Source organism: Lycorma delicatula, chromosome 2 (genome assembly GCF_047948215.1).
Source record: "Lycorma delicatula isolate Av1 chromosome 2, ASM4794821v1, whole genome shotgun sequence".
Lineage (NCBI taxonomy): Eukaryota > Metazoa > Arthropoda > Insecta > Hemiptera > Fulgoridae > Lycorma > Lycorma delicatula.
This window is the reverse complement of record NC_134456.1, coordinates 66,242,958-66,315,046: the sequence shown is the minus strand read 5'-3', so window position 1 is coordinate 66,315,046 and position 72,089 is coordinate 66,242,958. Positions and strand designations below refer to the sequence as shown.

The 72,089-nt window shown below is 29.0% G+C and overlaps 1 protein-coding gene across 1 annotated transcript; it reads left to right on the top strand.

The window, feature by feature from the left end:
- Window positions 1-34,819: 34,819 nt before the first annotated feature.
- On the top strand, window positions 34,820-43,064 carry LOC142318886 (uncharacterized). The gene is made up of 3 exons (XM_075355508.1): window positions 34,820-34,846; window positions 39,577-40,737; window positions 41,537-43,064. The coding sequence occupies exons 1-3, from the start codon at window positions 34,841-34,843 to the stop codon at window positions 42,386-42,388; spliced, it is 2,019 nt and encodes a 672-aa protein (XP_075211623.1). The 5' UTR covers window positions 34,820-34,840; the 3' UTR covers window positions 42,389-43,064.
- Window positions 43,065-72,089: the final 29,025 nt, after the last annotated feature.

Sequence of the window (72,089 nt, the reverse complement as noted above, 5' to 3'; positions counted from 1 at the left end):
TTACAAAATAATTTCTCACTCACTAGTCGTCTTAGACAAAATAATTACAGCGTTAAAATACATTTATTATTTTTTATAAGAAGAATTTTCAATGTTTTTGTTCTAAATAGTTAAAGGAATTTGATTGAAGGTGTTAATATTGCAAAATTAGTAGCTTGGTATACCAAAAATACACCAAGGTCTTGTCTGAATGTAAACATCAGTTATTAAAACTACATATTCACTTTTAAAAAAGAAAAGAAACCCACAGTAAATGTAAATAGTCTTGTGCAACAATTATAATCTAACATTGCGTGTAAATCAAGTAATCGTGACAACTTTAACCGAAATATTGTTATAAATCAACGCGAATAATATTCAACTTATAGTGAGAAAAAAGAAACATACAATAAAAATATTTCCCATTTTTAAGAAACTTAGATGGTTTTACAAAATCAGGATTTGCTTTTAAATACAATGTTAAATTTAACTTTTAAATTATTCCTTTACAACACTCATTTTTTTATCTGTATAAAGAAAGTGAAATTCGTACAAATAAATATTATTTTAACCATATCTGGCTCATTTTTTTACTTCCTTGTACGAAAGAAGTATTGTGATCGAAAATTTCAGATTTCAATGGAGATATCCATTTTTACCATCCCTTAATCCATTTTGAATAGTTTCGTCATGACGTCTGTATGTACGTACGAATGTATCTCGCATAACACAAAAACGATTAGCCGTAGGATGTTGAAACTTTGAATTTAGGACTGTTTTGGCATCTAGTTCTGCACCTCACCTTTTGATTGCAATTGACTAAACCAAAGTGTGCAAAAAAGCCCAAAATCCAAAACATTTGAATTTTGGACTTTTTCTTTACTGCAGTAAAAGCCCTCATTGAGAGACTTTCAACAATATATCATAAGTGGTACTTATTTTCATTGGTTCCAGAGTTATAGCCAAATAAAATTTTAGTTAATGAAATATTTGGATCTTACAAGGGGAAGACTTATCGGTTCAAATCAGACTTCTCCTACTTTTCTTTTCAACTTTTATTTTTTTTAATTTAAATATATTGATTTACTAATAATTATTAACCTCTGAAGTAAAAAAAAAATTTACAATAAAAAATGAAAAAAAAAATCAGGCGTAATTATGAAATAAAATTTTATGTACTTTATTTTTATAATCACATCAGATTTCTTATCATTAATTTACTACATAAGCTTGAGAATCGGGCATGAGAATATGGACTGGACATTTTCTAGTGTACGAAAAATGCCAGAGCAGCCAATGATTCGAACCCGGAACTTTCCACAAGAAAGGCTAATACGATACTACTCTACCACAGAACTGGGTGTTTAATTAGTATTAATCAGTAAAAATGAGATTTTTTTTAGATTAGTTTAACTGAGTCATTAAGATAAGTTCGCACTTGTATCTTTACTATACTCGTATAATATTCATAATCACCCTGTTCTCCTTTGATATTAACTAGACATTACCCGCATTACTTTTAAGATAACCCTACCCTAGTTGCTATAGTAGCTAACATGCCTTCCGTTTCCAGAAAAATGTAAAATTTGAATTAAAAAAAATATATATAAATAAACTACAATTAAATTGATCTTATCTTAATTTTATTATTTAAACCAACGAAAAAAAATTTCCATTTTTTAATCAAACGATTACTGAGCATTTTTTTACAAACTACTTTTTCAAAGAAATTTACTTAATTTAAATAATTAAATTGACCACTAGCATAATTGTTATGTTCTCTCGACAGGATTTTAAATATTGTTCAATATTTTGATCGATTTGAGTGATGTTTCCACTATTCCCAACTTTATATGGTTCACTAAAAAAAAAAAACTAAATAGAAATGTAAACGTAAATGATTTGAAATTGTAACTTATAAAATTTATATGTTTAGAGAAAACTTTCTAAAAAAAAATCGTTAGTTTTGTTTAGTAGTATTATTTTGAATGGCAATATTTATTTAAAGAGTTAAAAAAAATTTAAAGTAAAAAAAAGTTTTACGAATATAAGGACCTAAGATAAATAATATTGTAGTTAGTATGGTGGTTTTACACCACCGCCCTTACTTCTAATTTTTTCAAGATTATGTAATCTGTATGTTTATACACAAGTTACCATGGAAAATTTTATGATTATAGGTTAAATCATTTCAGATGAAACATTTATAGAAGCAGATACTAGCATTTATGTCACTGCATGACTTTCTTGTACTCCTATTAAATTACATATACCCATTTTTAAAAGTACATAATATTTTATATCACTAATAACTTCTGATTTTTTTATTGTTATTTAATTATTATTTATTGTCAAAATTCTTTAAAATCAGAGGTTAATAATTAATAATAAATCAATATATTTAAATTAAAAAAAGTTTAAAAAGAAGGAAATGAGGTTTGATTCGAACCGATGTGCATTCCCCTTGTAAGATCCAAATATGTCAATTAAAATGTTATTTGGCTATAACTCTGTAACCAATGAAAATAAATACCACTTATCATATATCGTTGAAAAGCTCTCAATGAGAGCTTATTATTGCAGTTAAGAAAAAGTCCAAAATCCAGAAACTTTGATTTTTGGACACTTTTGGTCCAGTCGATTCAGTCAAAAGGGGAAGTGCACAACTAGATGTCGCAACAGTCCTAAATCCAAAATTTCAACATTCTACGGCTAATAGTTTCTGAGTTGTGCAAGATACATACGTACGTGTGTAAGTACAAATGTCACGTCGAAACTAGTCAAAATGGATTCAGTAATGTCAAAATGGATATTTCCATTGAAATGAGAAAAACGTGCTTTTTCGCGATTACACTACCTCCTTGTACTTCGTATAAGAAAGTAAAAATCAAAACTTTACATATTTATAGATTATTAATGCTAATTATGTATATTTTACTTACAATGAAAACATATAATATCTAGTAGTTCTTTGAAACAAGTCACGTCGGTTGTTTAACAAAATTTAAGAAATTGGGCTCTAAAACAAAATTTAACTAAAAAAAAGCGAGATTTAAATTAAACGGGTTTATTCATCTTAATCACTGTGAACGATTTGCCTAATGCCAAGACTTGTATATCATAATCATTATTTTTAGGGACACCGGAAATCATTGATTGATAACTATCGAGGAGTTACTTTTACTACATCTTGTTTTTTCCTTTAGTATAATCTTTTTTTCTTTCTTTGTAATTAAGGGATTCGAAGTAAGCCAATAAAAATAATTTTATCTAAAACCAACTCAATATTATACACTTAATAAGTCAATTAAGTCATGTTACTTTAAGGTAGTAGGAATACAGCCTCAATAGGTTTAAAGCACGAAGTATTTTACAAATAGCTCCTGAGGTACTGAAAACAATGCATTATATTAGGAGACCGTCCTCTCTCATCAAGAGTGGACGATAGACTACACGTTAGTGGCAGTGAGTTGACGACGGAAACTCTCCTCTCCTGCACTACATCTCTCTATCTCCCAGGCTAAGAACGATGTCAATCACTAGTTTTAAATAGGGAAATTTTATTAAAAGTCTTTGTAGAAATGTTGCTCGCTAATAGTAAGTAACCTCAATGTAAGCTATAATAATTGGAAAACGCTTTTGGCAGTAACTTCATTTCAAACCCATAAACACTTTAAGTCCCAAAACATTAAATTAAAATACTACCTTTTTTTCTCAGTCCAAAGTAGGGAAAAGTACCTTCATTAAAATGTACAAGTCTTATAATATCATTATTTTTAAATAATACTGAATAAATTAAATAAATAAAACTATCAAATGTAATATAATGAAAAAAATATTAAAAACAATTTTTCATACGACTTACACAAATTACATAAATAAGCTTTTATTATGCATAATAACAATAATAATAATAATAAAAGCAATAAAAAATACTTCTAACATTTACATCCCTATTTTATTATTAATAAACATTTATCCATAACTGAAACACGTGTTGCTATTAATAACTAATACAAACTCGAAGGTTATAACACAATTTGTAATGAATTTTATTGCAATTCTAATGAAACTGTTACGTTATAACCGTCCCATGAAGAGATAAACATTCCGTTTCTGTTGGGCTTTATGTGAAAACAAGAAATATGCATTAGTCTAACCATACGGCAAATAATAAAACAGTACTATGGACAAAAATGTTTGACTTCATATTGCGTTCACAAATCCACTGATAAATTTATAAACAAGTAAACAATGTCTCTCATCATATCAAAACTGACCCATTTATTGCCTGACTGCGTTTATAGTTAAACAGGAAGACCTTTTTTATACAGTTAAATTTTATTACGTTTGTATTTACCACGTATATTTTAGCATACTCCACATTATCAGAATTATAAAACATTACTTCCATGAGTTAATTTCCCAAAAATTATCATTATACTCCAATAAATAAAAAAAAACACATTTTTAATTTACTTTTCTTTTTTTGGGCAACAGCATCCTGCAGAAGATTTACTTTCATTATTAATACATTCATTAGAACAACAAAACTAATATTACTCCTCTTTTATCTACTGTAATTTCAGTCTAGTGCGGTGTATTAGAACTGTTACTGACTGTAACAGTAAAGTATAATTCACGGTCTCTTCCAATTTAAGAAAGGAAATAAATTATCTTTTTGAGAATAACTTGAGATCGATATTAATAACATTAATAGTAAAATTTCAATCAACAGTTTAACTTGTAACTTTGCATCATTTCTTTATTCATTACTTTTTTAATTAATCTATTATAACTCTTTTATTTAAAATCAATAAATTAATTAAAGCTACTAAAAATGCGTTGTTCAAGTTGATTATCTTGAAACAATCAACGTCACAATGATCGGTATCATCAATACGTAATAGTTGACCTGTGCACAGTTGTCAGTTCAGTTATTTTGCACAGTCAACCTATGGAAAATAGTTATACTTAATAAATTATTCTAACATTTCACGATCTAAAATAGTTACGGTTATTTTTTAAAGTACGCCATTAATATCAGAACTGAAAACCAATTAAAATAATATATATACCTTCTTTACAATATAGCTGACTGGTGAACCAGCTGATGACGTTAACCATTAAAAATATAGTTTTTTTCAAATTTTTATTTACAGTCAGTTACATTTTTTTAGGAACCATGTAAATTGTATCATACATATTACTTTTAAAAAAAAATCCCCGTTGAAATTCCTCAAAAATTGCATGCTAGCACTGTATAGAACTTCTGATAGTAGACCACAGAACATACACAAAGCAGTTTTGAAAAACTGTACTATCAGTAAAAAAGGAGAAAACAATAACAATAATCGTAAAAATTATTGACTGCTAACCGATTGTATCCAGATTGATATCCACTTAGTAGATACGGAAAAAATAAATAAAAATAAAAATGAAAACTGAAGCAGAGAGGAAAAGAATGAAGGGTTGATTAATTCACAACACTCAGCGGGCAAAATTACACTGTAGAGATATTGAGGTTCATAACATGCAGCCGCTTAAATCTTTTAACATCCTCGCCGTAGCGTCAAAGGTTTACAGCTAATTTATTAACGTGGTTATTTAGCCGAAGTTCAAATTTCAAACACGTTTTATTTAGTAAACAATGTCGTTTAGTAAACGACATTGCTCAGCTTTCTTTCTCCTCTCCCTCACATGAATCTTTCACGTTAAACGACGATCCAGGTAAAAACCGAGGTACCTTAAACTTTCAGTATGCGGGATCAAAATGCCAACAAGGACTCGTGGTAACTCTCCTCTCCTTATTGCGAATGTCTGGCTCGACTTAGGTTGATAACCTTTATCTTCCATGTACCCAGTCATCTGCAGATTAGATTTAATTCATATTGTAGCTTAGTGAGGCCCAGTAGGGTTGTCATCAACCGTCAGAATAACCATATCATCGGAAAATGAAGCGACAGCGACTCCATTCTCAATCGGAAGGTCGGCAGTGAAGAGCAGTATAAAGCAGTGTACAGGTGAACAGGTTCTAGCAGTGATTCTTGCAAAACCCCCGATTTAGTGTCAAAGAATAATTATTTATCATATTTTTAACTGGGAAAGCGATCCAGTCAGGTACCTAGAAAGAACAAGGTTTCACGGTTGAGGAAGGTTTTTCAACTTGTATAAAAGCCGGACAGCCAGACCTTGTCAAAGGTCTGCTGGATATTTAAGAAGATAATGATAACAGTATCTCTTATCTTCTAACCACCTGCTGATAACGTTAACTAGTCTGTGTGTTTGCCCAATAGTAGAGTGCCCACTACGGAAACCGAATTTGTCTTTTAGAATAACGTGAATCTGCTCTAGAAGAGATCACACACATCCTCCGAAAAAATAACCGTTCAAATAACTTCAAAAAAGTAGGCAACAAGCTTATTGGCCTGAACGACGATACATCATGAACAGATTTACCCGGTTTTGGAACCATAACCATTTGTGATAACCATTTTTCATTGGTGGGTGAGTAAGTCGTCCAAAGAATACCATTAAAGAGGTGAGTTACGTATTGGATAGCTTTGGTAGAAAGCATAAATAGCACCTTAATAGTGATCAAATCAAAGCCAGGGGCCTTCTGGGAGTTTTTTCTTCCTGATCACGTCTAAAACCTATGCTGAAGAAAACAGCTTAATAGGTAAACTCCAAGAATCTGGGCTGCTCAATAATTCTAAGATTTCCTCTTCACAAGGACCCCGAATATCAAGCACCTTGTAAGTAGCAAATAGTTGCACCTTTTGTCCTTCACTCCGAGCTCACCATCCAAGGAGGTTTGTGTCCTAAACCTCCTCTTCGAAGCAATAAGATCACTCTTAGTTTTCCCACTTTACCCTTCTCCATACGTCTAAGTATTTGCCGCACCAGAAACTCAATGCTGGAAGTCAGCTTTTCTAGTTTGTCTTGAGCAATACTATGGCACCCATGCTCAACAACCGCAGCATAAGATTCCTTGTCAGAACAGGATTCCTTCTCGTTCTCTAACACAATGACGGGAAATTATTATTATCCAAACCAAAGCAGTCCGTTCATCCTGAGTTCAGATTGAAGAAGCAGTCTTAATGCCCGATGATACTCTTTGCCTCTGTTTTCTGTCCATAATTTCTTTATTTACTTCCTGTGTAACTAGAGGATGGTCTAATTGGCAGAGCCCACAAACGGCTGAAATGTGTCTATTTTAAGGACAATCTTCAGTCCTACGTCTCAGCACTTTTAACACATTTGTAAGGCCGCATGCATGGTTTTTCGAGTGGCCGTACCAAAAGAACATCATTAAGCCACCGGCGATAGTCGTGTACGTCATTTTCGGCTGTACGATGTTTTCCAGCTGTATGAATTAATTGAAAATGTGGTTAAAAGTGTGACTACAATGAAAGGATATTTGGCTCTAAACAACTATGTGTTATTTCGAAAAATCAGGACGTCTACAAGCGAATAATCGACTTAAACGCGTGAGCATAGTCTGATCAATCATACCTTTAATAGAAAGAAAAAAAGAGCCTTCCCGGCTGTTACTAAGAAATTCACACTATTTCGTTTCTATTGAACTTATTAAAGGAAAGCTTGAGGAACAAGCTCACGCAGTCCGAAATGTAATTAATTCCACACATCAGATTACAACAAATATAGTGAATACAAATTTTCTCTACAAGATAAACTTTCATTTACTTAATATCTGTTTCAGTACAACATTTTTATCAGATACAATATCTTTTCAAAGAAGCTGTACATAAACATTTAAGAATATTTTATTGTTCACTATTTCTTCAACTCAAGAGATTAACAAAATATATTACATAATTGCTTTAAAAAAAACCCCAAAGATATTTAAAAGTTCACCAAAATAAGCTATTCCAAAGATGCGGCGAAGAGTAAAGAGAAAAAAAATTAAAGCCAATACATATATAGACAACGGCTTTGCTAAAATTTATTGATAATTGACTGGTACTTGACTGAGAGACATGATTTTTGATATCCTTCTATCTTCTTACCTCTTCGAGATGCGAATTGTAAACTTTATTAATCTCCCACATACAGAGGTCACCTTGCCGAATTTTTAGAGTTTTAATTTAAGAGCTATTGACTAGCCAATCCTGATTAATTAATTCAAACCAGACGTTTTCACAACAATATATACAAACATACAACGATATATTTGCATGTCTAGACGATTAGGCGATTTACCTTCTAATTTTTCATTTCTCGACGTTTCATAATCTCCTAAATCCAAAAACTAGGGGACCTTTTTTAGCACGGTTACCACACTTTCCTCTTACTGTATTATATACTATAATAATAAAATAAAAATTTAATACAGAAAAGCCAGAAAGACACATGGAAAATAAATTTAAAATTAGTATAATTGGATAATTAATTTTATTAAGCGGTTTAATGTACTGTAAACCAAAATTTAGAATAATTAAGAAAATAGATTATTTATTTATTTATTAGTCTTATTTGATTGAAATAAGTCTTATGTATTTTAGGTGCCACAGTGATTACATGAGAATGACATGATATGCAATTCAGCCATAAATTTACATATCCATTTCCCAGAACAGATAAAAATAATACCTATGTCCGTCTTACTACCAAAATGTAAAGTAGTTTTCCCATTACCTTTTTCACCGAGCTGAAAGTATTGACCGACTCACCAACCACTCCGAAATGCACTTCTACTAGTGAAACTTTCTCTCTGTTCATCGCAGGGAATGATTGTATAAGAAAATTATAGCTGTCAAAGAAAGCAAGTCCAATCGTACCTCTTATACCTCAGGTATTTCATATAGTCAGAAATCATAATAAAGCTGGGACAAATAGTGTAAAACAAAGCCTTAATGTACTCCTTCCTAAAGAATGTTTATTCTTTCAATTTTTTAATGTAATATTTGTTTTAAATAAATTAAAATAGTTTACTTAGCATCAAGACTCTAAATTCCAAACTGTGACGACGTCTGATAAATAAATTAGTAAAGTTAGAAAGATGAAATCCTTCAAAAACTGATAGGATGCAAACGTACAGATTTTACTTGAAATGATTATAATCGAAGGGAAATTACACATTCATTATTTATATTAATTCAAAGAAATACGATATTTTTAACGTAAAACACTTTGGAACGGATTCAATTAATTAATTATGCTTACCGGACTAGTCTAATAGTTAAATGGTGTCATAAATCAGTTGTTTAACAGCTGATTTTCGAAGTCGCACCTTCTGACATTCAAATCCTACTAAAAGTTAGTTGTTTTTGTACGGATTTTAATACTTGACATTGGTTACCGGTGTGCTTTGTGCTTAGGTTCAATTAACTAGAAGTCTCGGAATTTTCGGCCTGAGTCTGTACAAGATTACATTTCATTTACATGTCATACATATCATCCTCACCTCACTGGGCCATGGAGAGGTTGCTTATTGTTCACTCGTTGAACAGATTAACTTCGTACACATTTTGAAAATAAAAAATGAATTAATATGTTACACATATCGTCATTTTAAACTATTTTTATTTTATCCTTTTAAATTATTTGTTACCTTTTAAATTTACAAAATAAAAGAATTAATAAAAAAAACTTCCATTACTAATTATTTCTTTTAATTGTTGATTGAATCTTGTTTCATGAAACAAAAGAATATTTTTTTATGTAGAATAAACTAAACAAAAACTCATTTTAGAATACAGGTTAAAAAGTTAAAATAAACGATTACTTTGAAAATGTTTTTTCTTATCTGTAATATTATTTTTGAAACAAAATTTACACATAAATTTTGTAAGAATTTTAATGGTTAAATAATAACTATTAAAACCGTATAACTGATGCATTTATCAATTTACAGATACTTAAATTGCTTAATAAAAAGAAGAAGAGTATAACTTTCCAATTAGAGCAAATCGTGTGCACATTGCATGTGACCAAGGAAGTCACGAGACTAGAATCAAGGAAGGAGGCAAGACAACATATGGGTGAATGCATATTTCTTAAACAATTACAATTTTTATTTCTATTCTTTAATTTTTTCAAACGATCTATATTAAATTCAATCTTTTATAGCCTACAACGGACCAAGTAATTTTACAATAGTTATATCGTAAAATATTGTTCTCATATATCTAGTATTTAAATTTATTGCCCTATTCACAAATTCAAAACCATTCCATTCTGTTTTTGTTACAGAATACTATCTATCTTATTCCATTTTAGTTTAACTTCCCGAGCAGCTTATTTCATTTTTATTATTTTTTAGATAATAAAAAATACTGTATTGAATAATACAAAAATGTGGATTCTATATGAGTTGAGCACAAATTCTAGTCTTTAAGAAATAGTTTGTTAGTTCAGAACAGTGAACCGATTATCTTTGACATTCTTATTAATATTATTTTATTTTCATTTTATTTTCAGTCACTTAATTTATTAATACATTTTTCATTACGCGCTGTACGATTTTTTAATTTCAGGATATTTTTAAAACCTATACTTTTTTACTTGTTTTATGTATTACAACTTTAAAACCTTTTACCTTCTACCGCTATTTTGCGTTAATACGTTAATTATCTTTGATTTTTAATAATTACAAAACACAGTACAAGTTTAATGGTACTGGATCAATTAAATTGCTGTTTAATAAATACGATGTTTGCATATTTAAAAAAAAAAAGAAAAGAATAACAATACTTCATTGTTATTGTTAATATTTCATGGATTTAAGTATTTAAAATGATTTTTGTTTTAAATTTATTAGGCTAAAAAGGGGATTCCAAAAATATATACTAAGATCTTAGGAACAGTCAGAGTTTCTTTTTAATACTGCTGAAACTGGTAAAACGGTTGTAGTATTGTAAGTACGTGCATGTAATTATGTTAGTATTTTTTGGCAAACTTCGTCAAACAGCAAACCCTTCCCCCAAACGTTTTACACAAACCAAATTTTATACAAATTTAATTAGATAGTAGGGTTCTACGTAGCTATTTTCTAGGAGTGTAGAACATAATAATTATATCATGAATTAAATCATCTATGTTTCATAATAGCATGAATTAAATTTTAAATTATGGAAGTTTAGTTATTAAACCAGGTTTTTTGAAAAATTCCAGATAAATCAAAAGCAGAGATAGAGAAAGACTCTACTAATACATTGATATGGATAATTTGAGAAAAGAGGAATCGTGGAACGAACGTCTGAGGTAATCTATTTTATAAGATTACACGCGTGCGTATATCCTTTTTCTTGTAACAACCGGTAAATCCAGAACAAGTATTTTTCTTCATGATAAGACTCATTATTACAAGCGTAACATGACTCAACAACTACTGCAATAAAACGGGGATATGACTTCTTTGGGAATACTGTATGGCTCAAGTGGATTTCCCCGACTAATATGTGACAGAAAATTTTGGGTAAATTCATAAGAATGCAGTTTAAACTCTAGTAATTATTAAAATAAGAAAACAACGTTATTCGTAACATATGTTAGGAATACTAACATACTTAACGCTGACTTATATACTAACAATAAAATACTTAATTTTCTGGAACAATTCGTGAAATTATTGTAGTTATTATTTTGTTCTAAAATCTGTTGAGTGTTTAACAGTACTGAAAAATGACGAATAAAACAACACAAACTATACAAATAGTTCGTATTTTTATCACCTGTAAAATTCATTGATTTATCTCCAGATCCATTGTGCCTGGATAATAGGTCACGCCATTAAACCAATAAGATGGTACACGAAAGTTACTAGAATCATTCGATACTACATCAACCACGGATTAATAAATTTTAATAAAAGAATAGAAGTCAAATCTGGCAAGAATAAATCATCAGTCTTGAGGAACTAATATAAATGCTGCAATAAACTTGGAAAAGAAAAAATGTTATAAAAAAATCCTTTCGAAAAAGATTTTTAAAGTTAAAAAAAGTTTATTAGCCGATGAAAAATGTAATAAATTTGGAAATCACAATAAAACTAAATTAGAAAAAAATTACTGATATAGGCTTGTATGAAAGTATTTATTTTAAATAGTTTTCTTTCCCAAGTTAACAGACAGAAATTAAAAATAAATTACAATACATATTTTCAAGGAAACAATAAAAACCATAATGATAATAAACACGAATAATCATTATAAAGAAAATAAAAGGATGCAACAAAAGCAAGGTCACTGTCGTTTGTTTGCGGTCAGTAACTGTGAAAGAGTATTATTATCTTTATGGTCTCATTAACTAGTTGAGAAACTAATTTACAACTGGAAAGGTTTTTCGCATCTCCTAAAATGTATTATATAGTTTGTTAGTTATTTTTTCGTTTGAACTCTGTAACTGGCCGACAACTTTCAACATAGTTTTTATTGATGGTGTTTTGAAGTGGGTTAATAATAAATTTTAGTGTAATTTCCATGCATGCATCTATATAACAAATCGTGAAGCGTCTTAGATGATTTGGTCGCGTGAGATCTAAACGGACTACACGTCGTGAGATAGTGTTGATGTCTTAATTAATACAACTAACAAACGACATCTAGTTACTATCGCTGTTCTAAATGGTTTACGCCATTATTACGACAATCAACTCTTATGCATACTTTATAGCAATAGATAATAAAAGATATGTACATAAGTCCACTAAAAGAAATAATAAGAAAACAATGAGGTAACCGAAAAATTATATCCTCTTTTTTTCAGCTAATTAAGTTCATCAAGTAATTGTTCAAAATTATCAACAATATTACGTAATAATATGCAATATTAGTTTAGGCTGTATAAAAACATATTTTTTCACTTTTTTCATAATTTTAAATAAATAAATTTAATTTTTAAACAAAAAAAACCGTGAAGTTTACGTAAGAATATAATGGTAATAAATTCAAATACTAGAATTCCAAACTAAATACTAATAAAGGGAGTAATAATGTTCTACAAATTTACATAAAAAAGAAAATGTGGTCATATATATTAAAACAACTTAATTTTTTGTGGTTATTTTATTCTGAAACCTACTTAGCAGATATGTTACTAGGAGGAAGAAAGACTAAAAACAAACTATCACTTCTTCAAGTTCGAGTTTGGTCCACACACCTGTTCCATCCATCGTAGCCTCGGTCTTCTAATTTTATTACTTTTCTATGTTTGTAGTTTAGTATGTTTGTCTTTCTACACGATGTAAGCAATTATTTCCCTGGTAACTAGTAACTTCATTTACGCCAGTTGTATAGAACTCGATTCTCATTTCATCATTTCTTTCCTTATCTAGCTTTGTTACTTTTTTAGAAACCTTAAACAACTCAACTCCCTTAATATACCACATTCTCTTATTAGATTTTATCGACGACTCACTACCACACAGTAAATCAATCATGGATACAATCTTACAAAACATCCTATTTTATTAAATCGTCCCTTATTATTTAAAATTTTGATAAGTAACGATTGATCTAATAATCTCATTAGATAGTCTGCTGGAAACATCAATAAAACATTATTATTGTTTGTTCATAAAGTTTAAGAATAAAGATTTAGTTAAAAATCCTTAATTTTGAGGACGATGAGGAGATTAGGACTAAAGAATAGATCATGAATTAATAACAGATGAAATGGTGAAAAAAAATTGGTTTAGAAGATGCCAGTATTAAAAACAAAGGATGGGTTGAGGTGGATTAGAACTGACTTAAAGAAGAAAAGAAAAGTAGTAATAGTGCCACCAAGAAGAAATTGGAGGACATGATGAATGAAGTTAAGTAAATCAGTTCTGTTTTGCTTTTCGGAGTTATTAATTCATAATGTTTCCTCCTTCAGTTTGAGGTGGTTTTACCAAAAGCCGGTAGTTGTAGATCCTAATAAAATCCACATGCAATAAAGGCTCTGAACTTCAAATTTTCTGAAGAATGAACTTAAAGATAGAATTTTTTAAGTTGTTTTTAACCGAACAATAGAAGTGATTCATTTAATTTTATAAAAATTTAAAAAAAAATGTAAAAACTGTTTACTCATTCCGTGTAAATGTTTTTAACACCTCTTACTGTACAGATAATTACCCACGCATTTTCAGTAATTGCACAGTAAACTCTTACTCATTATTACACCTAAATAATATATTACGCACTACTTCCAATCAAAAATGCTGTAAGATTTATTGAGGGAAGTATTACAATATACTGGAAAAAAACCCAAAAAATTAATAGGTTTGTCGCTTTTAAAATTTATTTTCAAGGCTACAAATTGTAAAGCATGTTTATATGATGAAATATATTACAAGCTAATTTAAAAGTCCCAATTTTCTGAATAAAATGTATAGGAACGAGAAGCTGTGAAATCTTTGAAGAACAAATATCGTTTCTATAAAAATTCATAATCACGAACAAAAATCTACCAAAAATGGGATTGGATTGACCATTAATGTGTATGAGTACAGTAACTAAACTGTACCTTTACACATTGTAAAGGCAGAATTGTACCTTTAAATAATCGTGTGTTTGCCATATGTAATCGAAATTCAAAACCGTATTCAATTCAAATTAAAAGCTGTTTTTTTCCTTTTTTGTCTTAACTGGACTATTTAAAACGTATTTTCCATTTTATACAAATAAAAAATGTATTGATATTAATTAATCATTTTTTAATTTTAATCGGAATTTCATCATTCATTCAGTTTAATATTGCGTCCCTGTTTTTCAAGCTAAAGATGTCAAGTTGGAATTTCAATCAGACTTGACATACTTATACGCTAAATATTTTTATTACTATATTCTCATCACAATCCTTCAAGATTCCTGAGGTGAATTAATCATTAAAAGATAAAACACCAAACAATAAAATAATTTTAAACATACTTATAATAATTCGACAATAGTAAAAAGATTAGCTTCGGTAATAATATAAGTTACAGTAATGATATTTTATCTCCTAGAATATGACGTAGGTTTATATTTATTAATATAATTCTAATCAGACATTTAAGAAACTGGAAAAGAAAAATTAAAATCGCCTATAATTTGTTTATATGACATCATCAAACGGTAAATGATATCAGAATATTAAGTAGCAGAGTAACCTTAAACGAAACATTAATTACATCAGAGTAGGCGCAGTAAATTTAATAACAAGGAAGATAACAGTAACAACAGTATCACGCATAATTACAGTACTTAAAGTCGATGAAGCTTATATGAATTAAACCGACATACGAGTAATAAATCGATCAGAAGACGGCACGCGTACTAACCGTAACCACATACAAAAAGTTAACGGATGTTTAGATTTCATCAACTATCAGAAAGTAGTAATTACACGCAAAAGAATATATTAATATATATATTCTTCTTGGTTAAAATTCAAATAGAAGGTTGTTCATTACTTTCGATAATTAACATTCAACTAACCATATGGCAGAAAAATTAAACCTACACTTGCATCAAAATTTGACTACAAAAGTAAATATAATTTTTTAAATATTAGTAACCAAACAGAATTGCATTTTATGACCGCACCTTTATTCAAACAAAAATATACATTTACAATTCGAAAATACACGACAGATGATGTAATTGTTCATAATAATTATCATAGTAATTATATTTCTTCTACTGGTGATTTCAATGGTAAGTAAGAAAAGAAGTGACGCGTACAATATTAGTTAAAAAATTGGGCGCGTTATTGGGATTACAAGGTGAACGCCATGATATTTATTCTGCATAAATATAAAACAGATAAAATATATTAATGTAACAACTACAAAAAAATATTTAATCCATGATGTAGACTGATCAAACATGTAGGCTTTAATTTAATCCCATGAATCCACCGATATTTTTATCAAATAAACAATTTTAAACATAATTTCAAGCAAAGAAGTGGGCTAAATTCTTTTATTCCAATTAGAATACAATATTGAATACAAATATTTTTTCATAAGTAAAAAAATATTACTACCTAACTGTAAAATTATTGTACCACTAATAGTAATGGATCTCAATTGTGTGCGCCCTGTCTTGGTGCTCTGGACATTGCCACTATGTGGGACGCTACGATGTTTGGGGAGACATTTGCTTTTAGTCTCTGAATAGGAGCTCCGCTTCCTAAGTTTCTTTCTATGTATTTTTTATATATCTAGGTATTTTGATTTCTTAAGAAATCAAAATACCTAGGCGTGACACTTGATAGAACGCTTTCATTTAGGGATCACCTAATGAAAACTGCAGAGAAATTGAAAGCGAGAAACAACATTTTACATAAGCTTTGTGGAACAACGTGGGGAGCATCGGCTTCCACTTTGCGCACATCGGCTCTGAACCTGGTCTTCTTGGCTGCAGAATATTGTGCGCCAGTGTGGCTTAACAGCCCTTATGTTCATAGAATTGATGCTCAACTTAATAACACTATGAGAATGGTTGCCTGGGTTATCAGGTCTACTCCTGTGAAATGGCTCCCAGTATTGAGCAACATACCACCCCCAAATCTGCGCCGTATAAATGCTTTTATAAGAGCGTACATGAAGATTATGGACAATCAAAACCTACCAATACATAAGGACATTGAGGATGCCAATCATGGTCGCCTACGATCTAGAAAACCATCTATCAAAACAGCAATTGCTGCTACAGAGAAAGGATTCAACCTAACTGACGCCTGGTGTCAAGAATGGACCACAAAGCAGAATAACCAAATTCCATGTATTACTCAAAAGCCGCCGGGTTTTGACTTGCCACTAAGCCATGGTCAACGTTAAACAGAATACGAACTCCGCATGATAGGTGCGTCTATTTCCTGTATAAATGGGGTAAAACACCTACGCCCCTTTGCGAGTGTGGTGAAACTCGCAAAAGTGTTTAAACTGTTAAACACATCACAGAGGTTTGCCCTAGGACAGCTTATGAAAGGGCTCCTGAAGATTTCCTGATGGCAACTGCAGGATCAATAGCTTACATTAATTTGTTAGATGTTTGTTTGTAATTTTTGACTGTAATTGGTGTTGTGTCTTAGTGCCTACGCTAAATAAATAAATTTAAAATTTTTATACAAAGTGTCCAATAAGTTTCCATACAAAGAATACGTAAAAATGGATATAATAATAAATAGATAAAATGATTTTCAGAAAAAAATGTGTATTTTTCCTACGTATGGAAACTTGTGGGACACACTATGTATATCTTTTTATATAATAAATTTATTCAATTAGGATTTAATTGCGGAAGAAAAAAACGGAAATATTTAAGTTGATGATTCATCACAAATAAAACATCAGTTCATTAAAAATAATAATAATAGATTTATATATATACATATATATATATATATATATATATATATATATATATATATATATATTTGAATTACAGCCCGTTATTACATAATAAACTCTGTATAATAGAATTATCATCCTAAATTTTTCAATTGTCACCTATTAGACAAATGAATATTTAAGAGATAGCCTCTAGCCATTATATCATCTGAAAAGAAAAGTTTAAGTCACGAACTTTAAGAAGTAACAAAAACCACTTCCTATGGAGTAGACCTAATATATAAAGAAAATAATAATTTATTGCATATAAAATAATTAAATTGCAAATTAATAAATTAAAAAAAGTTAATTCTGATATAAAAAAAATCAAGTAATTACATTATAGTTAATACACAAAAAACCGCTAACCAACAATTGAATTCGAAGCGTTCAAGCGCTTTCGGAATTATATTCCATCTTCAGAAACTCTCATATTCGTCCTATTTATAATATTAATTAAACCTTCACATGTAAAATTATAAAAAATCGTGATATTTGCTTAAAACATAATAGCTGGTCGTCATACGTTTTAAAATTATGTCAACGTGAACGACCTGCCAATTGGTGGTCAGAACTTTTGTGTTACACCACAATTCAATTGTTGGTAAGTGGTTTCTTTATATTTTAGCTATATCATTTACATACTTTACCAACGGGCGATGCTTAACAAAATTAATACAAGTAATTACTATCAAACTATTTGATAGCTCAAAAACCTACAAATAAACTATGAATCGATTTTGTATATACATATATATATATATATATATATAGGCCTCCTCTATGAATCATGAGACCTTGCCGTTGGTGAGGGGGCTTGAGTGCTCAGGGATACAGAGTAGTTGGACCGAAGGTGCAACCATATCGGAGAGGTATCTGTTGAGAGCCAGACTAAGGAATGATTCCTGAAAGAGGGCAGCAGCTCTTTCAGTAGTTGTTAGGGGCGTGAGTCACAATGACTTAAACGGCCGTATCAACATCACTCAGTCCTCTGAGTACTGCGCAGCTGAAAGCAATGGAAAACTACAGCTGCTTTTTTTCCAAGAAAATGTGGCTCTCTGCATTTTCACATAGCAACAATGGAGGCGCCTTCCTTGGTAAAATATTCCGGAGGTAAAATAGTCCCCCGTTTGGATCTCCGGGTGGGGACTACTAAGGAAGGGGTCACCAGAAAATTAAAAAATAACATTCTACGAGTCGGAGCGTGGAATGTTAGAAGCTTAAAAAAGGTTGGTAGGCTAGAAAATTTAAAAAGGGAAATGGATAGGGTGAATGTGGATATAGTAGGAATTAGTGAGGTTCGGTGGGAAGAGGAAGGCGACTTTTGGTCAGGTGATTTTAGAGTAATTAACTCAACATCAAATAATGGGCAGGCAGGAGTAGGTTTCGTGATGAACAAGAAGATAGGGAGGAGAGTGGAGTATTTCAAAACGCATAGCGATAGAATCATTGTAATAAGGATAAAATCAAAACCTAAACCGACAACGATTGTTAACGTTTATATGCCTACAAGCGCCCATGATGATGATGAGGTAGAGTGTGTATACGAAGAGATTGATGAAGCAATTAAACACGTAAAGGGAGATGAAAATTTAATAATAGTTGGAGATTGGAATGCAAGCATTGGAAAAGGCAAGGAAGGAAATATAGTGGGTGAATACGGGCTGGGCAAAAGGAATGAAAGAGGGGATAGAGTTTTGCACGAAGTATAATTTAGCAATTGCCAACACCCAATTTAAAAATCATAATAGAAGAATATACACTTGGAAAAAGCCAGGCGATACTAGAAGGTATCAGATAGATTATATCATGGTTAAGCAAAGATTTAGAAATCAACTCGTTGACTGCAAAACTTACCCTGGAGCAGACATTGATAGCGACCATAATTTGGTGATAATGAAATGTAGATTGGGGTTTAAAAACCTGAAGAAAAGTTGTCAGATGAATCGGTGGAATTTAGAGAAGCTTGAGGAAGAGGAGGTAAAGAAGATTTTTGAGGAGGACATCGCAAGAGGTCTGAGTAAAAAAGATATGGTAGAAAATGTAGAAGAAGAATGGGAGAATGTTAAAAAGGAAATTCTTAAATCAGCAGAAGCAAACTTAGGCGGAATAAAGAGAACTGGTAGAAAACCTTGGGTTTCAGACGATATATTGCAGCTGATGGATGAACGTAGAAAATATAAGAATGCTAATGATGAAGAAAGTAAAAGGAACTATCGGCAATTAAGAAATGCTATAAATAGGAAATGCAAACTGGCGAAAGAAGAGTGGATTAAAGAAAAGTGTTCAGAAGTGGAAAGAGAAATGAACATTGGTAAAATTGACGGAGCATACAGGAAAGTTAAGGAAAATTTTGGGGTACATAAATTAAAATCTAATAATGTGTTAAACAAAGATGGTATACCAATATATAATACGAAAGGTAAAGTCGATAGATGGGTGGAATATATTGAAGAGTTATACGGAGGAAATGAATTAGAAAATGGTGTTATAGAGGAAGAAGAGGAAGTTGAGGAGGATGAAATGGGAGAAACAATACTGAGATCTGAATTTAAGAGAGCATTAAAAGATTTAAATGGCAGAAAGGCTCCTGGAATAGACGGAATACCTGTAGAATTACTGCGCAGTGCAGGTGAGGAAGCGATTGATAGATTATACAAACTGGTGTGTAATATTTATGAAAAAGGGGAATTTCCGTCAGACTTCAAAAAAAGTGTTATAGTTATGATACCAAAGAAAGCAGGGGCAGATAAATGTGAAGAATACAGAACAATTAGTTTAACTAGTCATGCATCAAAAATCTTAACTAGAATTTTATACAGAAGAATTGAGAGGAGAGTGGAAGAAGTGTTAGGAGAAGACCAATTTGGTTTCAGGAAAAGTATAGGGACAAGGGAAGCAATTTTAGGCCTCAGATTAATAGTAGAAGGAAGATTAAAGAAAAACAAACCAACATACTTGGCGTTTATAGACCTAGAAAAGGCTTTCGATAACGTAGATTGGAATAAAATGTTCAGCATTTTAAAAAAATTAGGGTTCAAATACAGAGATAGAAGAACAATTGCTAACATGTACAGGAACCAAACAGCAACAATAACAATTGAAGAACATAAGAAAGAAGCCCTAATAAGAAAGGGAGTCCGACAAGGATGTTCCCTATCTCCGTTACTTTTTAATCTTTACATGGAACTAGCAGTTAATGATGTTAAAGAACAATTTAGATTCGGAGTAACAGTACAAGGTGAAAAGATAAAGATGCTACGATTTGCTGATGATATAGTAATTCTAGCCGAGAGTAAAAAGGATTTAGAAGAAACAATGAACGGCATAGATGAAGTCCTACGCAAGAACTATCGCATGAAAATAAACAAGAACAAAACAAAAGTAATGAAATGTAGTAGAAATAACAAAGATGGACCACTGAATGTGAAAATAGGAGGAGAAAAGATTATGGAGGTAGAAGAATTTTGTTATTTGGGAAGTAAAATTACTAAAGATGGACGAAGCAGGAGCAATATAAAATGCCGAATAGCACAAGCTAAACGAGCCTTCAGTAAGAAATATAATTTGTTTACATCAAAAATTAATTTAAATCTCAGGAAAAGATTTTTGAAAGTGTATGTTTGGAGTGTCGCTTTATATGGAAGTGAAACTTGGACAATCGGAGTATCTGAGAAGAAAAGATTAGAAGCTTTTGAAATGTGGTGCTATAGGAGAATGTTAAAAATCAGATGGGTGGATAAAGTGACAAATGAAGAGGTATTGCGGCAAATAGATGAAGAAAGAAGCATTTGGAAGAATATAGTTAAAAGAAGAGACAGACTTATAGGCCACATACTAAGGCATCCTGGAATAGTCGCTTTAATATTGGAAGGACAGGTAGAAGGGAAAAATTGTGTAGGCAGGCCACGTTTGGAGTATATATAGGATGCGGAATATTGATAATGTAAAGGAACATTCACTCTAAAGTAAGAAATAAGTTATAAACGTTATTTAAGTACACGGCTGTTATAGTCGTACTAGGTTTTTTTTTACTTATAAGTAAAATTAAAGTAATATACATAAACTATTCTAATTTTTTGTCTCTCTCCGTGATTCCATTACGACATCGGTTTTGCCTTAATCTATCGGTAACATCAATGGTCGGAGCTTCCAGAAGCACCGTTCGAATTTGTAATCTTTGAATATTGTTATTTGTGTGTTAATCGATTTGAAGAAAATATACTTAATATAATAAAATATCTGTGTACGAAATTACGTACATTCATTCCCTATTAATGTCATTTAAAACCAATTTCAATTCGTTTGAAGTAAAAAATTTATTCAGAACTCATATTTCCGTGAACAATACAAAGTGCAAATAAGTAAATTCCAGAATCTTATAAACATAGTTAAAATCATTAAGACACCCATATAAGTATACTAATCTCACCCATAAAAACGCATTGAAAATGAAGAGAAATTCAACAAAAAGCGAAAAGGAATATTTATAAAATAATCTATTAAACTTCTATTGTATTACAAAAAGCCGCTCGTTTATAAATTACATGAGACCATTTTATAGAGCAATGCAAATAAAAGCAACATTAGCTCATCAATTACAGCATGATTTAAATTTCTATTATTACTCTTACCTAGAAGCAACATTGTTTTATGTAAATTCTACTGAACTTTATATTCTAAAGCGTAAAATATGGCATTGAATTTAAACCAATAATCTTACCGTTAAATGCAAAACAGTAGGGAGTCGTGCTTCAGAGAACGTGAATAAATACCAAACCTGTAAAATAAACAAAAAAAATCATTAATGGAAATAGTCATCAAAATTACGATATATTTAGTGCATACGGAAAACAACCCCGAATAAGGTTAATAAACCATAATTCAGATATTTTTCAAAACTTTTAACCCACTAAAAGTTATTTCAGATCCATTTTTAGGTACTTAGGATCAGGGATAAAAAAAAATTAATCAAATTCACCAGCAATTTGTTTGTAAATATCTTATTTACACAATACACGTCATATCAACTGAAAAAGTAAAAATAAATCATTATCAATTTCGTAATTTAACGTTAACTTCTAAAGAAATCTTTTTTAACTACAAAAAATCTCAACAATTAATTTATGCGACCAAGATATCTATAAACATGTGATTGTGTTTAACTATACATTTGTTGACTACAAAAAGCAAAAGATTGATTACAACAACAATTATTTTGCATCCCCTTAATTACTTCTAGAGTAAAATTTACAAAAAAGGTTAATAGTATTTTTTAATCCATTTTTAGCATTTAAGAATCCCTAACACAAGTTACATGAAAAGAAAATAAAGAAATATTTGGACTAATATTATTTGACCCGATTGAAATGAACTATTCTAAAATATCAAAAAATAATCCAGTATCTTTTACGCGAGTTTACCGTCTAAAATGTTTTTTTGCATATTGGAAGGCTGCCGAGTCGTAATAATCCTTAAATCGGAATGAAAACCATATATAATCTATTTCAGACTAACCAGTCTGCTTTTAGTCACGTCAAAACTCTTCGAAAATCTTTAAAGGTTTCTTCTAAAGCATTCTCTGCTTTAAAAGAAAATAACCATATCCCTGACCAACAGTTTGGATTTAGAAAAAGTCATTCTACTGTAGAAAAAGTACTCAGGATTCCAAGATCCGAAATGCATTCATTAGTCAGGTTTTTGACAAAGTCTGGCGCCTCGGTCTCTGTACTGTATAACATAAAAACTAAATTTTTTTATAAGCATTTTAAAATCGTAAACTTTTATCATTCGTGTACTATGAATTAATTCCTAAGATTAATTTATATACATATATGTACGTTTAGTATATTTTCTGATGCTCATCAATGGAGGATATTAAGTTTTTGTTGTACATACTGGTCAGAACATCAAAAGTAATGACGGCAACTTTCACAGATGGTACGACACGGCAATACTAAAGACACGTCACGGATCCGAGCCTCCGAAATCCTGCAAATTCATCTAACATCCTATTATACTATACTCTATTATACTAATAAAATTGGAAAGTTAAGATACGTAAATTTGGCCCCCCCACATTTAACCATTGTTCATATGAATGAAACGAAAAGAACTTGGAACGAAACTAGCTTAGTTATTTTTGGCTGCTGTTGACAATAAATTAAAGCATAGAAAACAAAATACTAACTCATAAAATTATATTAAACCAGACCTGGAAGTACGAGAAATAGCTCAGCAGAACGACCGTCACTAAAAACTTGAGATATTTTAACATTTTCAGTTAAATTTTTAAAAATATTTACTAGTTCCCTGGGTAATCCAACAAACTATAAAACAAGTAATAATTATAAAAGTGTATAATCTTAAAATTCGGAAAATTAATTTAATTCTCTCTGAAAACTGAAAAATTCTCCAAAATTTACTAACGCATCCTCTAGAAATTCTTTATTAATAAATGTTAGTTTTAAAAATAAATGCTGAAAGTCGTTTAAATTAATTCACAAAATATATCTCCAATTCTATATTTAAAACTACGCCAGATTTTCATGAAAGGAAAACTAAAAGAATAGTTAGCAGCTAAAATAAGTCTTCCACTTAAGTTTTTTCTAGCATTTTTTTAAGTTTTTTGTTTCTAGTATAAACATCCATAAAGAAACAGGCGGTTTCATTTTAATTTGCGTCTAGTAAAATGTATATCGATTGAAAAATTACTAAAATACGTAGAATTTTGTCAAAATAAAAGATTTATTTAATTTACAAATTTTTATAAACGGATAGAAAGTATGGTTGTAATATCATTTAAGTTAATTATAAATTCACAATAACCTTACCTAAATTAGAACATAAATCAAGAGATTTATTTTTAGCAACAAACTAAAACAATACATTACGGCGAATATATCCACCAACCCTACACTTTATTAAATTTAAATGATTGAAAAAACCCAATAATATTAGTTATATATCTAATACTTGAAATAAAATATCAGATAATTTTTAATGTTGTAATGCAAGTTGTCAGAAAAGTTATAATGATTTCCCCAACAATTAAACAGCATGAAATAACAAAAGGTACATTATTACTTTAAGAATACTGTTCTTGTAACTCATAATAAAAATTTTTTTGTTTTTAGTAACGCAAAAAGAATGTTTTAATGCAGACTTTATTCATTTCGCTTTAAAAATTGTAGATTTATTTAAAAAATTATACAGCATTTAGCAACATCTTCAGTTACCTTAATGAACCACATTTTTTCTTAAATCAAAATTTACTAGTTTTGGATGAAATGCAAAATATTTATACGCTCCATTTATAAAATCTTTTATCTAAAATTGGAAAATCTATTTTTATTAGCAGAAAGTTTACTTGAGAGAAAATCTCAAGTAGGCAGCAAAATAATGAAATTCCCGATATTATATACGATCATTTATCCTATATTACTTGCAGGTGCTGTTAGAAAGCATTAATATTATTGAAACTTAATAGCATTACATACAATTTCATAATTTTACAATGATTATTATTTGGCTTTTATTTCCCATTGCAATTATTAAGTTATTACAATATCATCGTTATTTGCAATAATATTTTACCACGTAATAACTAATAAACCGTGAAGTTAAAAAAAAGCAGTAACATAAATATCAATTCGTATTAATTGAATTAATAAGATAAATAGGTTACGTTCGGGTGGTGAGTTGTGCAACTAATGTGCAGTTGAAATATTAAAATTAATATCGAAAACAGTGTCACGAGTTCAATCTCATGACACTGAAGGATTTTTATAGTGAATGAAATATAACGAAATTCTGTTTATTACACTGAACATAAAGTTATCAACAATTTACAGCGTACATACTAAGATGAATAAGCAGAAAAAAAGACTATTGCAGAGAATTTTTGTTTTTAGAATCTGTCATTGAAATGGGTAGCAGGTGCAAAAATAATAAGCCTTCAACACGGGAGGCTATTTAAGAGGAAGGATGGAGAACGGTATTAATTTGCCAAACAGATTAACGATCATTGTAATACGTCAGTATTACAAAAAAATATATAATAATTCTTCTGACTTCTCTGGACAAAAAACAAGGGGGAAAGTAATGAAATTATTCACCATAGAATAATTCTTAAAAATCTCCTAAGTTAATCTCCTAAGTAATCTTATAAATCCACGAATGAGTTCCAAACAGTCTCTCTATTACAAGCGCGTGCGGATACACACGTGCGGACACGGGCACACACACACACACACATTCCCACAAACATCCATACACGTATGTGTGTATATATATATATATATATATATATATATATATATATATATATATATATATATATATATACACACACATCCCCGTCGCGGGGATGTGAAAGTATGTATGAATACATACTTTCATCCCCGTCGCGGCTTCGCCCGCGCTATATGGTTTTACTTGCGTTTCCCGTCGCTTTTTGTTTTATGTTTTTTAGTCAAGTAACGGTAGGCAGGCGCAGTCACTGGCGTCGCACGTATAGTAACAGTGACAGTGACAGTGGTAATAACTGTGTTGTTAGATACGCGCGCTGTACACAGTCGCACTCCTTAAAAAATCGAAATTAAAAATAAAACCGAAAATCTTTTTTAGATATTTATCTTAAGAGTATTTACAAGCCCAATCTTACCTTTCTTCACCTCTTTCAAACAAATTTTGAAAATCTAGAAATCAGTTTTTAATATTTACATTATACACACATTTTTATTTATATTAAGATTATACACATCAGAAATCAAGTTGATATCTTCGTTTGTTACCGAAAAATTAAAAAAATATTAAATTTCACTGATACTCCATTTTAACTCTTTAAACTCGGAATTTCAAAAAATCCTTCATAGAATGCACTTACATAGTAAGAAGAACGTTTATACAAATTTTTATCAATTTAACTTCAGTAGTTTTTGCTCTGGGCGTTGATTATGAATCACTCACGACGTGTTTTATATATATAGAATACCAAAAAATTTTAATTAAATCGATTTGGTAGTTATTATATATATATATATATATATAAACTATTGATATTAAAAATAATACTGCTACTGAGGAAGCCAAACCATAAGAATAGTTAGGGGCAGGCACATTAAATATATACATATTTTTTTTATTTTTAATAATATAGTTTTTTTAACTATAAAATTAATTAATTAATTAATAGTCTTTTGATAAAATCAATTCGGAGCTTAAAACTAGTGTGTTATCGGTTGTAAAGATAATTAAAACTTTACGAGTAAAAAACAAAAATTAAGTAAAAACTCTTGTTTTTTTTCCAGGCATGCTAACTGTGAGTATTGCTAATCGAAAACGCCTGAATTAATCTGTTTATTTTATTTAAAAAAAAAAAACAGAAACATCTAAAAATCTGTCCCCCGCAAAGAATAATTTCTATTCTAACAATATTATTTGGCATTTATTCAAAACTGATAAAGTGTTTTCATCAATTCACAGCAATTTCATCAAAATGTAACATTCTAGCACCAAATTGAAGTAGATCCCATTAATTTAATTAGAGGATATTAACTCAATGCCTTTATAAAGAGTAGTCGTGTAATCAGAATCCTATGAGAATATTTTAGAAATCTAATGAAAATTTGAAAAAACAGAATGTAAAATTCAGCCTGTAAAATATGTCATTTTTTAAAGTTATCACAATTATTTAAATTAATTATGTTTACAGCTAATATTCTTTAGAAATTTTATTAGACCATTAAAATCGAATCAAATTAAATTAAATTTCACACTGTTTGGATAAAGTTTTTACTATTGTGTTATTATTTATAACTAGTGTGTTTATAATAAGATAAGTAAACTAAAAATAATATTTTTATTAACCTAATAATTTTATTTTATTTATATATACTCATTCTTGGATTTTCAATCGACCTACAGTCTTAAATAAAACCTCGATTAGATTATAAGTAATTTTGTTAATGATATGAAGTATTTTTTGACTTCATATCTCATTTCTTTAATATTTTAATATTAATTCATAATTTTTTAAATGCACAGTAAAGATTTAATCAAACACAAATTACACAACAAAAAATTAAATGTATCTCAATTAGTTTATCCCCTACATGCAATTTTTTTTGACAGACATTTTACATTTGTTAATAGTAATGGATATTATAAAATATCAATTATTACAACCGGTAATGAATGATACAATCTATTCCATTCTTTTCTTGTATGTATGACACACGTAAACTACTTGAACTATACGTGGTACTAGTCACGAGTTAATTTCTCTGAGAATTATGGTACTCCATTTCACACCTAGACTCTAAGATGAACAGAGAACGTGAAAGAATAATTCGTAGGACTAAATACCGGCTCCATTTTGAAGAGTTTGAAATTATTAAAATTCAATAGCATATCCAACTAAGAGAAGAAGGCAACAAAAAACCACTTCAATGATTACTTTTTCCAGTAAACGTAGAAAGAGGCTTGTTATTCTTGAGAATGGCTATATTATTTTTAGGAATTATGGTATGTCTTAATGGGTTTCCTATAATCGTTCTATCATGCGATGTTGAGAAGATAGAGAGGGTTTAATAAAACAACTATATTCTGTAATTCCGTTTGATCTGAGAGGAAATTACTTCACAGTATAGATACAGTATCCACTACAGTATAGATTAAAAAGAAAGATAAAATATAATGAACAGCACACAGCCTACAAAACCATATAGAAGAGATCTTATATAAGAATCAGTAAAATAAAAATACATGCCCAAAAAATGTCAAATTAGTTTATAATTAGATACAGTTATTTTCACTGAACTATACTGAGAAAATTTAAGTACTACTAGAAATTAGCTTTATATAACTTCATTAATAATAATTATAGCAATAGGATAATATTATAAATATATATATATATATATATATATATATATATATTTATATAATGTGAATATAATAAGGAAAGATTAGTATTGGCTTGCTATTATATGATTATGATACAATAACATGCGTGTAAGATTACTATAACTTATTTCTTTACCTATCCCTTTACATCCTTCATCTCTTCACATATTTACTGAAGAATAATTATTTATACCCAGAAAGAATCGATAGGCATATAACTACTAGAAGAAAAAGGTGGTGCTTCTATTTTTATAAGGTCGTTTATAACAATATTACTTCAGAGTTTAATATTATATTTATTAATATTGTTTTTACTCTAATTCAATAAATTTTAAAAGTAACATATATTCAGTACATATACATTAATTCTCCTTATACTGTAAAGTATATATTTTAAAGACAACTTAAGGTTGTAAGAACTTAACATTTTCTTTTTTATTTATTTTATTTTTATTATAACTACACATTTCATAATTTATAGTTTGATTGAAATAAATTAACAGACGTAATAAATAGGTCATATAATTATTTTTTTATTAAGTCTCTCACCTTTCTTAAAAAGACGTTGAATCACTGTTCATAACTCTATCAACGGTATTTATTTCTTTGAAATCTAAAAAAGTTATTCTTAGCTTTCAGTAAATTTTAAATGTGTGTGTGTATATATATATATATATAGTATTTATTTTATAAGTTATTTTGCTTTCATCAAAGGTTTAAGTCATCCTACGATTAGATTTTTACCAAAATAATCCTGAATACAAATAAAATCACGAAGAAACGTAATTATAAAAATATTTAAAAAAATAATAAATGTATGTAAAAAAATGTTCTTATAAACATAATCATAGAAATAAGTACTCGTTCTTCTGCCCTTTTTTGTTAAATAAACTAAAATTTATACCCCAAAAACTGATTTAAATATTTTAATAAAATGTGTTGCAGATCTTTAATCCGAAATACTCTTATCAAATGAAAACAACATGACTTCCAATTTTATCATAGCACTTTTGTTACTACTTGAATGATTAAGCACTCGGAAATTTTCGATTTATGAAAATAAATTAAAATGTAATTAATTCGTATGTTATGTAAAATAAGATTTTGAAAGAACCGTGTAACGGCAAAAAAATTGTTAGTTCAAAATAAGTGAAAAAATAAATCATTCTGAAGACAATTTTGCCTCAATTTCTATCGCTAAGATTTTATTTAAAAAGGAAGAAAACGTACAAAATATAGATATAACTTTTTAACCAAAATAATTAGTAATAGCTAAACAGCAGCACTTGAAATCCTTTTATTTATATATATATATATATATATATATATATATATATATATTTAATTTGAGCGCTTACTCTTTGATTTCTGTCATTATTTCGTTTGTTTGAAATTAGTGCACTTTTTAAACGAATGACGTATCACTTTTTTCGAAATTAATAAGATATTTTGTAACTAATTAAAATTTTGAAAACATGAATATTATTAAATTAAATTATGATGACATTTGCAATTTTGAAATTCGAATGCAAGGATAGCGGGAGATTTATGAATTTATAAAATTTGAAAGCGTGGGATTTCCGTATTTGTTTACTTTGTAGAAAATAGTTTCACTTTTTACCAACTTAACAAATTTTCACCAACTTGATCTTGAGATATCTTCTTCTGTTTTAAATACTCAAAACAGACAGACATATTGAGATAACCGTTTCCGAAACTGTTTATGAACGTTTTTCTTATACTAATGGAACCCCGTCAATATAAAAATTTTATTCAGGTCTACCTGTTTTCTCACTCATAACCCTAAAATTCAAACGAATGCAATGAAAATAAAGTGAAATATTTCAGCAATGTAATATACAAAAATTTTAGTCCCAAAAAATATTCGAATATTCAGTGTTACCCTGATAAAAATAAAACTGTCTACACTTAGTACTATTTATTTTATTACAATTAACACTATAGACTATTTAAATTTATTTTACTAACAACAACACTCAGATTTAAGTCTTCGTATTTTATATATTTGACAGTAAAGATATTTATAATGAAATAATTAACCAAAAATAAAATCTTAACATATGAATAATAAGATAGTTTATCAGTTTTACTATTCAAAAAATTAAGAAACAATAACATAAAAGCTTCAAGCTTTAATCAAATAAAATAAAAGCTTTAATATAATAAAATTAACTATAATAAAATTAACGATAATAAAATTAAATTAAGCAGGAAAAAATATATTTCAAAGTAATTTATTATGCGCGCACGTGTACGTGTGTGCATGTGTATTTTTTTATGAATTACATACAAAATTATTGGAAAACCTGAAACATAAGATAAATCAATGGTTAAAACCCTACTTATTTTTTTTTTCTGAGGGGTCTCCTCAATATAAATATATATACAACCAAAACATCCTATCAAATATCAAATGTCCATCGCATACATTTTTGTCTCTATGTTGGTAATTTTCGAATAGAACTACTCAAGAGTTTAATTCGAATGTAACATTCAGTTTGAATACTAGTTCTTGAAAATTAACAGTTTTTATTTACCTTTCGAATATTCCTTTCACCTTCTACGTTCTTTTATCTTTCTAATCAAAACAAAAAAAAATATGAAAACTGATAGATCTATCAGGCAAAAAAAAGTATCGAGTAAGTTGTATTGATAAGAAATTGTTACGAAATAATGAAGAATCTTAATACACCGTACTGTATATAATTAAAAAACTTAAGAATTTTTATTTTTCACGCTATTTTTTGTTAATATTACAGTACAAAAAGAATAAACTAAATTTTTTCTCGCTTCTATCAACGTTAGATTCAATTCAGTTTTTTACTTAATTTTTTTTTCTTTTATTTAAAAAATAAAAGTGTAGTTCACATACGAAGGTAAACCACAGATATTATTATAGAAAAAAATATTACGTGACATCTAATAATGTAAACAAACTAATATATAACTATAATTAATTACCGTAACTAATAATTTCCACTTAAGTTTAATATCTTCATTAAATTATAAATAAGTACTTAAATTATAGAACCGCGGATTAAAGTTAATTTTGTCTAATTATAGTAGAAGCACACTACAATCGTTTTAGTTATTTTCATAATTGCAATCTATTAGGAATTTAATTAAATAAACAGTAAAGATAAATATAGTCCTTGTTAACCAACAAGGCATATTCAGTTAAATAGGCATTGATATGCTTCATCAAAATAGTAAATACATACTGTATAAAAAAATCAGTTAGATTAACGACCGTTTCAAAATTACTCCCATATTTGCAAAACATGTCCAGCAAATATAAATAATATGATCATCAGTGTGTTGAAAAATACTTAATTGCAGTATTCTAATTAATTAATTGAATTTTCATATCTTCATAAGAAGAAAACGGTTGAAGAATATTTTTCTACGCCATTTATTTTACATCGGTAGAACAATGTTAATTCCCGATTAGTAGAATGTCAGTAAGAAGTTTATATCCTTCAAAGAAATTATTACATTTTGACTGTTATGAACTGTTTCTAAATTCAGTCCATTCTAAAGTGATTCTAACCAAAGTAAGCCATTACTTAGCATTCTAACGAATAAAAATTTTAATTTCCATGTATTTTCAACACTTCTTTATGGGACTTTTCATTTTTTATGGGAATACTTCTTTTTTAACAGTGTAGAAAGGTTAAAAGATTTTGTTGATTTTTCAACTAACCTTAAAAAAAAAAATCAAACAAAAAGTTTTAACTAATGATTTATTAATTGTTTGGAATAACAAACGTAATCGTAATTTTTTTCTAAATAAAAAAAAAACTCTTGCGCAAGAAGACCAAATTTTTGTTCATTTAATTTCATTTAATATAGATTATAATAGGTACTGTATATAAAGAAACGTCAACGTTCAACTTGCAACAATATAACGAACCATTCTTCAAACTTGCTCCACTAAAATTTTTTCGACCTTTAATTGAGCGTAACTCAAGAACGACTCAACCAGTCTTCATCAAATTTTCACATACACAACTTTAGATAAACCACTACAGTAGATCTAAATTTCAAAGAAACTGAGCTAATAGTTTTGGAGATTTTGAAGCCAAAAAATTCTACACAAAGGCCTATAAATATATATGGAAACCCCAATTTATGTGAATGGTATTTAACTATTCCTCATACCTCAAAACGTAACGAAAATTCATTTTCATCCCCCATTCACATCATGTGACCGAAAGTAATGTACTTTTCTTCAAAACGTTTGCAAAAAATCAGGACTAAAATAAGTAAACGGAGATGTTTTATAACTCATTCACCTTCTCTTTAAAATTTATCGAAACAGAGAAATAAAATTAAAACGACAAAATTCTTCATATTTTTCTATTATATTACAACTGACATACTAAATAATACCAAAGGGTATACTAAATATACCCTTTGCCATCCCTTCAGTTACCAAAATGAATTATTCTACTGTTAATGATTCAAAATTTAAAAAAAATAATCAAATTCTTTTTAAGATTCTATACAATTTGTTAATTACTAAAAGTGTTCTTTACTTTTTATCCAAAACTTACTATCCACCTAACTATACTGTAATTTACGATCTAGTATTTTATATTATCTGTAATGGGCCATACTAAGGAATATTTTCCGAAAGAGGGCATAACCCCTTTTAGTAGATCTTACGAACTACTGTATAGCAATTTTAACTTTAATATTATGCAAATAGAAACTACGGAAAGCTATGACCCTATATCTCGAGAGATGTAGGGAGATAAGATATTTCTTATTTATCTTCTTTTCGTGAAATTCTTTTTAGTGAAATAGACAACATCTCAAGGTTAATCTTTTATAGGAATAAATTATTTAACGTTAACTCCACAATCACATCTCAGATTCGCTGCTATTTATGAGGAAGTCAGCATAATTATGAAAAAGTATAAGATATATTTAAAAAACAAAAAAATGTTAGGGTAAAAAATTAACGGAAAAAATAATCTAAGTTAGGATATTATTTTGCAAACAGGAGACACAAAAAATCAGAGGTAATATTTAAAAAAACAACCACAAGATGTTGAAAAAATATTAGCTGGTCACAGTTTTGGATCTAGATGAAATAACGGAAATTTCAAGTTTCGTTATTTTTGTACGTATCTTTACAATCGTTTAAAAAACTACTAAAAATAGGTACTTTCTTGATTATTTTATAGATTATTTAACAGATTATTTTATTCTCCTGATTAAGATTAAAAAAAATTAAAAAATGAACATTTGCTAAGAAAGTACAAATTACAACAAAATAAATTTAGGCATTTATTCAAAACAATTAACAGAAAGAATATGTCACACCTTTATCAGATTAATTGGCTAATTCACCACATAATCTTGAAATTTATAAGTAGAAATTTGAATTTAGATTTTGCATCATATGAAATGTGCCATAACAATCAGCGATTCGAATCTGGAACCGTCTGGATGAAAGGTTGAGTCACTATCACTCCACCACGGAGATTGGCAATACGTATAACAATTAATTAAATAGATTGTGGGAAACAGTTGTGTACACCTGAGGTAAATGTTGTGTATACAATATTAATAGTTTTATGATATCGACAAAATATGAAATGAGAAAAATAAGAATAAAAATAATCAAAGGGTAAATTTATTAAGTAAATCAACTAGTAATGCATTTTACATTACTTTGTTTTAAAAAATAAAAGAAAAATATATTTTTTACAGACCCCGACAGAAGAGGCGTAAACCCTCTTTTCCAAGTGACTACTACTCTTATTAATCTGATTCAAATTTGTGGTCAGCATTCGTAGAGAAAAAATTACTGAAAGTTCAGTCCCTTTTATATCTTCGTTTTTGATATCGTACTTCAATTCAGCTCATACAAAGTAAAATAATTCCTAGAAATAGGAAAATCAACACAACTATTTTTAAAATTTATCTTACAATGAAATTTTAATTAAAATTCTATTTTTTCGTAACAAAATTTAAAAATAACATTCCATTATTTATGATACAACGAAACAATCAAACGCAGCTGATAAAGCTTCAAACAAAGAATAAAATTGAAGAAGACCCAGTAACCCACATCCGGGCCAATGTCATGGGTTGAGGTAAGAGGCTTATTAGAGTACGGTAGTCCAGTAGCTTGGCCATGTTGATTTATTATTCTAATTATTTCATAACGTACGCGACTGAAAGTAATTGCATGATTGAGATGTCATACGCCCTCATAAATCAAGGGACGTCTCCGTGATGCGGACAAAGTCGCCCAAGGATTTTCACGTCAGTACAATTAGTAATAAATTTAGCGGGAGCTCTTCAATGTAACATAATTTTTAACCCGATTGCGCCTTCTCATGTCGTCCTTTCTTTATCGCATCGCTCTCTCTTTTTATCTTCTTCGCTAACCAATGTAAACACAGGATTCAGATCGTGTAAGTTGTTACGTTTCACGCGACCAGGGGAGGGGGAATTATCCCAAATGATGCACGAACCTCGATGATACCAGTGAGGTAATCGTGTGTGAGAGACCGCGTGTTCTGTATAAAAGCTGTAGGGTCACAACCAACAGCATCCATTCTGGCGCACCCTGCTCAATCTGGACAATCGACAGCAATGAAGGTAATATACCCTCTAATATCGTATAATAGTATAAAACATTTGAAAAATACGTTATTCCTTATAAAAAGAAAATGTATACAATGTTAAGAAAATCTAATTGGAAATCTGTAAGTCTTTTCACATTAACATTATTTTCTTCATAAAAATAAAATTTTTAAAGATACAATTTTATTCATTAAAATTAAAATAGTATTTGAATTTAATAATAGAAATATAAAAAAAAACTACAGTACAAAATACAACTGTAAATATAGAATTTACAGGAAAATCTACAATTTTTTTAAAAAGTTTTAAACCTTTTTGGAAATATATATATAAAATTATTTGAAAATAGTTAAATAATTTTTTTGAATTTAAAAAAAAATAATTATATATTTTTAATGAATTAAAATTAAAAATTATATTTAAAGAAATATCTCTTAGTAAATATAATACTAATGTTATTATTATTAACATATAAAAGTTAATTCTGAACTTAATTATTTAAAATTTTAAAAATAGGTTAATTTTATTAAAAGTACTTAAATAATGAATCGTGTTTATCTATATTTATAAGGTATTATGATTAAAACAATTATACTTTTCTTCTCATTTTATAAAATATTCAACTTATGTTTAATCTAAACTTCATGTTAAACATAAACTTTTCTTCTAAGTTAGTCTTAATGAGTAAGCAACAGGTTATTATTTTTTTATTAATTAAATACTTTAAAAACAAACTTAAGTACCAAAGTACACTAAACCTTTTAATCCATTTAAACTTTTTTTAACTTCAAAATAAATAAAAAATAATTTTATTGTTAAAACCAAAGAAAAATTTATAAAAAATACGTATGATTCCAGAATTATAAGATTATTGAAATTATTAACTTTGCTTTAAACTTTTTAAATACAAAAAACAATTCTTAAAATATAAAACGTATAAAAAAAAGGTTAAAATATAGGACAATAATGAGTACTGAGAAAATTTACAAAAAAAAAAAAAAAATAAAATAATTATAAATACTCATTTTTCCTTAAATTATATTTCTGTGTTTAAGTAAACGACAATCTTAATAATTTAAGGAAACGAAATGTAATCTTTAACAATTCAAGATTACTCAAAAAATAATAATTAGAGGAAATAGAAAAAACTTTTTTCAATTCTAAAAATTTTATTTTTTTAATTAAGAACAGCGTATAATTAATTCTGGAGTGAGATAATTAATTCTGGAGTGAGATAATTATTTAAAGAAGGAAATAATTGGTTAAGTTTATGCTGATAAATTTACACAATATTATCTTAAATAAGTTTGCTTAAATTGCACGTGTTCCCTTATAGCTAATTGTTTACCTACTCTTTTATTTATCTAATTACTTTGTAAATAAGTTAGTAGTTTTTTTTATGCAAGAGTTATGTACACATTTTAGTGAATGATAAGAAGCATAGAAATTTTTTATATGAACTATCGTTTGTATTTGGCAGACTACAAGATAATATATGTAAATGTAATGTTTCTTTTCTCGTTAATTTCTTGTACAGCTATTTCTTAAATTGATGTAATATATATATGACGATATTGAGAAAATCGTCGTTACAAATTTTTTTATGCAAAATCATACATGAATGAGCTTTAATGTTTCTTGCTTAATTAAGGTGACTTAATTTTTAAAATAACCAAATAATGAATACAGTTACAAACATTTTTTTTTAATATTTCATCAAATAACAATAAAAATTAAATAAACGTAGCATAATAACTAGCGTACGATAAGGTCTTATTTTGCTAATTCATTTTTTCTTAATTCCCGAATATATTAATTTTTTTTTAAATATTTTTAACGTAACATTATGTGCTCAAATAATTTCTATTTATGCCACCTACATAATGATCTTTTTTTCTTTTTTTTTATTACATTCACATAATTGTTTAACTTTTACTTCGTATAGTTATTATTTTTATGTATTAATAAATAGGTGTTTCTTTATAAATTGTGTACTTTATGATGGTGCACTGATCATGATTTTCCAGTTTCCCTTGGTCCGTTCATACAAATGTTAGTTGGGGTGCTCCTTTTTTTATCCATACAGTAGAGCGCATTTACAGATTTGAATAAAATAAAATGATTTATTAAAAACGTTTATAAAAATAAAATATAAAAACTATAATAAAATATAAAAAAACCATTCAGCTAAAAACCAAATATACTACTTTTTGTTTAATGAAGTCAAGATTTATCTTTACGAAGTTATACACTTTTATAAAAATATTCAAATGTTTCATATTTTTTAAATTTAGAACACCAATATTTGTTGTTTAATTAGCAGCATAGTTTCGATTTTTTCTCATACTTCAAACACAAATTCGAATTCATACCCATAAAAATCTTTTATGTATGTAACTAAACTATAGTTCCGTGTACAATATAAGAGTATAAAATTCTACTTTGTAATAGAAGAAACTTCCACTAAGTTAAAAAAGTTTATGTAATAAATTATTAATCGAAAATAAAATAATTAAAAATAAAGTGAAGAGCGAAGTGGCTTCCCGCTTCACTCTTCACTCTTCCTAGTGAGCCTGGCGTCATGTTATTGTGGGATACTGTTATTCACGAGAACGGCTATGCCTGTTCAAAAATTACTTACATCTTATCATGTCAAGTCGCTACAATTCTTATGGTTTTGGCACTTAAAATAAATACGTTTACAGCATTATCGAAATAAGATTTGAAAGCACAACTGCTATTTTTAAGGTATGCAACCATTTCACGTTAATATTGTGTATCAACGGTATTCGTAACCTCAAAGAGAACAGCCCACCATTTACATGTAAAATAAAAATGAATTCTATAGATTTTTTTGGTAACTATTTTTCAAAAATGAATTTGTTTTTATGTGCTGAATATAACAGTTAAACTCGTTTAAAAAATGTAAAACATTAACCAAAATATTAAACATTTTTTTTAAATTTATCTTAATGTTGTTGAATTTATATAATTGTCTGAAATTGAATTTTTTACTTTTTTATTTGAAATTTTATAAAATTTCTTGTATAAATCAAATCAAAAGAATAAAGATTTACGGTTAAAACATAATTACATACAGAATTTTACTGATTATAATAAAGTTTACTTATATTTTCAGATTTAAAGGTATAAAACTATAAATGTTGGCTTACATTACAGTTTATAATATTGAATAAATTTTGAAAGTTATTTACTTTCACGGATTATGCAATTCATAAAAACTAAATATTTCCATTAAACTTTGAAGATAATTTCTTACTAGCAGAAAAGACAATAAAGTTCAGTGTTTGTTACTATATGACTTGTAAAATTATCACTTAACATGTAATGATATTTATTTTTCCCACTCGCAGATACGTGATAAAAATGATATAAAGGTTTTTTATATTTATTACAAAAGTAACTAAATATTTTGTAAAGTAATTTATTTTTAGATATAGCATAATCTAGTACTTCAATTATTAACAGAATATTTTTAAAGCATATTTATCGTTCATTTAGATAATCATGTTTAATTAATTTTTCAAAATTATGTTTATATTTTTAAAAATAATTCTTTTTATTAAAAAAGAAGTTTTCCCTAAAATTTGGTTGCAAGAATATATCGTTTTGAGTAATAAACTTTTTTTTTTATTAAGTACAATGGCATATAAAGAAATTTTTCAATAAGGCTAGAAGAAATTATTTAAATCAAATTTAAAAAAAACTTAATTCAAATTTTTAAAACAAATGAAACATGACAAATTTAATTATTAGGTTATGGTAGTAGAATTATACTAATATCACATATACATTCATTAAGTTTTAAAATAAAAATTCACGAAAAATAAAAGATAATAGTGAAGTATTACAAAAATAAAAAGTATCCCTAGAAAATTACTGTTTTTTAAATGTTAATTTTAAAACTTTATAAAAAGATTCGCTTAGTGTATTTAAAATTTTTTTTATACAACTTCAAAAAATATTTACTGCTGGTGTAGTTTTCTTCTTTGCTATTAATTTTTATAAAACTGATAAAAGAAAAATCAAACTTTCCAAGTACGATGAAACGTAAAATTTTTGTGTTATATAAAATTTCTAATATCCAAGCTATATTAATGTGAAAAGATATTTCTTCATCTACGGTGTAGAAAAACATATTTAATCATCTTATGTAACTAAAAATGGTTTTTTAATCGCCTAAAAGTGTATTATGAGAAAAAATTAACCGTCGGATCTTCGTTTTCTTTTAAAAACCTAGAACGCTAATAATAATAGTTTTTTTTTCTTTAATATAAGTCGTTTAAGAAAGACTGTAAATGAATCTTTACGATCAAGTGTTGGGGTATAAGAATTTCTTAGGTTACAACCCCGACTAAATAAGTTTTTAATCAAAATTTCTAAGAGAAAGTAAACACTAATTTTAGGTATTCTGAAATATCACGTAAAAATAAATTAAGAGAATAATAGCTTGGAACATTTTCTGCACCATTAAGTAGAATGCATTTCATTCAGTTAAAATTGTTTCTGGTGCCCATTTAACTAAATGTTTCCAGTGACCAAAAACTATTAAATAATTTAGTACTGAATTTTAAAGTTATCAGTTAAATGTTAAAAGTTATCTACTCGCAAGTAAAACAATACACGTATTTAAATACACCAATTCAAATTTCTCTATCGTTTCTAAAACTGTTTTATAGTTCTTTAGCTACCTATGTTAAAGATGCTTTAATTTTATTTTGCAGTTACTGATTATCGTCTCTTTGGCCGCCATGGCGGTGGCGCGCCCAGAACCTCCAGTATATTTACCACCTACCGGATCTTCTGGTCCTTCCAGCACTTATGGAGCTCCAGGCGCCAACGGTAACGGTTTTGGAAACGGTGGGCCTTCATCAACCTACGGAGCACCAGGAAGTGGCAGAAACGGAAACGGTGGATCACCATCGTCGACATACGGTGCACCTGGAGCCAACGGTAACGGTTTTGGAGCTGGAGGCGGCAACGGTTACCCGTCAGGAGGCCCTTCATCCACTTACGGAGCCCCAGGTGCCAACGGAAACGGTGGTCCTTCTTCAACATATGGAGTTCCAGGAGCAAACGGTAACGGTGGTGCAAACGGTCTTTCTTCAACTTATGGCGCTCCAGGTGCAAACGGCAATGGTCTTTCTTCAACTTATGGCGCTCCAGGAGCGAACGGAAATGGTGGTGCAAACGGTCTTTCTTCAACATATGGTGCCCCAGGAGCTAACGGTAATGGACTTTCATCGACATATGGTGCTCCAGGTGCAAACGGAAACGGTCTTTCTTCAACTTACGGTGCTCCAGGAGCTAACGGTAACGGTCTTTCATCTACATACGGTGCTCCGGGTGCTAATGGCAATGGTCTTTCATCTACATACGGTGCTCCGGGTGCTAATGGCAATGGTCTTTCGTCAACTTATGGTGCTCCAGGAGCTAATGGTGGTGCAAATGGTCTTTCTTCAACTTATGGTGCTCCAGGAGCTAATGGTGGTGCAAATGGTCTTTCTTCAACTTACGGTGCTCCAGGAGCTAATGGTGGTGCAAATGGTCTTTCTTCAACTTACGGTGCTCCAGGAGCTAACGGTAACGGTCTTTCATCTACATATGGTGCTCCAGGTGCTAACGGCAATGGTCTTTCATCAACTTATGGTGCTCCAGGAGCTAATGGTAACGGTCTTTCTTCAACTTATGGTGCTCCAGGTGCTAACGGCAACGGTGGTGCAAACGGTCTTTCTTCTACATATGGCGCCCCAGGAGCTAACGGTAACGGATTTGGAGCTGGTGGTCCTTCTTCAACTTATGGAGCTCCAGGTGGAAATGGTGGACGTAATGGAGGTTATGGATCCGGCGGTAACGGTGGTTATGGAGGAGAGGATGACGGTCCAGTAAGTTTAATTATTAACTTATTATGTATTTAACAAAGAATAGAATCATTGCACATTAGTACACTTCACTTTTCCAACATTTTAAAAGTATTGCTTACATTACTAGATTTAGGCGAATGCAAAATGTATATATATTATTATGATTAAACGTAACGAAAATAATTTACCAAAGGAAAATTAGCACGTAATACAACTGCGTTTTGTCTAATCAATACAGTTGATATTTCTTATGCTAAAATGCGAATTATAAATAAAATGGTGAATAAAATCTTTAATACTTGTGTTTTTATCTAAAAAAAAACCTACTGTACTGTAGGTATTAAAAGGATGTAAAATATCTATTTATATCTAATCAAAATGAAATACATAATGTATCCATATGTATGCGGGTTTATTACCTTTACCATTACACGCAACAGTAGCAGGCAACTAAATTTGAGAATTCAATTAATAAATATATCGAGATTTTCTTTTAAATTTATATTCTTAGCAAATAATCAAACAGATGATTTTATTTTAAGGAGGAATGTTTACACGGGTAACTTATCCAAAGAATAATAATTGACTCTTTAGAGTTTTATTGATATATTCAGTCAGAAAATATTCTGTAAAATAATAAATGTTAAATGACAATCATCTATTTTCATACGTTAGTTAAATACAAGTAAAACTACCTTAAATATTAGAGAATAACAATTTTCTTTGTGTACATAAGATTAAAGGAATAGCGAGCGTTCGCTATTAATCTTTTTAACAGAAAATGCATTTAAAATAACCCATTCATTTTTTGTTATTTCAGTCTGAACCAGCTAAATACGAATTCAGCTACGAAGTGAACGATCCCCCATCAGGAAATTTCTTCGGACACCGTGAATCCCGAGATGGTGATTATACTCAAGGATCCTACAACGTTGTACTTCCCGACGGGCGTAAACAGATTGTCGATTACGAAGCAGATAGAGGTGGTTACAAACCAACTATTCGTTATGAAGAAGGTGCTGGACCAGGAGGTGCAGGTGGTTTAGGAGGAGCTGGAGGTCTTGGAGGAGTTGGTGCCGGTGGTTTCGGAGGAAACGGAGGAGCTAATGGATACGCTTCTGGTGGACCTAACGGAAATGGAAACGGTGGATATGCATCTGATGGCCCTAACGGAAACGGTGGAGCTAATGGATATGCTGCAGGTGGACCAAGCGGAAACGGCGCTAACGGTTATGCATCCGGAGGACCAAACGGAGGAGCCAACGGATACGCCTCTGGTGGACCAAACGGAGGAGCCAACGGATACGCCTCTGGTGGACCAAACGGAGGAGCCAACGGATACGCCTCTGGTGGACCAAACGGAGGAGCCAACGGATACTCCTCTGGTGGACCAAACGGTGGAGCTAATGGATACGCTTCTGGTGGGCCTAATGGAAACGGTGCCGGGGGTTATCCTTCTGGTGGACCAAATGGAGGAGCTAATGGATACGCTTCCGGTGGACCAAATGGCAACGGTGCTGGTGGGTATGCTGCCGGTGGGCCTAACGGAAACGGTGGAGCCAACGGTTATGCTTCCGGTGGACCTAATGGAAACGGTGGTGCTAATGGCTATCCTTCAGGTGGTCCTGGAAACGGTAACGGAGGTTTGGGTGAAGATGGGTACAGATATTAAAACACGAATGAAAAATAGCAATAAAATAGGATATAAGCAGTCAGCTGTACATAAATTACTGCCATGTATTGCACAACTTGCGACTTATTATTAAGCCAGTCAAATTTTAGAAGGTTAAGGTATAGAATAAGATATAATTAATTAAACGTTGCTGTAAATATTACTGTAGTGTTACTTAACGAAAGTATTCACGATATCATTTATATGACGTTTAAAGTTACCACATTCTTTGTTTTCTAAAGTCGAATAATACATTCATTTTTTATGAATGTTAGGTTACCATTATTACAAATAATTAGTGTGTTTTTAGAGAATCGTTTTTAGTGATTTGTAAATAATTTATTGATTTATATTTTATCATCGAGCGAATATGTGTCTTTTGTCTTTTAGATAGCTAGAAAGTGTTCGGTGTTTATTTATTTTTTATTTAACTTAAAATAAGTTTATTTATATTTTTTTATAATTATTATTAGAGTAGAAATACCGAAGTGCCAAACTTAATTTAATACATATCAATAAAAATATCCGGTAATCGCATGAGTAAAAATAGTATCAAAAATAATTAAAACATGACATTAGAAATAAACAACAGATTTTATTAATATAACTTACGCTAATATAATTAAACAAAAAATTGTAACTGTGTACTTTAACTGCTGTATCTTAATAATCATAAATAAAGCAAACTTATTTTTTTGAAAATAACATTTCGACTATTAATTATCCCTTCACGTAACATGGTTTTTTATTCCACTACTCCATCTATTTTTTTTTTTTTAAATTAATGTTAGGAAATCAAATCGTTACCAAATTAAAATTTTAATCACATTGGTAAAATTTAAGTACAATATCTGTATTGTATTTAATTTTGGAGATCTATACACATAGATCCATGAAATATGAATATCTGTATACACAGATCCCCGAAATATATCTATATATTTCGCTGGTTTGAAAAGCGTTTCCTAAAACTTCAGATAAATGTTCATTATAATTAGGTAAAATAATTTATTTAGTTTATCCAGCAATTGTCAAGAGTATCGTAACTTTTCCATGATTTCCCATTTGGAAAAAAATTATGGTGTTTTTGGAAAAAAAATTGGAAACTGAGACTAAGATTATGTATTTAAACTTAACTTTGTATACCAGTGAAACAGTATAAACAAATATTATAAAAAACGTAACAAGATCAAATTCAAAAAAAGAAAGAGAGAAAGTACCTAAAAAAAATTTTTTTTTCATATTATATATATACACACACCATATATATTATACACACCAATAAAATATCTAATAACGTAGAAGAAAAATTTATTAAAAGAAAAATTCCTTAGACCTGTTTGTATTTTCTTATTTATAACCAATGTATACACAGTATGTATATTCCCAATGTGAAATACGAATTTGAGAATAATTTTCAATTTTACTAATCTTTTTATAGCTTCTTTGCAGGCTCTTCTGTGATTTTGCGAAGCGATTTGGTGACGATTTTCATGAAGTCTTCACATCACTTAAAATAAAAAGAGGTTATGTTTTACTTTAATAAGCGAAACACAATACATTACCCCCCCAAACATATTATGTTTACAAAGTATAAAATTTATAAAAATTCAAAAATTTATTTTTAATAAAGTTCAACAAACTTACATCTGTCAACTTACAGCATAAAATTAAAATTATAACGAAACTTTAGAAATCTGCAAAAGATCACAAGGATACAATATAGACTCATGATTAAAAATGAATGAAATTCCATTTCTTAATAACTGTTCAGAGATAAATTTAAAACGTGTTTAAGCAAAATAGTTGATAATGCACTATTCATTTCCTCGAATTAAAGATAAATTTATTAATCATGATAAGCATAGTATGAAAACCTTTCCTAGTTAATGATTTAGTGTTTTTAAACATAAACAATTGATTTAAACATGTATTTTAGCTAAAACCTTATCTAAAATATGGTTATACTATAAATTTATTGCTTTGTAAATATATATTATTTATATATTTCAATATTAAATTGTAAAATTAGTACAAAGTAATGTTGTGTATTCATATCCCCATATTTTTATTTTATTTTAAGAAATTATGTGCATGTCAACAGATTTTTCTTTATATTTGTTAACTGAAACCAAATTTACGTTAGTTATTCATTTACATCGTGTTTGGTTTTTAATTTACTATATAATTTTGGCTAATGTAACCACATTTTGGGTAAGTATTGTCGACTATATAATTACAGTTTTACCTACCTTATTTCCTTTTTAATCATACTTTCTGGTAAAAATGTATTAGGAAGAAAATTATAAATTGAAAGCATAATCTTAAATTTTTATAATATAGTTATAATTTAAATAATTTTAATTAAAATTTGAATAGAATAGCATAATTCGCGAAAAATAAAAGAAGATACATTAATTTATATATATTAATTAAATTTTAAAATAAATAAATTAATTAAACAATTTTTAATAATTTTTTCCATAAGTGGAATATTTAACAATATTTTGTTATTATTTATGCCATATTACAGGAAAAATTGTTCATCTAACTAGCATTAAAAAAATATTAATTGAAACTGTTTTTCAAGTGAAAATCTTGTGAATAAATTGGATGATTTATTTCAATTAACTTAATTTTTGGTATATGAGGAGAAAAAATATGCAAAACAGCTGTATTTTACCAAAATTACATACAACTAATTAATCAAATGCTTTAAATTTATATTTTCCTAAAATTATTTTGTAATGTCGGTGATACATTGATCGGTTTTAAAAATTTTTGAAAATAGCTGATATCCATTGTTTACTTGTAACGTAGTGCGTTTTTTGTTGACTTTTATGTAGTTAATCAATATGTATAGTGGTGTTATTTTAATAATTCTTCGCAAATTATTCTAACCTAAGAAAATATCACGTAGAAATCCATGCGCTGAATATTATTTTGATAATGTCAAAATAAATTTTGTCCATAAGATAATTTAAGAATAAATTTTGCTTTGTTAAAACAAACAAAAAACAAAATTTAGAACAATTTAAAAACTGTAAAATTTAACATCATAAACCATTCAGCTTTATACGTATATCACATTGACTACACATAATACTTAGCCTAGACAGTTTTTTTTTAACTGTTGATTATATTGTATTTTTATTTGTTATAGAATATACAATAAAAGCATAGTTTTATTAGCATGTTAAACGTAATATTTTATATTACAACTAATTTGATTATCAAAAAAGTAGAAAACATGCAAATAATAATAATAATTAAAGGTAAGAATAATTAATTTAATTAATTTTCTACTTAAATTAAATAGTCAGTAGAATCTTTCAAGCAGTACACTAGTATTTAATTAAGTTAATAATAAAAATTAAGTTAATTTTATTGCAACTGTAAATCCATCAGCAAAATATTATTAATCCACAATATCTGAGTAAAAATATTAAATAAGACTTCGTATATAACAAAATACTTTAAAATGGTGATCGATTAACTTCAAAAATTAACGACTAATTTAAGATAAACTAATAAAAATTAGTTAAAAAATACATTAATTTTCATAACTCAAACATAATTTATAGTTCTTAAAATATTACAAATCCATATACAAAAAAACGTATTCCACATGAAAGTATTACTCAACTTATACAAACAAGTTAGTTTAATTAATTAATTTAAAAAGAAGGAATTTTAAAATAAAAAGGAGAAGAAGGCTATATAATACATAGCCTTCATTAATTTATTTTAATAAATTATTAAACACCTGCCCTGTTATAATTTAATTCGTTCATTTAAAAAAAGATTTTGTTAAAAGAATTGCATAAGAAGTTAATGAATGCAAAATGACCTAGAATTCCAATTAAATGAAACAAAAATCAATATAATCATTAAATAAAATTTTTAAAAAGGAAAGAAAATAAATAATAACATCAGTGAAAAGAAACGCGAAGGGATTTATCTATAAGGTGAGCAATAAAAAAAGAGTAATAATAATAATTTATATTAGAGTATTGAATGAGTATGCGATTGACAAACGGTAACGACTGGAAGAAGAAAAAGAAGTACAGCGGTGAATCACGAACGCGGCCTCGCGACGTCCTTGGAACAGTTTTTACGCTTCAGCTGATCGTGTCTTCTTCAGTAGATCTTCCTGAGAAAAGCGTTACCACGACCTTACTCCCTGAATGTAGTAATCATATTTCACATAACACTATAAACAGTGTAAGTATTCTTGTGGACCCAATCCACGGACCGCGTACGTAAAACACCCACACCGTTTACCACCAGCATTAAAATTAAAATCACAAGTACTAATAAAGTAATTAATTTCCTTACCCCTATTACATTATATTCTCATCAAGTAAAAATATATACTCGTAAAATATTAATGTAATAACCAAATAAATTTTTATATGTATATCACATAATTAATATATCATGTATTAAATAAAAGTAGTGTGTATAAGACATTGCGATTGATCAGAAAAAGTACATTAATTTTTTGCTTTGCGCTATCTCTCCCAACTCCTTATTTTGGCTTTGACCTAAGATGGCCTTTGACCTAAGAAGCACCATTCAGAGTTACTTTTCATGTTAGTAATGATGTTTTACTGTACGGCCAGTTCCTGTGGTGAACTCAATGAAAGTGTTATTACTACGGGACTGAATGTTTTCTGCACTTTTGTAAGCTTAAGATGTTGGTGTGTGACAATATATTCAGTTCAGTGAAGAAAGAAATTGCGAAACTCCAACCATCAAGTAGAAGAGCAAAGCAGCTACGCCACATTTAAGGTTGATTTGTGATTTATGTCTGCACGCCTACATCTGTTGCATTTATGACGCTTAATATTCATCACGAATTACACAATGAAAGCTTTATGTATATAAATATAGGTGATTTATTTAAATTTGAAAATATTTTATCTAGTTTATAACAAACTTTAGGTATCAATCTTGTCCAAATAAAAAACAATAAATTAGAAAGGAATTAAAAGAGACACAGCCGAAAAAAAAATAAATTTATTTATTTTAATTTGTCATTATGATAGAAGTGATATATTAACAAAATAAATTTACTGATAAACCACATGATGGAACGATACCATATCTGTTTTTCATATAATAGACCCCTGTTCGTAACTCGAACCAGCTTGTCATATATCACAACGGAAAAAGTATATTACATATTCTTAAAATAAGCCTTCAAACATAATCTGAATTAATTTTTAATTCAACAGATTGAGAGCTTCAGCCTCTCAATCTGTTGAATTAATCATTAACTACAATTTTTTTAAAAATAATATAATCTGCTTTTAACATAAATATTGCAATCTTATTTATAAAACCCTCACTTGTATAGCCTTATTGCAAATCTGAAGATATTTCTTTATACATCCGTTACGGCCAATCTGTATGGCAAATTTAAACTTTATATTTCATTGGAAAGTATCCTTTACGATGCACTCAGAAGACATATGAAAGAGGAAGTGGTAATTATGTAGAGACTTAGGTGTATATTAATAGTAATATGTAGTGAGAATAATTTATTTCAGAAAAATAATATTTTACTAATAAAGGAATAAATTGGTCCCATGTAATAAAATTTTACACATTGTTTAATTTATTTCTCTCAACAGCATAACAATTGTCGTAATTAAACACACACAGCATACTCATAATGGTAATAACGATATTTATACATTATACAGAAAGCAAATCTTATAATAACATGAGTTCTGAAAAAAAAAATAGGCAACGTTTATCTGTTATCAGTTTAACTCTGAGTACAACAAATTAAAGGTAAAAATAAATACATATTTATTGTGTTAAAAGAATAATAAATAGTAATACTGCTAAGACTAAAAAATTCCTACTAAATTCTTTTCGTAGGAAAGGTGATTAAAATAAAATATATTTTCTTTAATATATTATTGCTTTATAATATTATATTGCTTTAAGTCTTTGTTGAAAAAGTATTTATGAGATGTCGGTTTACAAACATAAACTTGTTCGTGATGAACAAGATAATGAAAACTCCTATGAAACAATGTTCCGAAATTCTTTTAATATCAATGAACTTCAAGCGTACATAAAAATTAATCTTTCTAGTCTAGATTAGGTACCAAATCAGCGCCAAGGATATGATTCATCATTCACAATATCCACAGTGACAGAAAAAAATTTTTTTTTACATGCTTCTGGGGCATTTAAAAAGCCTTTTTCATTAATCTACTTCGAACATATGTTCGACTAACAGGTAGCTTGGCTCTCGGTGTAGCATCGTCAGGCATTGCTGTGACGCTCCTCGCTGGTGGTAGGACAGCTCATTCAAAAATTTCCGTTAAATGTACCATGTGGTCAAGAGTCAGTTTACTCTACACTTAAAATGGTTCTCTTGGTAAAATTTTACAAGATTCAAAACTTATTGTATGGGAAAAATGCACCATGATTAATCGAGCTCATCTTGAAACGATTGACCGTACTCTCAGAAACCTTAGGTAATGTTGATGGGAGGCATGACAATGAATATAATTAAGTGTACAATATTATATTTTCACTTCACCTATCTTTAATTGAAATATTTGAACAACCTAAAATAAGTTACGTGTTGTCAAACTCCACTCAATAGAAAGCAATCCAACAAACCTGCTCAAAGTTGCATCATATTATAATGTTTTTCCATGGTATCGAATGCAAAAGAATCTGACAGAATCGAATCGAATCTATATTTGAAAAAATTTAAATCGACTTATTATATTTGTAAACTAGCTTTACCAGCGCTACATGGTTACTTGCGTTTACCTTCGAGGTCAGGGAATATTTAGCAGATCAGGGCTCGCTTCACTCGTCCAGTCATTCCTGTCTAACTTAACCTGGATCCCACTATGTTGTGAGAATAATAATGATAAATAAAAATTAAAGCCTGAACAATTTATAACAACTATCTGTGTATTGTAATTTTTTCAGAGCAACAGTTTGGTCAGTACACGACCAGAAACGTTTGAGTGATCTGAAGAATGCCGGTTTCAAAATAGTCGGCCTCCATTTTTAAAATATTAGTTATAGCTAGTTACCCGTCCTTCGTATGGATAAAAATGTATTTTCCCCGGTTTTTAGCGTTACCCGACAAACACCATTAGCAGATGGCCGTACTTCGTTTCTCATTTATTTATTTTTTATTTTTTATTTTGTTTTTCAGTCAAGTAACCGGAGGCAGGGAGCAGCCAGTGTTGTTTGGTCAAACAAACAAACAACACAGTCACAGCACTGGCTGTGTTGTTTGAGCCGCAGCGCCGTACACCAACGCACCCTTTAAAAAATCGAAATTCAAAAAAAGTCCGCAAACGGCTTTTAGATATTTTCTCTTGAGTATTTGAAGATCAAATCTAGTGAATATCTTATTTAGTATAGTTAAAAATAAGGAAAATTTTAAATCATAGTTCAACATTTTTTACCTTTCTTCACCTCTTTGAACGTCGAATTTAGAGAAATCTGGAAATTTTTTTTAGGTATTCACATGAAGATTACACACACCAAAAATGAAGTCTATATTACAGAGAAAAAAAATTAAATTTCATTGTTGCTCAATTTTAAAACCTTTAACTTTGAATTTAAAAAAAAAATCTTTTAATATGTTATGTTTTTCTTACACCGTAAAAAGAACGGGAATATAGATTTCATAAATTTATTTTCAGTAGGTTTTGCTGGACGTTGATTGAGAATCACAGCATGTTGTTTTAACACACACACACACACACACACATATATATATATATATATATATAGAGAGAGAGAGAGAGAGAGAGAGAGAGAGAGAGAGAGAATGAGTGAGAAAATAAAAATTGGGTTTTAATAAAAATAAATTTAATATAATTCTAATCCCTTTCGTTCTGAAAAATTTCAAATATTAACAAAAGGAAAAAATTAAAACAAATATGAACTGTAAAAATACCAAAAATAACTGTAGTAACTTTAAATTATAGCAGTTAGATATTTTTTTAGATTTTATTGAACGCTTTCTCATTACCTTCGAACACGGTCAATCTTGATTTTTTTTAATTGTAAACTCATCTCCTTTTATAATCCTATGCATAAAATCCAAACTTAAACAATCTATGCGGTGGTGAGTTAATAATATTAATAAAATCGTTATTCTATTTTTATAATAAAATTTGCTATTTTATTTTTGGATTTTACATCTTGTTTTTTTTTTAAATATGGGTTCCTTGTGTGTTCTGCTTTTTACTTCCTTGCAAGTAAAGGAAGTATTGTGATCGCGAAAATTTTGGTTTTCAGATTTCAACAGAAATATCCATTTTGACCACCCCTGAATCCATTTTGACTAGTTTCGTTCGTATGTATGTATCTCGCATAACTCAAAAACGATTAGCCGAAATTATGTTCAAATTTTGGATTTAGGACTGTTGTAACATCTATTTGTGCAACTCCCCTTTTTATAAACATCAACTGAACCAAAAATGACCAAAAAGCCCAAAATCAAAAAAAAAATTATTTTGGACTTTTTCTTAACTGCATAAAAGCCCTTATTGAGAAACTTTCAACGATATATCATAAGATATACTTTTTCATTGGTTACAGAATTATGGCCAAATTAAATTTTAATTAATGAAATATTTGGATCTTCGGGAAAGGCACATCCGTTCGAATCAAAACTTCATCTCTTTTTTTTATTTAACTATATGGATTTATTAATAATTATTTACCTCTTATTGTAAAAAAAATCTTAAGATGAATAATTCAATTATAACAACAAAAAAAGTATGAAAAAATAACAGAAGTTTTTAATGAAATAAAATTTTATGTACTTTTCATTTCAAAAAATGTGTAAATTCAGTTTAATAGGCGAACAAGAAAGTCATGTGTTGTCCACATCAGTTTTTTTCACTTAGAAACTTAGGGGCATCTTAGCGACTTGAAAATGTAGCTAAAATGTGTTGTCATTAAGAGCAAACCTGTATGCAAAATTTCAGAGCGAATGGATAAGCTTAAGTGCTTCAAAATTCGACTGAAAGGTTCCGTACCAGAATCCATAGTCCATCTCACATACATAGTCAAAGAGCGAGTGTGTGTGTACTTGCAATTTAGTAGGTGTACGAGTAAGTCATGTGGTGTCCACGTCAGATTTGGTGAACATATGATTATTCTAATTTCATTAAGCACGATTTTTGGTCGTTGACGTTTTTAACAATTTTATATATTAACTTTAATGTGATTATTCTTTTTTTTTTTGTTGTAAAAACATTGTATTAGATAGATATAAGACTTTATTTAAAGAGTAATAAAGGGACTTTTACTCTATTCTAATATCTCAGGTAAGATTGTTGAATTAATAATTGTATAAATATTTGATGTTAATAAAAACTAACAATTTAGCAATTGTGTAACTGTCCACTTTATTAAAGAATTGGAGAATCTTATCTCCCTTTCAAATTAAATAAATTTAAATGAAGTGCAGCAATAAAGTGTATATGTAATTCAATAGGCGTACAAGGAACTCATGTAGTGTCCACATCAGATATTTTATATAATTAAAGCCGTAAATAATATATGGAGAATATTATTAATCAATTTGTGTCTGGCATTTGCTAAATAGAAATTAATTAGAAATAGTTATTGCACTGCTATTAACATATTATTGATGACTTCGTTTTAACTTTCTAAGATTAGTCTGGATTTATCAGAACCTAACAACAATATCCAGAAATCACACTGAATATTTAACCATTTAAAAATTTATTAGGTAATAAAAACACAAAACAATTAAAATTCCAATGATATCACAAAGCAGTGAAATAAAATGTACGTAATAAAAGATCTCTTTAAAGAAAATCATAAGTATATTTAAATAAACAATATGTTATATTTATTTTTGAGTTCAAACCCATATTTCCTTACCTTGTTTACAGATTTATCAGGTAAACATTCAAAATGATATTAGTATATCCAACATTAGCATATTAAAATCCGATCCAATTAATCCCTGTATTACACGAAGCGTTCCCTTGATCTTCCATAGAATACTGTACTATTCCAAATTCAGAAATTAAAATTGGTATATTTGATGTTTTTAAATACAACTAACTAAATAAAACGTTTCTTTTCTTGATAAAATTTAGCATTACTTTCATGATTCTTAGTTTACTGGTAATTCTCATTTATTTGTCTGTTTTTTTTTTTCTTGGGGCTAATGGGCATTGACTCCTGTGGTCAGTCTTTTTCCCAAACAAAAAAATCCAAAAAAAAAAATTGTTTCTCTTCCTGATAAAATAACTAGCGACCGAATCAGGAAACTAGTCTTGTCAGATAAATCATCCATAAATAGACTTGTCATAGAGTAGTACTAAAATCCCAAAAAGAAACACAAGGTGACAAGGATGTGTAGCTCTCTTTCTACTTAAAAATCATAACCCATTACCAGAGAAATGTTGTCAAATCTATCAAACTGGTGTAATAATCCCGCATTCTTAAAAATTTATCCCAAACCAAAATTCATCAATAACTTAAAGACTACAAAATTATACCATCTATCAACAATGTTTACTTTTAGGCCATCCTTTTTCCTTTCTTTAGTCCACCCTATTGACGGCCTCCACCTTTCAGGGTCTCTGAGATTTCAGAGATGGAGTCTTCTGATCCTCCGCAGTACATCACGTACGATGTCTTGCTGCCGGCATCAGATGATACTGACATAGATGGTGAGGTGAGCATTGTATCAGAGTCTGAGCTTGAGGCACTTCCTGATAAAATATTTGAAACGGCTAAAGAACTCTCCCTCTCTTTTAGACGCCTCCGAGCTTTCGGGGGTGTTTATTGATGCTTGTCCATCACTTTCTCTTCCAACTATATTCACGTCGTCCTCTTTGCTGGTTTCCTGAATGGGATTTTCTCTATTTTAACTACTACCATCGATGCATTACGTTTAGCCTTCTTTTGCGGTTTAGCTTCACTTTCCTTCACCTTTTGACTGATTCCTCGGTTGTGTAATAATCTTTTGTTTGGATACATGTGTTTTTTTTGTGTCGGCTTTGGATTATTTCCCCTACTTTTCAATTTGTCATTAACGATACGGTTGTCCATGTTAGCTAGAACTGGTGACAGTTCAGAGATTACGTCCTTTGGTTTAGAGAGAGCTGCAGAAACTTTACTGACCTGAGCATAAGATGCATCCTTCGGTGAGCACGATTTTTCTAGATTCGAAGTAGCTGACCTTTTGAATGGTCTTTACTACCTGAATTGCTACTACTTCCTCCTTATAAATCGGACAATTTTGCAATCTCGCTGTATCAACTGCCATGGGCAGTTGTTACAGCGAGATTCCAACCCGTGGAAGGATCATCTGGATGTAGTGGTTTACTACAAGAACAGATCTGTTTCCTAGTGCATCCAAATCAATCAATTAACATCAATGAGATCAATTTCTGACAAACCGCAGTAGAGTCGAGATGAATAGACAAACCAGCCTTCAGAGTCTATGAAAGATAGCCTTTATTTTTTCGGGACAATTGGACATCAAGACATGCGACGCGGAAGTTACAACTTCGTTTCGTCGCGTGTTCGACTACAATAACTCCTTGTCCATAGAACTCCTGTACAATTTCATCTTCTGTGTAGTTCAGGAAATCCCTGCTAACAACTTCTTCTCTAGAAGTATTTAGCGTACCATGTAGTGCAACCTTAATGTCTAAGAGTCATTCTTCCTTTCTTTGAGTAGCCGTGACGATTTTTGGTCGTTGACGTTTTTAACAAATAGTCCCATGTCAGCCTATCTTGTCTCCTTAATAGGTTATCTTGCTCCTCCGCTTTTATTCTTCCTCGACTTCGGTTGCGAAGTTAAAGGCTATCTCTAGACGAGGGTTTTTATGTGGACCTTCTGCCACAGAAATCGTGGAATTTGAAGTTTCCATGAATGAAGTGACACCCGTCAATTTGTCGCCAAGTGCGGGTGGAGAGGCGGTTGGGTATGCCGATTACTAATCCTTCCTGAGTTTCACCAGCCAGCGGCTTTTCACAGATTTAACCGAGGCCAGGGAATCAAGTACTGCCCGATCCGCTATACCGAGAACCCATGGCTTGCAAGTAGCAGTAAGGACTCCGAAACCCTTACCCACACGATAATCCCTGCCAAGGCCCGAAGTGACTGACTAACGTTGAGTGGATGTATAGACTTCGGCATCGCAAGCTCGCATCGGCTCATCCTCAACCTGGTCTCCACCACTGGGAGGAGTGATAAGCCCTTCCCATTCGCACTCCGCATAACGTCGGCGTTAACAGATCGGCCATGCTTCCGAATCCCGCTGCAAGCAGCGAAGTCAAAAAGCAAAATTTCGACCAACTCGGGACCCCGGGGAATCCTGTACTCCACAGGGAGCTCCTGAGCAATACCATTGCCCCGTTGGCCGACATAAGTGAAAATACAGAAATACCATGCCGTTGCCCGCCCCGGACTTGTGCGTAGATGTAGTTTACACGAACCTGCTGCTACTACCGATTTTTTTAGACTAATTTGTAGTGATGATTATACTACTAATTCCCAGATCTATAAATCTCTATTAAGTTTTTGAATTTCTTTTGTTATTTCATTGAATTTTTCAATAATTTGTTTAATATATCCATCTTCATTTACTGAAAATCTTCACACACACACATATATATATGAAGATTTTATTTATTTACTGCTTTATTATATTAATATTAGGCTGAAGCAAAGATTGAATTTTATTTATATATAATTCCACCTTTGCTTCAGCCTAATATTAATGTAATAAAGCAATAAATTATTTTTTATTTTACAGTTTTACTGCATTCATGTGATTAAAATGAGGGATAAAACAGAATCCAATAATTAAAATAAAAAAATACGTAAAAAATTCAATTTTTTACGTAACACTTAAAAAATTCTTGAATTAACCGGTCGATAGTAAAACAGGTAATTGTAGGCCTAGTAGTTGAGATACTAAAACAGCCGACTAATATTACAAAGATTCGATACTTGATTTGAGATTAATTTTTTTTTTCTTACCTACTGAAAGCTAATGTAACTGAAATGAAATGTATACAACCAATAAAAGACGTAAAACCAATAGATTAATTCAATACTAAAAATAATTTTAAAAAATTACGAAAAATTCACAGGCTACATTCTAATTCCTAAATGTCGTCTACACATCAATTGAAAGGATAAATAATACTTATGATGAAAAGAAAGAAGAAGAAGGAAACCATAAGAGATTTCTGATGGATTTCTAATAATGGCATCCGAGTAACGCCATTTTTTTTAATCGGATGAAAAGTTATAAAACAAAAATAATAATCACCTCGATAATATTTTATCATTTATAATGAAACAAATATCTTTTATTTTACAAAAATTTTGTTTTTAAATTTGATAATTATCAATTATAGTGAAGTGAATAATTACAGATTTAATTTATGGATATCACAGCATGCCCGTTTTGGGGTTAAATGCCACAAACATACACACACACAAGATTATTCAAATATTCTACCATCCTTTCTCAGTCAGCGAAATCTCACTAGAAATTAAATCACAATCAAACATTACAAATATTGATTTGTTTCTATTAAAATTAATTTATTATTAACACTAACAACAATTAAAATCTGATAAGTTTACTTCAAACTCTTTCTCGTCATTGCATAAAAAATGTTCCAGAAATTTACATATTAAAATGTACACAACAAAATTTGATATGCTTAATTCTGTGTAATATATGAAGGAGACTTTCCCGTAAAAATTTCACTATTTTCGAATGCTTATCAACTCGGAGAGTTTAACAAATTAAGGAAAGTGATTGGCAATATAATGTGTTAGAAAATCTTATTTACATTGAAATGTAAATTGGTTAATATTATATATTACACTCAAAAGAAATACAATATATCATTATTTATACTCTAACAAAATGCAGTGTCGTGAGCATCTGTAACAAACCATCGAATAATGATTATCAATCGGACATGGCTATAAAATGATAACATTTTACTTTTATTTTATTAGAATAACAAAAATAACGATAAATTTCGAACTCAAAATACGACAGAAAGTCAGTATATAAAAATGTGAACTCTACTTAAATTTTGTTCGAATTTATTTTAAATATATATTTATTTAAATAATTAAATATTAAAAAAAAAATATGTATTTAATGCAAAAGTGAAAGTCTGACTGACTGTTATGATCAGAAAATCTTTGCCATCTTTTTACCTTGGAGAACAATTTTATGTAAAAAAAATTATAAATAAAATCGAATGTATATTTTTAAAAACGTTTGAAAAGAGTTCGTGATATTTAACAAATACTTTCAGTTATTGTTGTACCAAGCTCGGTAAAATAATACACAAAAACATCGGCTGCCATTATGTTTGGTCAACAGATTTATAAAAAAGGAAACAAAATATTTATCATAAAAGAAAAAGAATTAGAAAGCTACATAACTTCTGATGGCGGCATTAACTAAACCAGAAAATTTAAAATAAGTTTCACGACATTGATAGATTTTTTCTATCCACAGGTCTACTACTAAACTTTATTTTTTTTATTTACGAAAATCTAATATTTAAAAATTTTGTAAAATCAACATCTCCCCGTGCCACATTTATTTACTATCCAATTGCGCTAGAAAGAGGTTACTATTAGGTTTGAGTGATTCCTTAAACATAATTAATAATCTATGACTTAAGAGTATCGAGTAAACTTCTGGGAATGCCGTTTTCCAAAATATATTTCATACAGCACTTTATTATCTGCATGATAATGCCATAGAATTCCGCAGCAATGTTTTGAATGAAGAAAAGTTTTAAATTTCTTAAAATGACATCTCATTCAAATTAAAAGCAATACTAGATTAATTTTAAAAAATCAGAAAGAGTTTTTTTTTAAAAACTGCTTAGTTACAAGAAACATCTTAGGGGAACTTAATTCGGAATTCTCCTAAAGAATATTGGAAGGAAAGTGAAAAATTGAGAATAAAGTCTCCTTAGTTATGTAAAAATTACAGTTGAAAAAAAAGGATTCAGCTCTTCACAATTTAAAAATTAATATAGTTTCGATATCGAATAGAGAAAAAGGTTTTGTTAATATCTTAATAATTATTGCTACTAAATAATAAAAGTTATTTCTTTTACTTATTTTAAAACTGCTTTGAGTAAAACTATGTACTACTGAGGAATGTATAATAGAGAATTTACGAAATCTAAATTTCACATTTATTTTAACGAATTGCTTATATATTTTAAATTACTAATACATTATGTATATATTTTTTAAATTCTACTTTCTAAGATTTACATTATTTATTTGATGAATTTTTTGTCTCAAAATAAAATTAACAATCGGTTACACTACTTCAGAAACCATAAGTAAATATGATGACATGTAGAGAGGCTTTCATTGAAGCTCCTCAAAACTTATACTAAAACTTCTATTCTGAACGTTTAATATACGAGTACACACATAAAAGCAATCATAAGCAATCATAAGAATTCATAAAGAGACAAAAAGAATTCATAAAGAGACATAAATGAAGTATAGTAACTGAATTTGAACAAGGTGAAAAAATGATTTATGATAGGTACAGATTTATATTGATGCAGTTCCAACTCAAAATAACATGGAATAACCAATAACCAATAAATGGAATCATTTTAGCCTTCTTACGTCTTCACTATTGTCTAGAAGCTTCATAACTAAATAGTTCACGTGGTTGTTTAACCGCAATCTATATTTTGAACCGTATCGCTGTATTTCTTTTCGAACGTACGGTAAACCTAGATATTCGTGAATTTCACTGTTTCTTACGAACCAAGGAGCCTCTGTGATTTGTTGTGGAATCGTTGTAAAATCTAGACGTTGCTGCTGCTTAATGTATCCTAAAGCTGGATCCCATAGGTCCAAACAGTTACAGGATTGTCGTCTACAATAATTCTTTGTTGAATTGTGAATGTTGTAATCTCTTGCTAAGGAATCAGTACATTTTCTTAAACTTAATATCAATTTGTTTACTCTTTTCTCTTATATGGACCTTCCACATCAGACGACGATCTAAATGAAGACCAAGGTACTGTACACTTTTGAGTATATGTTGTGAGAACGTCATGGATGTGTACCCGTTGGCAGTCCCTCTCCTCATTGTGAATGCCGCATGACTGAACATCACTTGATTAACCCTAATCTTCCATCTTAACAGCCATCCACTGATTTGGTCAATTTCAGATTGATGCTAAAGCGTCAACATTGACATCCAGATTAGCAGTGTCGTCGGTAAATGAAGCTGCAGTGACATCCTTAGTTGGAAAGTCCGCAGTGAAGATAGAATATAAAACGGGTCCTAAAACCGATACTGGGGAACACCTACTTAGTGTTAAAGAACACAGACAACTCCTTATTATACTTTACCTGTGATAAATGTCCGTCCAGGTAGCTACGCAGAACAAAGTAATACGGTTGAGATAGGCTCTTTCTCAACTTGTATAACAGTCCAGGCTTGTATTCCTCACGTACCTGTGTTTCGGGACCATGAACGTGTGTGAAACTTTTCAGTCCGTTGGGAAGCACGTAGTACGCAAGATGCCATTAAAGAGGTATGTTATGTATACGATGGCTTTGAAATGAAGCATAAGGAGGAGTTTTTGTGTAATTAAGTCAAACCCTTGGACCTTCTTCGAATCCTGCTCCTTTCAGATTACTTTCAGAACCACTGATGACGAAAATGGCTTAACAGAAAGGCTCAAGAAGAATGAGGCTGCTCAACAATTCAAGAATTTCTTCCTCGCCAGTTCCTCTTATGCCGATTGCTCAAAGACCTTACTCAGGTAAAAAGCAAATTAGTCGGATTTGATGAATTTAAATAAGATTGATTTTCAATTTGGAAAATTGGCGCCTGCCTTTTACCTAATATCATTCGCACCATTGAGACGAAACTCTTGATATTTCATGAAAACCGAACATTCTGGAGTTATTTGCTACAAGCATACAAAATATTGACCAGATACATTGAATTAGATTATCGAACATATTCTCCTGCTTCCGCAGTCTAGTAAACACATAACCTTTCTAGTAAAGGAGACACGCTTACAGTAGTTTATTGATGTATCTCCAACCGAACACTGAATACCTATAAGTTAATGTAAATGTATAAACATTCTCCTATGGCAAAAAAAAATTTATTTCGTCTTAAAAAGTAACAATCACTGGGAGGTTAACCTTTATTGTATGACTAAAAGACTGTTTGCATAATAACATAATAATTATTTCGGTCAGTCAATTTTTAGCCCTGTCTTTCTTCGCATTCTCACTTCATAATTAATACCAAACAAGATTTTCTGAAAATCCTTATCTAAAACCTTTCCTAATACTGGGTAGACCACATCGTTTTAGATACTGTACAAAAATAAGGTTTAAGGTCAAACAATGAAACACATTCTTCACTTTTCTTTTGTATTTGTTACGTTACAACTGAATAGTGTAATCAGTTTTTTAATTTTTTTTTTTAAATTTAAACAAATTATCAATAATTATTGAAACATTCATAGTTACAAGAGTCATTTTTTTGTTTTTTTTTTTTGCATTTTTAAGCGTGTTTTTGAATTCTGATTACAGATTTTTTTTATTTTACCTAAAAGTATATGTCAAGACAAAACATTGAGCACCAGCAGAACTCTGAACGATGATTTATCTAAGAATTTAAAAAAAAAAAGTGTTTCGGACCGGAAAAAATTAATATCTCGGAAACTTCTTGATTTTTTTGTTTAAAAAGTTTTTGGTTATTTAAGATACAAAAATATATATATTCACAAAGTTTCGTCAAAATTAAATTATTTTTGCGTAAATTAAAAATAAAAAAAAAAACAAAAAAAAACAGTTTTTTCGCATTTTTCTCGGAAATTTTGAGGTTATGTTAAAAAGTGACCTGTACAAGTTGTAGATTTTTGGATGATCTTTTCTATTGGATACTTTTTTCGACGTAAACTTTTGCCGGAAATCGCAGTAATACCTCTTTTTATAATTTTTACCTCTTCTCAACCCCCCAAATCATCCTTTACCACCTCGGTTCACGCATTTATTTTTTTTTTACGTTTAAAATAAGTCTCTTTACCATTTCCACTTATGAAAGTCCAGGTAATTTTTTTTTCTCTAAGTGTAATTTGGTTGGACTTCAACTAACACAATTAAGTACTATATTATTTTTCTAAAAACAAAAAAAAAACATTGTTAATTTATCCGAATGTTTTGATTTTCCAATTGTCAACTGTTTTTCAATTTTTATTTATATTTTCATTAAACATGGCTAATTATTTGAGTTTACTGGGTAAGGCATATAGCCTTCATACTTCCACAGCATTTAAAGTTTGGAATACGAAAAACTGGATTTAACGAATTTTAAATTTTCGCCCCATACTCCGACTTTCAATAGAAAATATTGATACATTTTTTGTTATTGGCACCATTAAATGAAAGGCGATGTGATAAAGTAGAAGTAACTTAACTTTTCTCAGAAATCGAGTCTTTTATTTTTGACCTGCACGACTGGCAATTATATATATAAACATTGCTTTTAGCTTGTAACGCTTACATAATTTTAGTTCATCTTTATTTTTTGCATATATATTTAATTTTTATTGAAAAATTACTATTGCATCAATATTAGCAACACTTTTATTAATTATATAGGGTATTGTAAATTTGTTTTGGTTTTCATTTTAATAATAATTCAGTAATTACGGGTTACAATTTTAGTAATTACGGTTACAAATAAAAAGTGAGAAAGCCTAACAAACCCGAAATTTACCGTTGCATATTTCATGTACTTATAACTGTAGATCGTAGTTATATCGTTGTAGATCGTACTTATAACCATACATTACTTTAACTACATACATTTGTGCATTTATATTATTTATAAAAATATGGTAACCTACTTTTACAAGTATTATTTGTCAAAAAAGACAGGAAAATTATCAAAAGTATATGATAACAATATATTATTTATAAAGAAATAGTTTTAATAGTAAAAGACCTAAGAATAACATTTAAAACAAAAATAAGATTAACAGGCCAAAGAAACAATAATTTATTTAATATATGTTATTTCTTTTATATTGTTAATAACTATACTTAGGCCAACTAGAATTTATTCAACCTTATAATTTTTAAAATTTAAGTCATTTATTCATTTTACCTTCAAATTCTACTACTTTCCTCAAATTTTTTGTCAAATAATTTTTGACAAATAATTAGTAAGGACATAAAAGTCCATAACAAATTTCTTTAACTCAAGTTTAATAAACTCCATAACAGTTATGGAGTACATAAGCGTTATTATTACAAAATAATGGTTTGGATATTTTTGTAGAAAAATAAAAGCGTATATTCTGAAAACATTATTTTTATTAAAATTTATTATTTATCCCCATTAGTTATAAATTTTTTTAACTGGTAATTTAAAAAATTGCTTTAACAAAATCGATGTACTCGATTTAATATTATAATCACTATACAGTGAAAGCGCATACAAACTACTCATTTTCCAAATTCTGTCTAGAAGAAATATTTTGTTTTAATAAAATATTTCCATACTAAAATATTTTACTTTTTAATCCATATCATATACATGAATAGATTAAATAAAATATGGAGAAGGAATATTCAAAATACAAAATATCATTAAAATATATCCTAATGTATCCTTGTTCACTGAACGTTTTATAAAACACCAAAAATATTTATTTAAATTCTTAATTTTTTTAGCCCAGATTATATCATAAATACCGTCATCATTCGTAAAGTTATACACGACTGTATAAAATAATAAAATCTTTACAAAACAACTTCTAAATAGCCTAAGATCAATCTTCTAATAAAAACCGAGCAAAGAATGAAATTAATGTACGTTTTCTTTTTAAAATCAGCGCCAAATTAAAATCAACCATTAATTACTAATTGCCCTTTAATTTGGGTCCTTTTCAGAAGTCGAAATTTAAAGATTTCTATATTTTAGTTTTCATCTTAAGACATAAATAAACTTAAAAAGAGTCTCGTCACAACAAATACTAAATAAAGCTTTTTCCAAATAATACAATCGATGACTTTCATGTTTACAAAAAAAAAAACTTTCTACGTTAAGAAATATTAAACTATTATTGCTGACACTGTTCTACATAGTTCTAGCTTTTGAGCATATTTAATTTTTTTTATACAAGGTTTTTCAAATTAATATTCTGACGAAAATATTTTAAATATCAGGTTTCATATCATTTCGCTTTTAAAATGCAATACTAAAGGATGATGACAATATGAAAAAATATCTTCAAAATATATTTATTAGTAAGATTTTAAAGCGGGAACCCCAAAGGAACTCTATCTATGTGAAAATCATAGCTTTAAATTAAAAATTTGATGTTATTGTCAGTTTTTCTTATGCGTGATGAATGCCCTAAGGAGTGGGATGCTCATGTCAAAGTACATATCTTTGCACCCCGCACTTTAGGCCATTCATCACGCATAATAAAAAATTGGCAAAAACATCAAATATTTAATTTGAAGCTGTGATTTTCACATAATCTTACACATCACCATCAAAGCTTGTTGTCAAATCCATTCTGAGATACCATCCTAAAATTATTTTTACCTTTTAGTGCTTTTAATTTAAGAGTGAAATTAAATTTTTATTTTTTTATTTTCTACTTTTTAGTGCATTTACTATAAAAGTGATTTTTAAAAAGTTTTTTATATATTTCTTATTTTCTACTTTTTAGTCTTCATAAGTTTGTATTTTACGGCTGCGCTAGCAAACTTGAGCGTATTTAGCGAAAGATCGGATCGGTACGTTTCACGGTGGGTGAGTGCAATCAAAACATAGGACTAAACGATTTAATTTCCACATAATCAAGATCCGGTCGATCAAGAGAGTACCCAGTGCGTTAAACAGTTAGCGCTCGACCTGCTGATACATACGCCGTTTGCATCGTGAAAATCGAACGAGCGGTTGCCGAGATATTACGGTGGCACACCATCGCATTCATCCTCAATTTCCGAACGGCGCCCCAAGGGCACTTGAAAATATTATATGACTGGTACCACTGGGAGCGGATGGGCTATCGGCGAGGGGGTCGAAAAAATTTTCAGAGCCTAGGACTGACCGTTTTTGAGATATTTACGATTTTCTTCCGAAAATTTGGATTAGGTTAAGGACTAAATTTTCCAAAACTTCGATCGCTACTGTACAGAATTTCTATTATCAACTGTATATCCTAATTCAGATCTCATTTGTTCATATAACTAATAGCGTGTTATTATTTAGCTCTATAGTGAGTAGAGCCCTACGTTTTGGTAAAATTATGTATTTCAAACGTGTACGAATTTTAGATCCAAACTTACCGAGGCTACGTTATCTTTCACTAAGAAAATGTGCATGTAAACGAGGTTGCATTAGTTCAAGGGGCATTTTTTACTTCCTTGTACGAAGTAAAAATATTATTATAATCACGAAAAATTTCGGTTTCCAGATTTCAACGGAAATATCCATTTTGACCATCCCTGAATCAATTTTGACTAGTTTCGGCGTAACCTCTCTACGTTCGTATATATGCGCGTACGTAAGTATGTACGTATCTATCTCGTATAACTCAAAAACGATTAGCCGATGGATGGTGAAATTTTGGATTTGGAACTGTTGTAACATCTAGTTCGGCAACACCCGTTTTGATTGCAATCGACTAAACCAAAAGTGTCCAATAAAGCCCAAAACCCAAAAAATATGTTTTTTGGAATTTTTCTGAACTGCAGTAATAAGCCCTCATTGAGAGCTTTCAACGCTATATCACAGTGGTACTTATTTTCATTGGTTCCAGAGTTACAGCCAAATAAAAGTTTAATTAATGAAATATTTGGATCTTAGAAGGTACATCCGTTAGAATCAAGACTTCATCTCCTTTTTTTTAATTTAAATATATTGATTTATAAATTATTATTTACTACTTCTCATTATTAAAAAAAAATCTTACGATTAATAATTCAGTAATAACAAAAAAGCAATATGAAAAACTATCAGAAGTTTTTAATAACATAATATTTTATGTACTTCATTTGTACAAGGAAATCATGTATTGTTCACATCAGATTTTTTCACTTAGCAACTTAGGGGCTACTTAGCGACTTGAAAATGTTGCTAAAATGTGTTATCACAACGAGAAAACCTGTATGCAAAATATCAGAGCGAATGGATAAGCGGAAATCCGTCAAAATTCGACCGAAAGGTTCCGTAACAGAATCTCACATACATAGTCCTAGAGCGAGTTAATATAAAAGTGGTAAAAATCTTCAAAATTGGTCCAACTGGTCGAGAGAAAGACTTAAATATGCATAAAAATGTATATGGATCTAACTGAATTGTTCTTTTTTTAAGTTGATTAAAATGTAATATTACTTTTAAAAAACAGTATCCTTGTTTTGTTAAATAAGCAAAAAAAACTTTTCCTCACACATCTACGCCATCTTTGTAAAAGATACAAATTTTGGTTGTCAAGTAACCAATTAAATGAATTTTGAATCTGAGGAAGTTAAGTATACCTTTTAATGAACTTTTTGAGCTCAGACAATTTTTATTAAATCTGTCTACTGAAAAGCATTAGATGAAAAACTTTTATTTTAATCATTATTTAAACAAATAATTCAACATATTCTCATACTCTGACGAAATTAAAAGATAATATTCTAGATCAACTCATAAAAAAGCCAAACCTTTGTACAATTCTCCTCTGAAAACTGTTGATTCTGTTTGTAATCCATTTATTTATAAAAAAAAAAATAAAAATTAGGAAAAACGTTTTAAACGTTTTTTTAATTAAATATCGACGTACAAAAGAGAACCGTATACAATAACTTAAGCTGCATTTTTTTTTTCATCTTTATGTTAATTTTATTTAAATGTAACATTTAATTATAAATTGTTAAACTTATTTAACAATTTATATTTCAAAAAATAAATATTACTAAAAATAAAGTTTGGAACGTCAAAAAAATTAAATAGTGGAAGTAAAATAACAACTACTGTATTATTTTATATTTAAAGTTGAAATAGCGCCCTGCTAAGCAAACATTATGTAAAACAGCCAATTGCGATGAATAAGAGAGAGAGAGAATGAATGTTCTTAAATTATCATACATATGCATATATGTTCCATTTATATAATTATTATCAAATGTACAGTAGTAACAGAAGAAGTTAAAATTACACAAAACATACCTATTGTACATTGCATAATAATGATGCTACTAGTGCTTATATACGTTAACATCCTTTCTCTTAGTGTAAAGTTTGCTGCAATCACTTTGTTTGATACGGTTCTTATAAAATTGCAATTTTTATTAATATAGGATCAGTATTTCTTAAACATTTTTTACCAAATTCTTAATTTAAATACTTGCACGAGTAAGAATCTATATTCTAAAAATATTCGTGAACTAATGAATAACTATATAATTTTATATAAATATATTCATCACCATGTTTATACCTTTCGTCGATATAAAATTGATTACACATTTTCATAAATATGCAACTGTGGTTAGGAAATTCGTAAAGAACCCAGGTTTCGTTTTGCAGTAAGATAGATAATGGAACAAGAGACCCAATTTTATTCGTGTATCCTTTTACCCACACCAATAATAAGAGTTGTAAAAACCACTTTTTACAGATCAGACGATACGTCTAATTTCCGTCAATTTACATAGCCGATAATATTAATTAAATTTTTTCTCCTATCATGAAAATATTGGATCTTCTCCTTCAATTAGAGCTAACATTACTCTATTCAACAATAACTCACTGCTGTTTACGTAATGACTTACACTTTTTCTTCCCAGTCTTTTTACAAAGCATTTGATTCTCATTTTTCAATAGAATTAGTGTCAAAGAAAAATTCGTTAATGTTTCTCTTTACTAGAGATTTTAAAATAGTGCTCCGAATATTCAAAATGCCTTTCAAACAAAACATATAACTTCACTCAACACATACTCTCTTTTATTCTTAAGAGAGATCGGCAATAATTGGCAGTATATATTATTTAAAACCATTTGGTAAAAAAAATATATAATAAAGATAGCTTTTTTACAATCATTAAAAATTCTTCATTAAACATTTAATAAAGGTGTCCCATTATTTTTCCCCGAAATGATAACTGGCATTACCTGTAATATACCATATTTGAATCACTAAAGATACGTGTATTAATTTCATTTCATTTCTTATGTTTAAATTATTTTTTTCATTTAATAAAATTATGAATTGAAAATGAAACAAAATTGTTATTCCAATCTAAAGCTTTTTGTTCTTAACAAAAAGCTAATTGATTCAAAACAAAGCTGAAACCCACCCCCATCTATATAAAAAAAGGTTATACAATAATATATATACTGAAATATTTCAACATCAACAAATTATGTACGTCTTAAAAGTTACCAAAAATTTTTATGGAAGAAACACAATAAGATACGTTTATATTTATTTCTCTTTATTAACCGTTTCATTTATTTTGACCTCCGGTAATCACCTACCAAATATGGATTTCTTGATGTTCACCTATTTTTAATGGATAATCTTAATAAAAACCATATCGTTGAGAAGTGAACTGCAATACCTAATTTTCATCTGAATAATATTTCAAGTTATTGCATAAAATTCAAAGAAATATTTTTTTGAGAAAAATTTCTAAGAACGTCTTCAATTAATTTTTTCAAAAATATATTTTTTTTAATTTTATTTAAAAAACCGTTTAATCAGTTTTTACCAAATGAAAGAAAAATTATTTGGATAATGTTGATTAATATCCACCAATTTTTACTCATTATAATTTCTAATTTGAGAGATCAATACTGTTATTTAATTTTAACTTAGGTATACATTTAATAAATTTCTTTATACATTATCTTTTTTTCCACCAAATATTCTTAATCTATTAATTTACATATTTATCTAGAGTAATCTACTAACGTAAAAAAGTAGAATATCTACTGAAGAAAAAAGTAAAATATTATTTTTAAATATGCTGAAGATTTTATCCTTAAATGATGTCTCTTGGACGGTTAACTTACATATTTCAATACTTCTAGATTTTGAAATACCTTGAACTGCAGATGTTCTTTAGGAAACCTATTCTTTAACTGGGTATCGCTTTACTATCTGAAGGAAAAACAATTTTTATTGTAACATATATTTAACCAGGTCAAGAAAAAATTGTTGTCTTGGAATTTTAATTTTAGATAAAAACTTCCTAACCTAGACAGGATACGGGTAGGATGTGCACATACTGTCTGAAAGAGACCTTAAAGTTATCTTCAGGACGGAATTATTTTCATCCTCTAGTTCCTCATTAAGTAAATCGAGTTTACACGCTTATTCGTATTTTTTTAATACTTGAACCTTTTCTCTCTTCCTTCGGACTGTGGTAGATCAAAACTTGCTAGGATCAAGCTAAAGATATACCTGAAAAGAGCCGATGTTCTAACAAGGGCTGGTGCCTATAGTTCTACTGGGAGACTCTGTGTGTTAATGAGTTAAGTAATTATTGGATAAAGCGAAGTTTCCTAATCTGTCCGTTAATAAAATATAAATATATCTGTATTCTTGGTATACCAAAAACTAAATTAAAACTAGGAATGTAATAGAGAATTCCTAAATAGGTTCTTCGATATACACACACACACACACACACACACACACACACACACACACACGCACACACACACACACACACACACACACACACACACACACACACACACACATACACACACACACACACACACACACATACATATATATATATGACCTATATAATATTTTAGATTAAATAACATTTAAGAATACCACTTTATAGTAAAGTGGTCAGTAACAGCTATTACCGTTTTGTGATTTTACAAAAAAAGACACGGAAATCCAAATAAAACTCTGATGAAAATTATTACATTTAAATCCTAGTCTTATAAATGTTATTATCGTCAATCCAGTTCAGTTTATTCCATTGTCAGAATAATTATATATCTAAGAAGAGTGAGACCAATTGGCTTTTTATAAATAGGTTTGAAGCTTGATCTAAGACTTATAATCTTCAATAAAATAAATAACAATAATTTCTATATTCTTTAATATTGAAATTTCATTCATTACGCAAACCTTAAAAAAAATTTGCAAGTAGTAACATTATTTATAAATTATCTGTTTAATTTGTACATAATCTTCCAGTTAACAGTTAAGCTAGATCGTGGATACCGGTGCTCTTTGGTAGTTGGTTTCCATTAACCATAAGGGTTAATTGGGTTTGACCACCTCAAGAGTGGTCAAACTGAGACTGCAAGATTACACTTCATACATATCATCCTCTCACTTATCCACTGAAGTATTATCTGAAAGTATTATTATATATATATATATATATATATATATATATATATATTATATTAGGTAGACTTACCTAACAAAGCTACCTATTATAATGGGTACCATGATTCGACTTCCGGAAAATTTCTACATATTTTCGCATTTCACATCCCCTACCCCAAAACAACCGATAATTGCCGTAATTTTGCAGTAATATAATCAGTTAAGAAAGCCGGTCATAAAATAAAATGGTCTTCATGGTTAATTATTTACTCATTCAATAAAAGTGGTAACATAACGCCAGAAAGGTGTGCTATTTGATACTGAGTGTTGCTTTTCCATAATTGGCATTTTGTTCTAATTTTACCGGAAATTAAAACAAATACAATTAATTAGGGAAATTGTTCTAGTAAATGTAAAAAAATATGTAATGCAATATCTATTACTGAAAATAGTTCGAATTTATTTATTTTACTTATTTTAGAAATTACAGAAAAAAAGACCCTGTTACGAATGAAGACACTTCTTTATATAAACACTCACCCAAAAGAGATTTCCATTTGGGAAATAAATTAATCTAAAAACATACTTTATTTATATGGATTAGTACTTGGTATAGCTAAATTATGATGTTGCTCTTGTGATGTGTTGATTTTCTAAGAGATAGCAGCACGTATCTGTTAATCTTGTAACAATGTGCTAATGAAATCTTGCGTTATCTGATTTATTAAAACATTTTCTTCCTTATTAAAAAATATCGAACTTATCAATTTGAACGGTTAATAAACTAACATCTGTGAAAAATTCAAATTTTTCTTAACATCCGTCATGCACACTTTATATGATTTTTTTTATTGTCTTTAATAAAAACATTTACACCAACGTTTTATTTGAAAGAATAAAGCAGGCAAGTTTTAGTAAAGTTTAATGGAATGGTTTGAAAATTTGGTGTCGAACAATATTATAAAATATTTTAACAGAATACAATTTTTTGTTAACACCAGTCAAAAGAAGGAAAATTTCAGGATATTTATTTGTCTCTGATTTCAAAATATATTCACTGATTTTCATGAAATTGATATGAAAAGATTTTTCTTGCTTGTGCTAGTAGATTTGACGATTAGAAAAAAAATTCCAAACTGCAGAAATAATTTTTCCATGTTAAAAAACAATTATTTTAAACTCATTAAACGGTCTAATCAAGCATAAATGATTGAAAAGCGGATTTCAAAATTGGATTCCGTAAAAATATTATCCATGAAAAACATATATAAAACTAAATAAATTTATTTAATTAAAATTAAGTTGTATTTAATTAATAATACATGATCAGATTTATTTTAAATATTTTTATGAATATAATAATAATAATAATAATAATAATAATAATAATAATAATAATAAAAAGAAGAATAGATAAAAGTTTAATTCAACTGCTGCGACTTATTTAGAAAAATACCATAGTTTGAAAATTATGAATTGAAAAACTCTAAATAAAAAAAAACTTATTTTTATTTTTATTACTTATTTTTCCATTCTCCGATTAGGAGAGAGGACTTTGCCAGAATTCACAGTTATTCTAAAACGTTTACAATTAAAATAAATCAGGGTCACTGATTCCTAAAAGTTTCCAATCGAAGCCTCCCTTCATCGGAAATATTTCTTCAATATTTTCGTTTATAATAAGTGTCAGATACAAGTTAACAACTATTAATCTAGTATTTATTTTTAAGCTATAACACTATCCAATATTGTCAATTAAACAAGTTAAGTATCGATTAAGATGAACACCAATCTTACGTAGCACTTATACGTATCTATTACCTACAAGTATATTAATTTTAAAGTCTCTCAAAAATAAGAGAAATTATTTATTTATTTTTCACAAACTTATTTATTTTTAATAAATGTACATATATTATAATATTATATTACAAACTAATGAGTATAACATGTAAAATGATTATTGGTATAAGTACTTTGTTTTGTTGACCTACGGAAATCATTTATAAACTGTTTTTTGATAAACTGTTTTAATTTATTTATTAAATTAACTAAACAACAAACATATTTTACCATAAATAAGCATGCATTGAAAAGCTACTGGTTATGTTATGAAAAGCTACTGGTTATATGTTACGAAACGTAATCAAAGTGTCCTTGAGAAACATAGGCATTACGGAGTTTATATAAAAAGTAATGATCGAAATTTGTGAGCATAGTACACCTAAATGGGTACAAATAACATATTTTCAAACTGCTTATTACATTTACAAAAAGAAAAATAAATAAAAAATGGACGGTTCGTTTCAAAATATATGATATTAAAATAAATATATTTTAATATATATAGCATAATTTTACGAAAAATTATGCTTTATTTGTACTTTATTCTACTTTTTGTTGTTGAAATAAATGCAGTACAGAGAGTAATAGATTACATAGTAACATCGTTTAATTTATGCATCGTTTCTACTAATTATGTTGATAAATTACACAATTCTACACTTGGCTTTTGTCTTTTTATTGTCATCTTCCATTAAAAACTTCAGTAAGAAATTCTCCAATCGTTTATTACAGAGATAAAATAATAGGAATCTGTTATTATTGTAAATCCTTCTTAATATATCGCTTAATTCTGTTTTAAAATCTTATTTCTCATATAAGAAAATATTACTTAGAGATTTTTAACCACTCTTTTTTATTTTTATTTTTTAATTAGATCCAACTGTTATAAGCTACAAATTTTAGTTCTAAATACAAATTTTAGTATTTTAGTTCTGATAATTATATAAATTTATTCTTTTATTTCTTACATACTATCGAACAATTTTATTATCTTTTACAAGTAAATGATAGAAGAGTTCCTTTATTAGATTCCAATGTGAATAAAAAAAAAGAAGTTCATGACATGGTCTGACACTAGTTCTGGTTGTAGCAACCAATATGTTTTTATGAACAGAAAATCATGAAAAACATCTAATCCGTGAGTAGTGAACCATGAAATAATTTTTAAATCGTTAAAACAGAAGTCATCTTATATTATTAAAAGTACATAGTAAAAAAATATTTACAAATTCAGTCCCGATTTCTTGTTACCACCGTTCATTTTCTTAATTATATTCCATTCTTTATTTGCATTTATTATTTCATAGCATATAAAAAGGTAATATTTAGCTATAGATATATAGCCTGAATATTAGCTATAAGATTACTATAAATAAATCATTGTTTTAATCTTGCCGAAATCGTTAGTTAAGATTTTGTTAAAATCTTAAAAAAC

Excerpts from the sequence above, each read along its gene's own strand:
- LOC142318886 (XM_075355508.1), top strand. Across the intron at positions 40,738-41,536 it reads GAGGAGAGGATGACGGTCCA|TCTGAACCAGCTAAATACGA; the intron begins GTAAGTTTAATT and ends TTGTTATTTCAG.